Source organism: Eleutherodactylus coqui, chromosome 1, assembly GCF_035609145.1.
Source record: "Eleutherodactylus coqui strain aEleCoq1 chromosome 1, aEleCoq1.hap1, whole genome shotgun sequence".
Lineage (NCBI taxonomy): Eukaryota > Metazoa > Chordata > Amphibia > Anura > Eleutherodactylidae > Eleutherodactylus > Eleutherodactylus coqui.
Genome location: NC_089837.1, coordinates 389,827,856 through 389,899,944, shown reverse-complemented (window position 1 = coordinate 389,899,944; position 72,089 = coordinate 389,827,856). Strand labels below are relative to the sequence as shown.

Sequence of the window (72,089 nt, the reverse complement as noted above, 5' to 3'; positions counted from 1 at the left end):
ATGAAATGGGTAGGTTGTGGCTTAATGCAGGCATGCCATAAAGGTGCACTCTATCATATTAATAATGGTAGACAGATAGATAAAGGGTTTACATAAGAAAAAGGAAAGAAATTGTAATGGCCGGACAGGTAATAAAATAAATAAATAAAACATACTCGCCTCTCTTCAGTCTCCCAGGAGCCAGCTTACCTGGCTTCCACTGCCCTGTCCCTGTCTTCCCCTAATAGAAGTCAGGTGACCACTGTGGCCAATCAGAGGTTGTAGCATCACTGTCCCAAACTCCTCGCATCATGGCACTCAGGATGTGAGCACTGGTGCCAGGTGTTTGAAAGGTGATGCTGCAGCCTCTGATTGGCCACAGTTGTCACTTGGCTTCTAGCAGAGGAGGACAAGGATGGGGAAGCTGGAGCCAGTTTTTTGGCTCACAGAAGGTCAAAGACAGGTGAATAGGCTGTCTTTTTTATTTTATTATCTGCATGGCCATTACAAATGTTTTTCTTTTTCCCACACTATGCCTTTAATCAATGCCTATATACTGTATCACTCTACAATCTTTATGTCTGAACAGTGGGTGGTGACTAACAGAATGGTATTTAACAAGGAGAAATATTCATCTGTGCAAGAAAAATGAAAAAAAAAAACACAATGTTATAGGATCTGGAAATGTTTTGCTTGCAAAAAAGAAGTCTGAGTAGAGTTTTAATAGCGCCCTACAAATATCTGAAGGGCTGTCACAGTGCAGAGGGATCAGTCCTATGCTTATTTTCACAAGGAAAGACTAGAAACAATGGGATGAAACTGAAAAGGTGGAGGAGACACAGATTAGATATTAGAAAAAATCTTTGTGACAGTGAAGGCGATCAGTCAGTGGAACAGATCGCCATGGGAGGTGGTGAGTTCTCCCTCAATGGAAATCTTCAAACAGAGGCTGGACAGACATCTGGGGTGATTTAATGAATCCTGCATTGAGTGGTGTTAGACCAAATGACCCTGGAGATCCCTTACAATGCTACCATTCTATGATTCTATGTTGAATGCAAGATCCCATTCTCAATGTATAGGCATATCAGTACAACTGAAGGTGAGTTGGCTATGGGTTAATTTTACAATGCTTGTAATGTCATGTACTAGAGTAGATGTAAATAGTATGGTTTGTCTGCAGTTTCTTAAATCTGATCATTCCATGTAAGTAAATGTAGTTTGGTAATGTCTTGTGTTAGCAGTGCAATGAAGCCATGTAAGTATGACCCAGAATAAAGCCTGTCCTCATGTTAGTATACCATGTAAACTGTTTTGTTGGAAGTTCAAATTTAATTCACTCCTCACAGAAGAATATACAAACCCAGTCTAAAACGCGTTGTTTGCTGTATCAAAAAATTATTGATTATCTGTATCCTAACTACAGAGAATGCCTTTATGTGACAGAGCCTATGCTGATATTGTTCCGATTCTATACACTAAATATTTACTTTAGTAGAGGCACCTGCCCTTCCATGATTGGAGTTTCCCTGTACGGATGCACAAAATCAAATTAGCTCATTTTCCAGTAATCAGTTTAAATGTGAATACAAATTATAATAGGAAAATCCAGCACTTTAATCTACTTCAAACTAGGCATGGTCATTGGTACTAAGACTAGCAGGAGTAAGTGTTTCAGATATTGCCAGTCTTGTGGGGTTTTCTCATGCAAAAATGTTAACAGTATACCAAGAGTGGTGTGATTGAGGAAAAACATCCAGCAAATCCAGTGGACATAAACAACGCATCAACATAAGGAGTCAGAGGAGAATGTCAAGAATTGTCTTCTTGCTTCAACTAATGTGTCTGAATGCACAAATCATTGCTCCTTAGCATTGGTGGCCTATAACAGCAGACAACCAGTTCAAGTGGTATTGCTATCTTACAGAAACAGAAAGGCAAGACTTGCAAAGGGAAAATAGTGCAAAAATGGGGCAACTGAGCAGTGGACAAACATCGCACGGTCAGATAAATCAAGAATTCAGTTGCACCATGCTGATGGAATGGACAGAGTTTGGTGCACGGAGCGTGAATCAAAAAAACCCTTCCAATCAGCTGTTCAATACAGCAATATCTCCATCTACATTATGGTAACTGCAAGAAGCTATTATGTCCACATCGGTCAATATTCCTGCAGAATGATTTTAACACCTAGTGAAATCTATACCATGACAAATTACTGTGGTTCTCAATGCCACAGGAGTTCCAACAAAAGATATATGGAAGCTAGGACAGTGCTCCACCGTTGTAATGGCTCTTGTATCAATAGAACAGAGGAAAGGGACTTATCCAGTGACTAGTGGGGTTCTCTCCCGGGAAACACAAATAGCACCTTCATATCCCACTAGGCATTGAGATAATCTATGGAGGGAGTTCCATGTCCTCGTCCTTCTTATCCTGTGGTAGCAGGAGAGCTGCTGAGTTGTTGTGCCCTTTCGAACTGAATGGGCCCAAAATAAATGCCCCAAGTAGGTATAACAAAAAAGCCTGGGCATTGTTCTTCTAACAAGTGCTGAGGTTTTTTGTTATATCTACTTACAGGAGTTCCAACGTGCTACTAGATGAATTTCTTTTCATCACGATTAGAGATGAGCGAACACCAAAATGTTCGGGTGTTCGTTATTCGTAACGAACTTCCCGTGATGCTCGAGGGTTCGTTTCGAACAACGAACCCCATTGAAGTCAATGGGCGACCGGAACATTTTTGTATTTCGCCGATGCTCGCTAAGGTTTTCATGTGTGAAAATCTGGGCAATTCAGGAAAGTGATGGGAATGACACAGTGACGGATAGGGCAGGCGAGGGGCTACATGGTGGGCTGCATCTCAAGTTCACAGGTCCCACTATTAAGCCACAATAGCGGCAAGAGTGGCCCCCCCCCCCCCCCCCCACACTGTCAGCATAAAGATCGTCCTCCTCTGGCACAGCTGTAACAGCTGTAGCAGAGAAGAACGATGTTTGCCCATTGAATTCAATGGAACCGGCAATACAGCCGACTCCACTGAATGCAATGGGCTGCCGGCGATCGCAGGATGAATGGTCGGAAAGGGGTTAAATATATAACCCCTTTCCTGCAATTCATCCAGAAATGTGTTACACTAAAAATATATACCGGCGTATAAGGCGACCGGGCGTATAAGACGACCCCCCAACTGTCACCTTATACGCCGGTAATACAGTGGAGCAAAGAATAAAAAGCATTACTTACGTTTTTAGATGATCTGCGGCGCTCCTGCAAGCTGTCACTCCCTCCTGGTCCACGGCAGACAAGCTTTCTTCACGAAAGACTTTAAATCCCTGCCTCCAGAAGCACATGTGCCTTCAGCCAATCACAGCCAATGACAATGATGTCATTGAATGGCTGTGATTGGCTGTGTTTCTGGAGGCGGGGATTTCAAGGCTTGAAGTCCCCGCCTCCAGAAACACAGCCAATCACAGCCATTCAATGACATCATTGTCATTGGCTGTGATTGGCTGAAGGCACATGTGCTTCTGGAGGCAGGGATTTAAAGTCTTTCGTGAAGAAAGCTTGTCTGCCGTGGACCAGGAGGGAGTGACAGCCTGCAGGAGCGCCGCAGATCATCTAAAAACGTAAGTAATGCTTTTTATTCTTTGCTCCACTGTATTACCGGCGTATAAGGTGACAGTTGGGGGGTCGTCTTATACGCCCGGTCGCCTTATACGCCGGTATATATTTTTAGTGTAACACATTTCTGGATGAATTGCAGGAAAGGGGTTATATATTTAACCCCTTTCCGACCATTCATCCTGCGATCGCCGGCAGCCCATTGCATTCAGTGGAGTCGGCTGTATTGCCGGTTCCATTGAATTCAATGGGCAAACATCGTTCTTCTCTGCTACAGCTGTTACAGCTGTGCCAGAGAAGAAGGATTTGTCTTCTATATGTTCTCAATGGGGTCAGCGCTGCTGCCGCTGGCCCCATTGAGCGCATATAGAATGCATCCATAGCGAGCAGCGGGAGGGGCAGACTTTCATATCAGGCGGACACCTTATCTCCCCAGCCACTCACAGCAGGGGGGTGGTATAGGGCTTAAACGTTGCAGGGGGAAGTTGTAATGCCTTCCCTGTCTTTATATTGGCCAAAAAAAAGCGCTAACGTCTCAGGGAAGAAAGTTTAATTTACCAGAACACCGCATGGTGTTCGTTACGAATAACGAACATCCCGAACACGCTAATATTCGCACGAATAGCAAGCTCGGACGAACGCGTTCGCTCATCTCTAATCACGATGGATGCTGTGGCTTTATATTCCAATATTCAGCATGACCTTGAAGTTTCAAGAGTAAATCATTATTTATCTCAGAAACCATCAGTATCCATTGAACAAAAGGAGTTCCTATTGGACAATATTGTATAATAGGTTTTTTTATCTACAATTTTAGGAACAATCATCAAATACTCAGAATAGCTATGGGCACTAAAGTTGTCCCTGCGTATGCTAACTTATTCACAAGGCTATTTGAGGAGATTTTTATTAGACTTACCGCCACCACGGAAAACTTGCATGTTGCAAAAAATACATTGATGATTAATTTATAATATGGAAGGGAGATGAAAACTCTTTAAAAACAATTTTGAAAAGGTATTAATCATAATAATCCAGATATAGATCTTACATTAAATCTGGTGCACTAGTCACTGATTATTTGAAAATTAAAATGTCCCATTGTGCTTATGAAATAATAACATCTAAGTTTCTTAAATTGGTCAATACTAAAAGGTATCTCTCCTTTAGCAGAACTCATTAACATAAATTGCTACAGAATATCTCTAAAGGCCCATTTACACCAGCGATGATCGCAAAAAAAAAATCGCTAATCGGCGATCGTTTATCGATAATCAGTGCATGTAAATGTGCGCCCATCGTGCGCTTTCGGGCACTGCTAGTTGATCCTTAAATTCAGTCCAACCTAAAAATCATCCTTCACTTTTATCAGAAGTTCTCCACGGGGAGTGCTGATAGCATTGTTTCCCCGTGGAGAACAAAGGATCTGAGCGCAGATAATAGCCTTAGGATATTAACTGTGTTCAGTGGAGGCTTCATTTGCACATCTAATTGGTACTTAAGTAGCTGAGTAGCTACTTAATACTTTATTCAAAATGATCGCTCAAAGCTGTCACTCAAACTATCGTTTGAGCGATCTTTAAGCGATCATCGACCCGTGTAAACCAGCCTTTACAGTTAACCCTTTCCAATCCACTGTCTGACGTCTAAAGACTTTATGATTTAAGGCTGTACAGCTCCGATGTTGGAAGATGTCAGTCAGGGTTCTCTTACTCTATATTGCCAGCCTCTCTGCTGTCGGAGCCTATCCAACAAGTTACCTCATGCAGTACTGGCTTTAGGCAGCAGATAGCGCTGTTATATAATGGCAGAAAAAGAGTAAACCCCCTAGGAAAACCAGGATACAAATTGGATTGGAAAGGGTTAATATAAGATGTCTGTAAAAACTTTACTAGTAAAGAAATACTGTATTTATTGACCAAGCCCAAATTCTTAATAAATGATTTTCAGATAAAGGACTCCATAAGAAACTAAACAAGGATGAGGCCTCAAGAGTTGTTGATATGAGTTAAGATGAGTGCCTAGAAGTTGGCCTAAACAGGGTTCTAGCAACCAGTATCTGTTAAATTTTTATAACCACAAGTAATTCAGAGAATACTGAAATTAAAACAGATTTGGAAATCCATTTGTGTATCTTACAAAGGGATGCCCAGTAAAAAGATGTGCTCTCAACCCCCCCCCCAAACATTGACATACAAGAGAGCTCTCTGTTTTTGTCTTAGAAATTAAATGTCCCAAACATATGTTAGTTCTCAGGTACATACAATTATGATTGTAAACTCCTCCAAGTGAAGATTTAAAGGGGTTGTCCCGCGCCGAAACGGGTTTTTTTTTTTTTTCAACAGCCCCCCCGTTCGGCGCGAGACAACCCCGATGCAGGGATTAAACAAGAACACCGCACAGCGCTTACCTGAATCCCCGCGCTCCGGTGACTTCTTAATTACCTGCTGAAGATGGCCGCCGGGATCTTCTCCCTCGGTGGACCGCAGGGCTTCTCTGCGGTCCATTGCCGATTCCAGCCTCCTGATTGGCTGGAATCGGCACGTGACGGGGCGGAGCTACACGGAGCTACATGGAGCACCATTGAGAAAAGAAGAAGACCCGGACTGCGCAAGCGCATCTAATTTGGCCATTAGACGCTGAAAATTAGACGGGCTCCATGGAAACGAGGACGCCAGCAACGGAACAGGTAAGTGAAAAATTTCTTATAACTTCTGTATGGCTCATAATTAATGCACAATGTACATTACAAAGTGCATTAATATGGCCATACAGAAGTGTATAGACCCACTTTGTTTCACGGGACAACCCCTTTAATAAACTGCAGCTAATGATTCATTATGTTCCCTTATTAAAAACTCCCATATTGTAACAAAATTCACTGCTTTAAATTATATTACTAAGCTTGTTTAGTAATGTGGGAAATTTTGGCCAGTATTTGATGTGCACTTGAGGTCACCAAATCCACAATTCTGTTTCTCTACAACTAGTAATAGGTGAATCACCTTGGAAACAAAAATATCGTGAAGAATTAAATCAAGTTTTAAAAAAACAGACCAGGAATGAATTTTGGGCTTGGAAAAGAAAACGGAAAAGGAATTTTTATGCAGTACTTTTTCCTACAGAAGATAAATCAGAAGTTTTTAATTTTACATTCAGTCAAAAACCTATACTGCTCAGCTGTAAAAAATGCCTTGAAGAAATAAGATGTCTTGAACAATAACTCTAAGACATGCAATGGAAATGAATGACACACATAGAAAACTAAACTATGCTAAAAGAATTAATGTATCTGTGAAGTTGAAGGCAGGGTAAGGATGAAACTGGTACACTGATAGCTTCTGAACTCCCTGCTGTGAAGATGGAGTCCTAATCAGTGGTATGTAAAGCTGCAACCTTCATGAGATTGTCTGGTAAATTCACATAGTGCCTAGGCCATTTCTAAGCTCACACACCATGTCATTTAAATATCTAAACAGCATTGCTTTTACAAGATAGTACATTTCTATAGTGTAGATAAGATCTAATTATTAATTAATTAGTTGGTTATTATAATTGCATAAACAAATTTATTATGGGTGCTATAAAAACATGAGGAATGTCCAGTGTCTTTTCTATTAAAGTCCTTAAAACTTAATGTGATCTATAGTACAGACCAAAGAAAACCAGTTCTGTTACTTTTGTTTAGAGAAGCATGTGATGGTATTACTTCGTAAATTGCTTTTATGTGAACATAAAGACACAGGCATCTAAGACTCAGGCACCAAATTTTTTACCTGATGGCCCAGATACCCAGGCAAGCACTACTTTCAATTGTATCTGTGCATATACAGTTGAAAATATGGCAGAGCAAAGAGCCATTGGTTCCCTGCCCCACTTACTCTCGCAGGCTACATACTAGTTTAGCCCAGAGGTCTTTTAGATGCCAGGAGAATGCTGAAGATGTCAGTAGCTTAAAGTGAAAACAAATTCCAGAGGCATTAACCCCTATACCAATTTCCCTAAAATATAACTTTTATTAAATATAGATTTAAATTCCCTTGCTCAGGGTTAACAATCCAGATTGTAGTCTGCCTGAAACACATAAACACTCATTAGGTAAATCACCCATATGAGAGTACAGATTTGTCCTATTTCCCAGGGACATGAGTGGAAGACTCAAACTCCCTCCTCAGTATAGGAAAAGGCTTGAAATATATGATTCCCAATCAGGGGCAAATAATCATATATAAGAAAAAAAGAAGAAAAAGCAATCAGGTGATACACCCAAATACAGGTGAAAAACACTAAGCTCCCTGTGAACCGTGTGGAAGACTCAAACTCCCTCCTAGATAAGTGTGTGAGCGTATCTTCATAAAGAAAAGATTGCATTCTATGTCCTGTCTAAAGACCCATTTACACTGGATGACTGTCAGGCAAATGATGCCCGACACTCGTACTCGCACATACTTGCTCCCGTCCTGGCTCATAGCGGGGAGGCTGGAGGAGATTTTTCTCCTCAAACTCCCCCACTACTCTCCATTGACTTAACATATCAGCCATTCAGTACTGGACGGGTGCTATTTACACTGAGCGATCAGTGATCAGCTCATCATCCATCAATTATGCAGCATAAATGATGGATGATGAGCTGATCACTCATCGCTCAGTGTAAATAGTAGTCATTTAGTACTGAACGGCTGCTATGTTAAGACAATGGAGAGGGGCGGGGGAGCGAGAGGAGAGAAATCTCCTGCAGCCTCTCCGCCCCCATGCTGGCATTTGTAAGTGAGCCAGCACTACTAGCTCCCATGCAACAACAAGTGTTGGGCATCGTTTGCTCAACATTCGTCCCATCTAAATAGACTTTAAGTTCATCAATTCTATGTTACTAGAATTTCCCTGGCATCGCCTTCACTTAGCAGTCGTAAACTGGGATTTGGAACAATTTTCATAATATCAAATGCACTGCCATTGCCCAGTGATCCAGTATGCAGTATTCCTGTACCAAAAAATTAGCTGATCTTTCTTCTCTATATACTGCCTATGCAGAAGTCTTCAGTAAACGGGGGGCCAAAATACTACCGCTTCATAAACCCTACGACTGCGCCATTGATCTGATTCCAAGAGCTATGCTACCCTGTGGAAGTATATACCCTCTATATCATATCCATATATATATATCTAGGCAAACCTCAAAAGTGGTTTCATCAGAAAAACCTCTTCTCCAGGAGGAGTGGATTTCTTCTTCACAAAAAAAGATGGTCTCTGAGATCATGCATTGATTACAGGGGTCTTAATACCATCACCATTTAAAACAAGTACCCATTACCATTAATCTCTCAGCTTGTTGACAGATTACGCTGAGCTAAGATTCTTACTAAACAAGACGTACGTGGTTCCTATAACTCATCCAGATGCGTGAGGGTGATGATTGTAAAACTGCTTTCAATACGAGTGACAGCCATTATAAACATCTGGTTATGCCCTTCCGCTGATGTAATGCACCTGTTTTTGGCAGATTTTGTAAGAGACAGTTTTTGTATTCTTCTGTGGTTGTCTATCTGTATGATATATAAACTATTTCCTCAGACTTGCCTACTCATTGCAATCACAGACGTTCTCCTATGACTACACATTAATGGACTAAATGCGAAACTCGAGAAGTGTGTTTTGAACAGACCTCTCTTCCATTCCTGGGGTACATAATTTCTACTACGGTTTTACATATTGACTCAGAGAAATTGACTGCAGTTCTAAACTAAAACCCCAAAATTTGAAGGCCATACAATGATTTTTGGGCTTCACCAATTATTATTGGCCATTTATACCACACTCCTTTACCAACCTTACTGCCCCCATCTCTGCATTGACTCACCATGATGCGAACCCTAAGGAATGATCATAAGAGGCTGAAAAATATTTCCAACTACTGAAAATTGCCTTTTTTCTGCACCTGTTTTTCATTTGCCTGACACTAAAATCCATTTCATCTTAAAGGGGATGCATCATCCATTGGAGTCGGGGCAGTTCTAGTGCAGAGAGCTTTAAAAGGTAAAAACGTTAAATGTGATTTCTTCTCAGAAGTGTTTTCTCCATCAGAGAAAAATTCCTCTATTCGTGTGTCACAGATGGGAGTGGGGAGAGATGGGGAGACCCTGATCAATCCCAGCGTTATCCCCAATTTGTCCCCGAAAGAATGACGGGCAAGAGCTGACTGTGATTGGATAGATCAGCACCACAGAGCAGGGGACAGCAGAAGAAGACCCGGCTGTGCCCTGGCAGCTGAAGCAAGCTAAGTATCTATTTTTTTGTTTTTTACAGCACTTTTACTAGATTTTCGGAGAAGGGTTTACATTTAAAGCTCCTCCCTGAAATCAATTGACGGGGTGCCAGCAGCAGAATCCTCTACCGCAGCTGTCATGCGTGACAGCTGCGGTAGAGAATTGAAGAATTCTTCTGCTGCATCTGTCACAGATGTGGCAGATGTAGCAGCAGGGAATTCTTTTTACTAGCGGGGATGAAGGAAACATCTGCCACATGCGGCAGAAGTGTTCTTCATTCCCGAAGGGGACACAGCGGCGGCGGACAGGTAAGTTTTTTTTTTACACTAAAATTTTTGTTTTTCAGGGAAGGGCTTATATGTAAAGCCCTTCCCTGAAAAACAATGCAGGGGTGCTGGCAGACCATTGTTTTCAATGGAGCCACCGGCAGCAGCCACGGCTCCATTGAAAACAATGCGTGCATTCACTATGGTGCACGCATGTCCTATCTTTGCAGGCACATGCCTGTAAAGCACGGACATGTGCACACACCATAGTAAATGCATTGGGGCCAATAGACGTGTGTTTTTGTGTGTGCATATGCACGCACAAAATACACGCTCGTCTGAAGCCACCCTGGCGCTGACTGCCTGACTACGCTTCTGTTCACACCCTTAGGTACCTCATCTAGGCCTAAAATAGCTTCAGTCGCTACAGTACTGGTGCCACTTCCTGAGTCCCAGCCTGGGGCTCTCACAGCGAAACCCACATCCTGATTGGTGGGGTTACCTCAGGGTACCTCAGGTTTCGCCTTAGAATTCGGTCTAAAGACAAACCAGTAGATCTATGTCCGCTGTTCCTGACAGACATCAGAGGGAAAGTTAAAGAAATAGAAGCATGGAAGGCAACAGGGAATGAGAGAGCACCAGGGGTCCCAGAAAAACTCAATTTGAAGAGTTATTCTTTACAAAGTTACAAGGCATACTGCTGTATTTTAAAGCTGTGGCAGCATGACAATCGAAAGCAACGGAATTTGCATTATCCATAAGTTTTGAATCTACAATCGCATCCAATTCATAACTACCCTAATTTTCTCCAACCACTGTGCTGTCTAAAATGAAATTACATTAAGTCATGATTGTCAATATTAGACATTAATCAACAATGGAGAATTATTGCAAAAATGACATAAAGTCATAAAAAATTCTTACACTGCATTACACTTTTAGGTTGCATTCACATGAGCGTGTGCGTACATAGGTGCACACTAAACCACGCACCCACGCACATGCACAAACACGTGTGAATGCAGGTGTGTGCCCATTGCCTTCAACCAGGCTGCCGGCAACCCCTGCAGTGACTTTCGGGGAAGGGCTTCAAAAATAAGCCCTACCCTGAAAATCATCCCTAGCATGTGTAGAACAAAAAATTAATATATATATATATATATATATATATATATATGTATATACATATATATATATATATATATATACACATACATATTCACCTCTCTGCCACTGCCGTATAAATATTCCCCACAGGGAGTAAAGAATCCGCTGCCACAGCTGTCACAGATGTGACAGCTGTGGCAGAGGATCACGATGTTCTCCCATTCGCGATGTTCTCCCATTCAATGGGACCAGCGCTTCTGCAGCCCCATTGAAAGCAATGGGCTGCCAGCAAGCCCTGCAGGCATTTTCATTGAAGGGCTTTAAATATAAGCCCTTCCCTGAAAAATCATGCCTAGAATGTGTTAAAAATAAAAAAATATATACTCACCTCTCCGCAGCTGTCGGGGCTCAGGCGTGTCCAGGCGCGTCTTCTCCCTGCACTGCTTTGAATCTGTTTCAGCAGGCAGGGATTTTAAATCCCCGCCTGCTGAAAAGGCTGTATCTGATTGGCTGAGCGCTCAGCCAATCACAGGCAGCGCTCAGCCATTCATCCGCTGGGAGGAAGAAATCCTCTGCCACGGCTGTCACAGCTGTAACAGCTGTGTCAGGGGATTCTATACTCCCTGCGGGGAGTCCCCTTGTCACTGAACACTGTGACTGTGCTGTCACAGTGTTCAGTGACAAGGGGACTCCCCGCAGGGAATTTTGACGTGCACCACGGACCAATGGTGCACGCATGTCCTATGTTTTGCAGCTACGTGCGTTTGCACGCCTGTAAAACATAGACATATGATTACACCATAGTGAACCAATAGTTTTAATAGATGCGTGGTTTTGTGCACACCTATGTACGCACACGCTCATCTGAAAGCACCCTTAATGTGCCTGAAAGCTTTACAGTAAGGTATATGATGCAAAAGTGAAAGCTATATTACAGCTCATAAACACTGTAAAAGCATCAACCTAAATAGGTGGCCCCATCAGAACAATCCCTTTTCTAAACAAGAACTGTCTGGCAAGCAGATGATTACTCCACGTCTGGTAGCAGAAATCCCCAGCAATCAATTGATATAACAGGAGGATTCCACAGACAGCTATACATCTGGTGTGCCTATGGCATGAGAAATGTCACATTACATAGCATCCAATAGAGTGACTGAGGAGCCATGTAATTCATGGTCGAACTGAGTTTTCCAGAGTTGGAGTCACTCTTCGATTTCTGCTCTGGCCAAAAGAAGGATCCCAAGCAGGAGTTCTAATAAAGCAACCCCTAAAGGTTTTCAGATTTTCTAGTCATCTAAATTGAATTATTCTTTATCATATTTTATATGGAAGAAAACCCAGCCGCGTTGTTGGCAACAGCTGCATGCCAGTCCCGAGCCAGGATAAATGGGGAGGGGTGGGGAAAGCAATGGCAAACTACTCCACTACCACTGCCAAAATATTTTATGGATCAAAACCAAATTAGTCCAAATATGGAGCTGGAAGGTGGGGCCCCTGGGCTGGAAGGCACCGATCAAGCCACCAGGGAAGAACAAGGACAAAACTCGAATAACTTGGACGTTAAAGGGGTTGTCTTGTGGCACTTCTGTATGGCCATATTAATGCACTTTGCAATGTACATCGTGCATTAAATATGAGCCATGCAGAAGTTATTCACTTACCTGCTCCGTTGCTAGCGTCCCTGTCTCCATGAATCCGTCTAATTCTGATGTCTTCTTGCTTTTTTAGACGCGTTTGCGCTGTGCGGTCTTCTCCCCTTCTGCTCTGTCCAGCACGAGCGGCGTTCTGGCTCCGCCCTTCTACGCGTCATTGCGTAGCTCCGCCCCGTCACATGTGCCAATTCCAGCCAATCAGGAGGCTGGAATCGGCAATGGACCGCACAGAGCCCACGGTGCACCATGGGAAAGGACCCGCGGTGCATCGTGGGTGAAGATCCCGGCGGCCATCTTGGTGAAGGAAGAAGAAGAAAGAAGGAAGACGACACAGAGCGGGGATTCGGGTAAGTAATATGTTTGGTTTTTTTTAACACATCCCTTGGGGTTGTCCTGCGCCAAACGGGGGGCCTATGGAAAAAAAAACAAACCTGTTTCGGCGCGAGACAACCCCTTTAATGACATGGGCAGGACAAAGCCATTTGGATACTGGTTTGCTGATACAGCTACAAGTGAAAGGTTTTGTTTGTGTTTCTCAAAGATTCACAACATTGGCACGTGGAATGTCCGTGGCATGAATATGGGCAAATTGGAAATCCTAAAAAATGAAATGGAACGGCTCAACATTGACCTGCTGGGTATCAGTGAGCTTCACTGGACAGGTAGCATTTTTTTAATAGCAATGATTACACCATTTTCTACTCAGGCGATGACACCATCAGACACAATGGAGTGGCATTCATTGCAAACAAGGCAGTCGCCAAAGCTGTCCATTGTTTTAATGCCATAAACGATAGGATCATATCCATATGCATCAATGGGAATCCTTGCTCGATCACAATTCTGCAAGTTTATGCACCCACAACCGATGCAACAGATGAGGACATTGAAAAATTCTATGCCGATCTCCAGCAAGCAAGCAATCAGAAAGGGCCCTGCCAAGGATATTACTTTTTTTAACAGGGGATTTCAATGCAAAAATAGGCTCTGCAGAAGACCTACCTGTCGTTGGAAAATTTGGATTGGGTGAGCGGAATAATGCAGGCGACCATATGGTCCAATGTTGCATGGGAAACTGTCTATGGATCATAAACACATGGTTTGAGCAGCTGAAACACTGTGTGTACACATTGATGGCCCCAAATGGGGTGCACCGAAACCAAATCGACTACTTCCTATGTCAAATGCATTTGAAATGCTCAATTCTGGCTGTAAGAACACTTCTGGGTGCAGACTGCGGCTCTGATCATCAGTTCCTAGTCACAAAAATCAAGCTCAGATTTGATGCCGTTTTGATGTAGACAACATCCCCTCACGATACGCAGTCAAAGTGAATAACCGATTTGAAGCGCTCAGCACCATCGGAAAAGACCCTGATGAATTATGGAAGGAAATCAAATCCATCACAAGGAACACAGTTGAACAATTCATCCCATTCGAAAAATCTGCAAAATGACCGCAATGGATATTGGATGAATTCATCCGAATTGCCAACAAGCGCTGAACAGCTAAAGCAGCGGGCACCATCATTGAATTCAGACAGCTAAATGCAGAATTTCAAAGAAAAGTCAGACAAGACAACGGGAGCTACTGGAACGACCAATGCGCAAAACTGGAAGAAGCAAACCAGCAAGGCCACACCCGAGCTCTCTTCGCCCATGTGAAGCAGACATAGGCACCATTCGTACCACGCAAGGCACCAGCTACAAAGTCTGGGATGGCAAATTATTAAAAAAAGAAGATCAAATCAAGCGTAGGTGGTGATAATATACAGCAGAGCTGTATACAGGCAATCAGACAGACAACCCATCAACAAGAACCGGATATTCAAGAGGAAGAAGTCCCATGGGCTCTGAAACAACTACCAAACAGGAAAGCTTCGGGCATTGATCACATACCAGTCGAACTGCTCAAACCAGAGTCAGTAAAGATCTTAACCAACCTGTCAAAAGATCTGGAGCTCAAATTATGGCCCAAAGATTGGACAAGATCTGTCTTCGTCACACTTCCAAAAAAAGGTGATAATCAAGAATGTCCAATTACCGCACCATCACCCTCATACCTCATGCGTGCAAAATTCTTTTTAAGGTCATACAAAAACGCATTGCAACAATTGTTGAACGGGAACTACTGGACGTTCAAGCTGGCTTCTGCAAAGGTTGTTGGGCCAAAGACCAAAAAAAGGCGAGCCTGCGCTGCATCATGGAGTAGACCTGAGAGTATCAAAAGGACGTGTACATGTCTTTCATCAACTACAGCAAGGCATTTGATTGTGTTGAACATGGCAAGCTTTGGAAGTGTCTGGAGCAAATGGGCATTCCAGAACATATTGAACAGCTTATAAGGTCACTTTGCAACAACGAAAAGCAACAGTCAGGACAGCTTATAGAAACACGGATTGGTTTGGAATCGAGAAAGGCGTAAGGCAAACTGCATTCTATCACCAGTCCTTTTCAATCTGTACGCAGAAATGATCATGTGGCGATGCAATTTGGACAAATCAGAATTGGGAGTCAAAATTGGTCCAGATGTAAACAACCTTCGATATGCAGATGACACCACCCTGCTTGCGGAAAGTGAAAGGAACCTGGAATACCTTATTCAACGAGTGCAAAAGGAAAGCGAACGCATGGGACTTTACCTCAGCAGCAAGAAAATGAAAGTCATGACCACGGTAAGCAATGGTACAGTGAACATAAAAATTTACAACAAAGAAGTTGAGTCGGTCCAAGATTTAATCTTCCTTGGATCCAAAATCGATTGCAACGGGTAATCTGGACCTGAGATCAATAGACGGATTACACTTGGTAGGAATGCAATGCAAGGAATGGAAAAGATCTGAAAAAGCAAGGATATTAAAATTGCAACAAAAACCAGACTGGTCGATGCAATCGTCTTTCCCATAACAACATATGGTTGTGAAAGTTGGATGCTCAGGAAAACAGACAGAAGGAAAATTGATGTGTTTGAACTATGGTGCTGGAGGAGAATGCTATGGATAACTTGGACTGCCATGACAACGAACAATGTAGTGTTAGGTCGCGTCAAATCGAAAATATCAAAATCATCAAACAGCAGCCTTTTTTTGGACACGTGATGTGTGCTAACTCACTGGAAACAGTATTGATGCTTGACAAAGTCAGTGGAAAGAGAAGATCAGGACGACAAAGGACAAGATCGCTAGATACAATCAAGGCCACCACAAACATGTCAATCGGCGAACTGAAAGAAGCGGTGAAGGACAGGAATGCATGGAGAACATTGATCTATGAAGTGACCGAAGGTAGGATGCAACTGAACGGATAATCATCATCATCATATAGGAGAGTCATGGTTTATGACATTTATTAAACAATTGATCATTCAATGCTTCTTTTTCTTTTTTTTGACTGCCCCAATACAGTAGATAAAAGTTTTACCTGAAGTATGATGCACATTTTGTATCATTGTGTTTTAGATTCCAATTATACACAGAGCCTGGCACCTACTGTAGTATTAACAAACACATTTATTTCTGTTATGCAAAGTAAGTGGTATCACGTATAATTAGTTTTCTTCTAAAATGTCTAATATCTCAAAAGTTAGCTTAGTTTATGAAAAAAACAATATTGCTCACATTTATGTAGCAAAGCGCTTCATGAATATCAAAAAGGATTTCTTCTTAATTAGATTGGCATGTATCCAGCTGCAAAGGAAAACTCATACCATCCTGACAAAGACATGGGCTTAGAGATTTTCCTATTAAACATAAATTGTACACATTTTTATATTTTACAAGTATTTCTTCATTACATAAAATGAAAGCGTACATGAGAAATGATTGACATTAGTGCAATCCAACACATATCGCTAAAATTGTTCTACATTTAAAAGCTCTCTTTGGCCTTGAAGAGAAATGTTCAGCTATTCTCCAGCCAATTTTCATAGAAGTACATATATTTGAGTAGGTTGTTGAAATGCATAAACCTAGATGTCAGTACAATAAATAATATAATTAAAGTGAATATGACTAATTGCTATTGACAGTACACAATATTTTAGAGACTCTTATGCTGCTTTTAAAACAAATGTTAAGGGTGTTTTGTCATTACAAAGAAAATTTTCCAAGCAGCTGGGCCCGCTGTAAAATAAAAACTAAAGCATACTCACCTCTCCTGATACTCCCTGCTGATTGGCTGCAGTGTCACCTGAGTTCAGCTGGTCTGTCTAACTGGAAGCTGGCATCGGGGCCATGGTAGCCGTTCATCTGTGTACCAGAGGGCCAAGGAGAGGTGATTGACTATGCTTTATTTTTTTTATTTTACACTGCTGTTTGGAAAAGTTTCCTTGTAATGACAAAACCCCTTTAAGATCTTTGTAGGTAGCTCAGTTTTAATAACAAATCTAAAAGTTGTAGAATATTATATGTAGATTTTTTTTCCTATGTGAATGCTTATTCTTATCGAGGGGGTTCATTTAACCCAGTGAGAGACTGATAGTAAGGAAATCTAGAAAATGGTTTTACTTAAAGGGGTTCTATCACTAAAAAAGAAAAATATTACACTTATCTATTCCTCCCCCATCAGTCTACTTACCAAATCTTCACCTCCCTTATCTTCTCCTGTCTCCTGCAGTCCAGGGGGTCACTTCACCTCCAGCTGCCTGATTCTTCTCCTTCCTGTGAGGTTACGTACATTTGATTGGCAGTCTTCCAATGTACGTTACGTCACAGCTCACAGGCCAGCAGGAGGACTGCCTATCTTCTTCAGAGATTGCTCATACGAGCTGTCTCTGAAATAGATTACAATTCCTTCCTAGGCAGTGAAGCTACAGCACAGGGATGTGACCTTCACTGACACAGCCGGAAGGTATTTGAGATATGCAGCCCTCATAACAAGCTGGGCCCAGCCTGCAGTGAGCTGACCTGGGGCACTGGAGAAGCTCAACCAGGAGAAGATGTGATAAGGAGACTGACAGGGAAGAAATAGGTAAGTTTAGATAATTTTTTTTTATGACAAAACCTCTTTAAATTGGAATTATTATCACTTATAATCACTGGATTGTAAGAGAGTCACAGATGGGTGCAGCCAATGACTTACCATTAGGGGTCATTTCTTATAATTTGATACTTGACTTTCTAAATGGTATGTCCTTTGTGTACAATAATAGCAAAGTTTAGAATGCTCTGTATAGATGGAGGGGTTGGTCTGGGGGCTCAAGTAATCCCAGTCCAACACTGAGTGTAATAGTAATATTGGCAGTAATAATAATAGGTTGTTTCCCCACTCAGCACAGTATGTGTTGTTTTAAATTCTTTGTCTATTGAAATTATATCAGCATTAGGACTAAATAGAATATTATCAACAAAAACTGATAGTAAAGAACAACCTGCAATAACATATTGCAGTCTACTGAGCTGGAAGTAATAGCATGTGACAATTCAACTGGAAATTTCTCAAATTCTAGCTCAAATCAGGCCTCAACAGTGGTACATAAGACAGTGCCGAAGTGATCTGAGCATCAAGGGCTGAGTGTTCTGCATGGCCTTATCTATAATATATTTCAAATATGTCATCTAAAACTAAGCTGATACAATTTGTTTGTAAATTAAAATAAGACAATAAAAGAAGAACATGTAATTCATAGCAATTAGAGATGAGGGAGTATACTTGCTAAGGCACATTACTCGAGCGAGTAGTGCCTTAGCCGAGTATCTCCCCACTCGTCTCTAAAGATTCAGGGGGTGGCGGGGAGCGGCGGGGGAGAGCGGGGAGGAACGGAGGGGAGATCTCTCTCTCTCCCTCTCTCCCCCCTGCTCCCCGCCGCAACTCACCTGTCACCCGCGCTGGCCCCCAAATCTTTAGAGACGAGCGGGGAGATACTCGGCTAAGGCACTACTCGCTCGAGTAATGTGCCTTAGCGAGTATACTCGCTCATCTCTAATAGCAATGCTTTCATAAAAATGGGTGATGGTTTAGATCATGGTTATGCCGCAATGCTGTAGGTGTTCTTTTTCAATAATAGAAAAAAAAATCATCACTTAAAATGAATAATTCTGATAACCAAGAAATCATTGTTGTAAAACTTACAGAAATTACATTTCTTCTAATTACCACTTTATAGCATTCAGGTTATTAGTGTTCCATGCATGGAAATGTAAAAGACTTCTGGTAGATATACTTGTGTAAGAGCAGACAAAGCAACTACAAAATATTCATTGGGCCTGGTGTGAAGTCCCCGGCTCCATAGCACTGAATTATGGCTATGTATTCTTTATTGTGTATTATTTGTTTATTAGACATAGTTTTTGTCTTTCATGTTGGTTTCACTTCAGTGTCCTACTTTATAAAGTTAAAGAGGTTGTCCTTCTTGGAACTATTAAGGACTAGAGATGAGCGAGCACCAAAATGCTCGGGTGCTCGTTACTCGGGACGAAATTTTCGCAATGCTCGAGGGTTCGTTTCGAGTAACGAACCCCATTGAAGTCAATGGGCGACCCGAGCATTTTTGTATATCGCCGATGCTCGCTAAGGTTTTCGTTTGTGAAAATCTGGGCAATTCAAGAAAGTGATGGGAACGACACAGCAATGGATAGGGCAGGCGAGGGGCTACATGTTGGGCTGCATCTCAAGTTCCCAGGTCCCACTATTAAGCCACAATAGCGGCAAGAGTGCCCCCCCCCCCCCCGCACTGTCAGCGTAAAGATCGTTCTCCTCTGCCATAGCTGTAACAGCTGTGGCAGAGAAGAACAATGTTTGCCCATTGAATTCAATGGAGCCAGCAATACAGCCGCCTCCATTGAAAGCAATGGGCTGCTGGCGTGCGCGGGGATGAATTGTCGGGAAGGGCTTAAATATATAAGCCCTTCCCTGCAATTCATCCAGAAATGTGTTACAATAAAAATATATACCAGCGTATAAGGCGACGGGGCGTATAAGATGACCCCCCAACTGTCACCTTATACGCCGGCAATACAGTGGAGCAAAGAATAAAAATCATTACTCACTTCTTCTGACGTTCTGAGGTGCTCCTGCAGGCTGTCGCTCCCTCCTGGTTCCCGGCAGAGCATTGCTTTCTGGACGCAGGGCTTGAAATCCCCGCCTCCAGAAACACAGCCAATCACAGCCATTCAATGACATCATTGTCATTGGCTGTGATTGGCTGAAGGCACGTGTGTTTCTGGAGGCGGGGATTTAAAGCCCTTCGTAGAGAAAGCAATGATCTGCCGGGAACCAGGAGGGAGCGACAGCCTGCAGCAGCGGCGCAGAACACCAGAAGAAGTGAGTAATGATTTTTATTCTTTGCTCCACTGTATTGCCGGCGTATAAGGTGACAGTTGGGGGGTCGTCTTATACGCCCCGTCGCCTTATACGCCGGTATATATTTTTATTGTAACACATTTCTGGATGAATTGCAGGGAAGGGCTTATATATTTAAGGCCTTCCCCACAATTCGTCCTGCAATCGCCGGCAGCCCATTGCTTTCAATGGAGGCGGCTGTATTGCTGGCTCCATTGAATTCAATAGGCAAACATCGTTCTTCTCTGCCACAGCTGTTACAGCTGTGGCAGAGAAGAATGATTTGTCTTCTATATGTTCTCAATGGGGTCGGCGCTGCTGCCGCCGGCCCCATTGAGCGCATATAGAGAAGAGAACAGAAATCGCAGATCGCACATAGGTGCAATCTGCGATTTCTATGGCCTAAGGCCTTAGGGTGCCTACCCACTAGCGTTTTTTTTCCCTGCAAAATTCGCACCATATCCACCCACTTGGAATGCTATTCAACTTTTTTTCTTCTTCCCCCCCCCCTTCAGGTTGAAAGTAGGCCTGAGATATGGGACCCAGCCGAGACGGGCTACAGCGACCGAGATTTAAAGGCAGACGCCTGGCTATCGGTATGCACTGGCATGTATCCCGATTGGGACTCCGGAACTGCTGCCCTCCACAGTGAAATACGTAAGTTTACACTCCTGAAACTGCTTTGTTGTTTCTTCCTTGGATGTACTCAGAACTGTACTGCATCTAACAACACTCTTTATTGCAGGTGTCGGTGGTACTGCTTGTACCCTGTTTAATTGTCCTTTTTCATTATTTGCAGTTAAAGATGTCAAGAATCGTTGGCGGTCGGTTCGGGACCGCTACAAGAAGCATGAAAAAGATTGTGAAAAAAGTGGCATGTCGCCTTCACAAAAGAAATGTCCATACCAGGAGCAACTGCGCTTCCTCCGAACTAGTCGAGTGTTGCGCGCGTAAGTGCAAATAACTCTCCTAGCTCGGGTTCGATGTGGTGTCATTTTGAGGTTCTAGGTCTCTAATGTTACTCTTGTTTCGCCAACAGATCCAGCGGGAACATTGGGGCCGCGCCTCCCACGGACACCACCGCTTCACCTGACAAAGATGGGCCGGGACAGGAGCCGTGTGACGATGAGTCCAGAGAAGGTACCCCAGCCTTGGAGGACAGCCAGCGTAGCACGCCCGATTTGAACCCCACTTCTGTTTCTCCAGAAGTGGGGGAACAAATTGTGTCGTGTGGCAATACTACTGCCCCTGCCAGCAGAGCATGTGTTAGCAGGGTGGTGACTTCCGCGCGGGCCAGCCGCAGCGTTGCTGCTGGCCCGCGTCGGAAGAATAGCAAGGCAGATGCCACCCAAGAGGCGCTGTCTTTATTACGCCGTTCTGAGACGGCCGACCAGTGGGACACAATGGGTACAGCCATTGCGTCCCGCCTTCGTGAACTCAGCTCAGAGCGGCAGTGGACAATTCCGCCAGTTCTGTACACAGTGCTAGAGATTTTCGGATCGCCAAGAGCCATTGCCGATAGCACTGCCATTATTGTGGCAATGAAAAATGCAGCCTTTCCTGTTCAACACTCAAACCGCATGCTGCCTGCACCCCAATCTTTCCCTGATCAACCGCCCAGGGTTTCTAGGACACCGGTATACCCCATGCACCATGGCTCTCCTGACACTGGCTACGGCGACACTGCCTCAGGCGGTTCCCCATCACAAGCGTCATTTCTATCACTCATGAATAGCCCTCTGCAACAGACATCGCAACAGTCCACCTCACGACTGTGCACGCCACCAAATGCATCTCAATGCATTATAGGAGAAAACTCTTTTACTTATACGACATTGGAGTAATCGCAAACGTTGAGTTTGGGATAACTGCAATGTCCTACAGCAAACCATCGGAAAGTATAGGTTCCGTGGTGCTGTTGCCGTGTCTGCCAATGCACGGATTATGCTGGTGTCCCAGAAATCCAACGGATGGTCATGGGAACGATTGGGGTTGCAAACATCGCTCACTCCCAGCTAAGATGTGCTCTGCGGCAAAAGAGGCAAGGCGCACTAATTCCATTACGGCAGTGGAACGCACGTAAATTTCTTTGCGGCCTGTGCTACTGTACGAGAAGGACTGCCTTTTTTTTTTTTTTTGTTTTCAATTTAACGCTGCCTTATTGTCCTCCAAGGTTGGGGTACATCACTTCTCTTGACTCATAGTCCTTTCTTTCCCTATATTTATTTTCATGTCTGTCTGTTTCCATGCTCGCTCTATGTTTGTAACAGGAGTTCGAGCATGGAAAAAAAAAATGGTGATGACAACAGGGCCATTCTGCGTGCCTGTTGCCATCATCATTTTCGCTTGCGGCATGACCGGCAAGTGTGACCAGAGCTATACTGCTTGTGGATTGGCCAGTGAAGGAGAAAGTTAGTTGTATTCAAGTAGTGGTAATTGGTATGTGCGCTGAAAAAAAGTAGACGGCTCAACTAATGCTATGTTTATTTTGCACAAAATAAAAAACCATCATTGTCTAACCAATTCCGTTTCTTTACAATGCAGATTATATGTTTTGTGCGCCGGAAAAATTTGGAGAACAATCTTTTTTGTGAAATATTAAAACATTTTATTATGAAAACTGTTTAACACAATTTTATTGAAGTTTTTAAATTAAAGGTGGAGGAGTGTCCTTTTGTGCCTTCAATAAAATACGTATTTCTCTACGCAGTTTGGTTTCCGCTTCCTTCTGGGGCTGGGCGCCGGGGGAGGGTCACACTGCAGTTAGGGCTGCACACCACCGACACAGGAGAACTGCCATGGCACGGTGCCTTCGTGACTAAGGAAATAGTCAGTGAAGAGTTCGCGTACCTGCACTGCAGTAGCAGGCGTCCTACCTCCCCCCCAGTTGATGACCGTGTCAAAGGCAGGATCAAGTTCTTCGACATCTACCTCTGGGCGATAGTCCCGGAGGTAGTTGTGAAGAACACAACATGCCTTGACAAGGTCATCAACTGTGTTAGGGTCTACTAACAGTGTAGTCCCTAGAACTCTCCACTGACTCACCATAATCCCGAAGGCACACTCAACCACACGACGTGCCCGGCTCAGCCTATAATTAAAAATCCTTTTCCGGGCATTCAGTCCTCTCCGCGGGTATGGGCGCAACAGGTTTGGCATCAACGGGAAAGCCTCATCCGATACCATCACAAAGGGGACTGGATGTGTGGTTCCCGGGAAAGGTTGTGGGGCTGGGAGCGTGACGCCATCTCGGAGAATTTGCATCCCAATCTGTGATGTTCGCAGCACCCGAGAATCCCCAGTGCTGCCATAGGCGCCGACGTCGATGCAAACAAATTTGCTATGTGCATCAGCCACGGCCATCAGGACAATTGAAAAAAATTTTTTGTAATTGAAGAATTTGGAGCCTGAGTGGGCTGGCTGAAGCACACGCACATGTTTGCCGTCGACGGCGCCTATGCAGTTAGGAAATTTGGCAACATCTTGAAAGCCTGCTGCAACACAGTGCCAAGTGTCCTCGGTAGGTGAAGGCATCACGATGGGCTGCAACTTCTGCCAGATGGCGCTGCATGTGCACCTCACAATTTCGGTGATGGTTGATTTACCAACACGAAATTGGAGATGCAGGGATGCATAGCTCTCTCCTGTGGCCAAGAAGCTGAAAAGAAGCAGAGAAGAGAAAAAAAAATTAGTACACAATGAAGACTTGCATTACATCAACACTTCTATGTATGCAGTATTCAGATATTGTTCTCAACACGAAATAGATCGGAGAATGCAGAAGAATTCGTGTGAAGGAAATAAGATTTGCAATTGAAAGGTATACATGGGATGTGGGGGGGGGGGGGGCGTGAAATTCTCACTATCCATTCCACACATGGTTCAGATTTCCATTCTCCCCATCCCAAACAAAAGGGGAGGGAGAATGAGAAAATGAAAACATGTTCCTGCTACACTCAGAAAGGTAACTTGGTCCCGTTCACTGCCGGTGCACAAAAAAGGTTGCCCAAGTTTGCTGGTCTGGTAAGTTCAACAATGTAGCTTCTGACAATGTCAATGAAGTCAACCAGCCACAAGATGATGCTGTTCTAATGCCACGCACGGGCAAATAAAGACCCACCCGTCCCGGTGAGATCGGGGTAGCCGTGCAGGTGTCATGATGGGCGTGGTGCTAATAACAGGGGTGCTTGATAGCCCAGCTGTGAAAAAGCAGTGTGACATAATGCTATAGCATTACGTCCTACTACCGGAGCAATCAGTGCATAAAAAAAGGTACCGCGCAAAAATCACAGAACCAAAAAAAAAAAAAGGAAAAACAAAAAAAAAAAAAATAACTACAGTGACACAATAAGAAATGTAACTTACCGAAGGGTGATGAGCAGCCTTTCTTCTGCAGTGATCGCCTTCCTCATCTGCGTGTCCTGGTAGGTCAGATCCCGGCGCACCAGCTCCAGAAGGCGGTCAAAGGCCTCCAGAGGCAGGCGACAAAATGAGACGAACTTCTCAGGATGGCTGCAGAGAGAAAGAGAAAGGGAGAGCGGGCTAAAATTAATAACAATTCAGAGTGCAACATCAAACCTATTCCCATGCAACACTTCACTTACTTTTTAAGATCGTGGTAGAGGCTCGCAAAATGGCCCTTCGTCCCCCTCTCGGTTAGTAGGGGATGAACCCAGAAACGTCTCTGACGCCGGGAAGCACGATCAGTCTGAAGAAGAATAAGCACATGAATTTTTAAAGCACATTAACATGAATTAAAGCACATGAATTTAAAGCACATGACTGCAATTACACTCTAGTCCGCAGTGCATAAACAAACAACAAGGAAACTAAGCACACAATGACCACAAATCGCTCACCTTTTCAGATTGTTCTCTATCCATCATAAGCACAAATGTAATCAGTCTGCGTCGGTATGCGCGGCTCAGACGGACTGTTGCTCGGTCCATGTCTGCAGAGAAAATGGCCACAAATACAAAGCTCTTCCTACCCTATGCAGAAATGGGTGGGATCGATGACCTCACAGGAAACAGTTTTTTTAAGAATCTGCACCTAGTAAAATACGCAGGCAAATCTGCAAGAAAAACCGCGCCTCTCCAAAAATAACCGCTGCGGTTTTTTCCGCAACAAAGGGCCTGCGGATTTACCGGCGGCAGAACCGCAGATAAATACGCGGTCAAAAACGCGTCTTAATTGGGCCATTGCATGCGGATTTGCCGCAGAAACGGAAAGGTTGCGGCAAATCCGCAGCGGCAAAACCGCGAACTTTCAGCAACAAATCCGCCCTGTGTGAATCCAGCCTAATACTCGAACGAGTATCAAGCTCGGACGAGTATGCTCGCTCATCTCTATTAAGGACTAGAGATGAGCGAACACCAAAATGTTCGGGTGTTCGTTATTCGTAACGAACTTCCCGTGATGCTCGAGGGTTCGTTTCGAACAACGAACCCCATTGAAGTCAATGGGCGACCGGAACATTTTTGTATTTCGCCGATGCTCGCTAAGGTTTTCATGTGTGAAAATCTGGGCAATTCAGGAAAGTGATGGGAATGACACAGTGACGGATAGGGCAGGCGAGGGGCTACATGGTGGGCTGCATCTCAAGTTCACAGGTCCCACTATTAAGCCACAATAGCGGCAAGAGTGCCCCCCCCCCCCCCCCACTGTCAGCATAAAGATCGTCCTCCTCTGGCACAGCTGTAACAGCTGTAGCAGAGAAGAACGATGTTTGCCCATTGAATTCAATGGAACCGGCAATACAGCCGACTCCACTGAATGCAATGGGCTGCCGGCGATCGCAGGATGAATGGTCGGAAAGGGGTTAAATATATAACCCCTTTCCTGCAATTCATCCAGAAATGTGTTACACTAAAAATATATACCGGCGTATAAGGCGACAGGGCGTATAAGACGACCCCCCAACTGTCACCTTATACGCCGGTAATACAGTGGAGCAAAGAATAAAAAGCATTACTTACGTTTTTAGATGATCTGCGCCGCTCCTGCAGGCTGTCACTCCCTCCTGGTCCACGGCAGACAAGCTTTCTCCACGAAAGACTTTAAATCCCTGCCTCCAGAAGCACATGTGCCTTCAGCCAATCACAGCCAATGACAATGATGTCATTGAATGGCTGTGATTGGCTGTGTTTCTGGAGGCGGGGATTTCAAGCCTTGAAATCCCCGCCTCCAGAAACACAGCCAATCACAGCCATTCAATGACATCATTGTCATTGGCTGTGATTGGCTGAAGGCACATGTGCTTCTGGAGGCAGGGATTTAAAGTCTTTCGTGGAGAAAGCTTGTCTGCCGTGGACCAGGAGGGAGTGACAGCCTGCAGGAGCGCCGCAGATCATCTAAAAACGTAAGTAATGCTTTTTATTCTTTGCTCCACTGTATTACCGGCGTATAAGGTGACAGTTGGGGGGTCGTCTTATACGCCCCGTCGCCTTATACGCCGGTATATATTTTTAGTGTAACACATTTCTGGATGAATTGCAGGAAAGGGGTTATATATTTAACCCCTTTCCGACCATTCATCCTGCGATCGCCGGCAGCCCATTGCATTCAGTGGAGTCGGCTGTATTGCCGGTTCCATTGAATTCAATGGGCAAACATCGTTCTTCTCTGCTACAGCTGTTACAGCTGTGCCAGAGAAGAAGGATTTGTCTTCTATATGTTCTCAATGGGGTCAGCGCTGCTGCCGCTGGCCCCATTGAGCGCATATAGAATGCATCCATAGCGAGCAGCGGGAGGGGCAGATTTCAATACTCGGGTGACACCTTATCTCCCCAGCCACTCACAGCAGGGGGGTGGTATAGGGCTTAAACGTTGCAGGGGGAAGTTGTAATGCCTTCCCTGTCTTTATATTGGCCAAAAAAAAGCGCTAACGTCTCAGGGAAGAAAGTTTAATTTACCAGAACACCGCATGGTGTTCGTTACGAATAACGAACATCCCGAACACCCTAATATTCGCACGAATAGCAAGCTCGGACGAACGCGTTCGCTCATCTCTATTAAGGACCTATCCTCAGTGAAGGTCATCAATACTTGATCAGTATGGGTCTACCTCCCAGGACCCCTGATATTCAGCTGATGTGAAAGAGCTTGCTTGATGCTGTTCATGTGTATACACAATTGTATTTGTGGTGGACCCTCATGTTCAGGTGTAAATAAGTGATGAAGCATGGATCCACAAAATGAGAAAAATAACTTTTTACTCAGCAGCTCTTTTAGTTACTGCGCAGAAAGCAGCGCTACAATCACAGCACAATTTTAATATAAATATTAAAATATTTTTAACATTTTTTTAAAATATAAAATAAATAACTTAGAGCTGAGGAGAGGATATGACAGCAGCACTGAGTCAACAAACTGGATTCACGAGCCTTGTGATTTGAACTACAGAAACTGAGGCCAAGAAATGACCCCAGCTTTATGTAAATACGGTAGCACATCCAGGATGCTACATTTAGTACCAGGTAATAAGAGCAGGCTATTCATCATATATGACCAAATGCATTTATAATCTTATTCATAAAAATAATGGGGCAAATTTATCACTAAAACTAGAGCAGACAGGGAGACTGTTGTGGCTTGTCGGTCACAACAATGTCATGGTATGTTAACCACGTTGCAGAAGGAGACTGGTCACTCTGCTCCTATACAGGTTGCTGGTATTTCCCTCAGAGACCCCGACCTCTGGGAGAGGTTTTATTAGTTGTGGTTTCTTCTCTGGTCTACCTATCAGCAGGTAGGGAGGGCTTTATATTCCTAACCCTCCCTTAGCACATTGCTGTTTATTTTCAGTTCAGTTGTTTGAGGTGCTTGGAGCGGTGCCCAAGTCCTCCTGGAGTTAGCAGTACATCTATCAGTTAAGTTGCGGTTCAAGTTACTATAGTTCGGTGTTCTCCCTTACCCTCTGTTAGGGTCAGGTAGCAGGCCGAAAGGCGTTCAGCAAGTTTGCACTTTTCAGAGCGGTCTATCTGCTTTCAGGTAGGGACCTTTTCCCGATTGCTAGCGGGCTCAGTTTTCCCATTTGTCCTGTTCCTACACACCATGCCTGTCTGTTCCAGGCATGGTGTGCATTGCACACAGGGCGGACATGACAGTGATACTGAGCCAAATTTATCCCAATGGCACATACTGTATGACAAATTTGTATTATGCTATACATGTCAGACACTTTTCTCTTTCTTATTTCACCTTTTAGCTTACTTTACACCATTACTTCCCCCACAAAAATGGTGCATGATGATAACCAATTTGGCTCATGTTAAGACTCCTCTTAGCCACACCAATTTTTTTAGACACTTTTTGAAAGCTAGTAAGACGAAAAATGTTGTGCATGACACGTATGGCACTTTTTGGCGCAATTTGTGACACATTTTGTTTTGCAAATCTCCCCGATGTGTGTAGTTGCATGTACAGTATATCCTTCCTATACCTATGTACCTATCTTCACAGAATCATTCCTCTATTTAGCAAGGAGCCTGGTGACAACATTAACAGCTAAAAAGGGTTAATAATTAGAATAACAATAACAAGCATTTTTGTTAATAATGGTGTTATTAATGAGATTTTTATGAAAGGCAGAATTCTCAAGTATAATTATGAAAATTGATCTTTTGCATTTACCTTATTCTTTGAAATCAGATAAATGATTTAACTACATGTATTATTTCTGATAAATATTCAAGAGTGCATTTAAACAAGGCTTCACATTCTCTTCTTTCTCATAGACCTCCCATTTAAATAAATGTGTAATTACTCCACTTTTCTGCCAGCCACTAGTTTAGATTAGCTGTCTAACCTGTACAGTGTAGATGTTTGCTATATGCATTTTTAATGGCTTATTATCATCCAGTGAAGTCGATATTTCTGACTTTCTTGAAGACTGATACACGATTTAAGCCTTGCAATTTGTCAAACATATGCTGAAGTCCAAGATGTGAGTAAACCTGATATAAACAGGATTTTTAAGCTTGAGAGAAGTGTACACCGTTTCCATAATACCAGTGATAATGCCGCGTTATATTGATGGTAACAGTGAACCATTGACTGGGAAGAAGCTATAGGAGTGTAGAGGTAACAGTTGCTTCCATGCCTCGTTACCTGGAGGGTCCCACAACCCCTCTTTCATATAAGCAGACATCCAGTATGTAGGGCGCCTAGGTGTTTCAAGTTTCACATAATGTATTTAACCCCTTCCCGCCACAGGACGTGGATACACTTACGTCCTGTGGATAGCGCAAGATCAGGAGAGATTTGGCAGCGGGAGCCGGCCTCCTGCTGCAACAGTGGGGGTGCATTGGGACAGTGACCCCACTGTTAACTCCTTCCATGCCGCAACCTATGTAGGTCGCGACATGTACAGGGTTCACAGAGGAAGAGCGCTCCCTCTGTGATGTCATCGGACTCTCGCGATGAAATCGCAGAGAGCCCTATGGGTTGCCATGGCAACAGGATGCCAGATACAGGTGTCCTGCATTGCCATTGCCTATGATCGCTGTAACAAGCGATAAGGCATTGCAGGACAGAAGTCCTGCAATGCTTTATCATAGCAATCATTGATGTGATTGTACAAGTCCCCTACATGGGCAACCCATTCCCCATTTTTTATTTTAATGCACAGGGAAATGGTTGTACAGAGTTCTTACAATTCAGACAGCTCTTTTAAGGTCCCTTGACACAGGATGGCTGTCGGACACATTAGCATCCGACAGCCATCCCAGCAACTATTGTCCCTGTGCTTTTACACAGGCGTTATAGTCCTTTTGTGAATGGAGACAGAGTGGGCTGGGTATTATTTCTGGCCAACCCACCTCCATTGACAACAAATAGGCAGTTGCTCAATGATTGAGTGATTCCCGTACACACGGCCCGACAGTCGCTTGGTTTTTAGGTGAGCTTAAAACTAAGCGACTGTGACAAATGAGTGTTTTGTCACCCAGTGCCCTGTCTACGACACTTTGTACACAGGATGACTGTCACCTAAATGTACTGTTTTCAAGCGATAATTTACCCAGTGTAAGGGAGCCTTTACACTGGTGAAAAAATTGGGGGGTTTTCTAGTGCTGTGAGTAAAAACACATAGTTATGAAACCAATGAATTTCAATGGTTTCATTCTCATTTGCAATGTTTTCACTCCTGCGATGCTGCGTTAAAAAAAAATTTTAAATCGCAGCATGCTTATTGTTTTTGCGATATTGCGGCAGCAGTGCCGTCCCCATTGAAAACATAAGGAGAACATTGTGATCTTCTGCCACTGTTGTGACAGCAGCATCTCTGCGGGGAGTTCCCTCATCACTGAACACTGTGACAGCAGTGACTGGGTGTTCAGTGATGAGGGGACTCCCCAGGGATATGAAGGAATCCCCTGCTAGTGCTGTCACAGTAGTTGCAGGAGATTGCGATATTCTCCCATTGCTTTCAATGGGGCTGGCGCTGCTGCCACCCAATGAAAGCAATGGGAAAGGGATTCCCCACAGTGATGAAAGGCTGTTTTCACATGAAAACGCCTTGCATCTTGGGGTTTTTAGAAGGTTTGCAAGAGCGTTATCGGGCTGTGAATCACGGCCCAATATAACTCTTGCCAGTGTGCAGGAGCCCTAAAGGTACCTTTAGACTGCTTTTTCATACGCCAGCTTAACTAACTGCTCTGCATGGCTTTGAGCAGCTTTGTCTCCTCTGGCAGTACTTCTGTGCAGGAGATGAAAACCTATAGCAGCTTTGAGCTAGGGTAGGTTTTTGCTATAATCTATACCAATTTCTACAGTACATTATAGTAAATGCCCTCTTTTTGCAAAGGAGGAGGGGCGCAGGTCAAATGCAAAAATAGTTACAGTTTCTGCCCATGTTTTGGAGTTTTGGATGTCAAAATTCAGGCCTCCAGAGCTTAAAAAATAGGTTCAATCGTCACTAATACACAACTACCAGCTACTACAATCACTGTTCAGCATTATTCTCACAAAAGATATCATACACCTCATGCAGCTGCTAGATGCTACCATACTGTGTAGAGTGCAGGCAGGTGGGCTATCCATCAGAGCTCTGTCGAGCAATGCTCCAACCCTTAGCAATGTATAGTATATTCGTTAAAAGCTACATAATTACTTTACCTATATATTAAAATATTTATAATGTTAAAAGTACACTTTGAGATTTGTCGTTGGGGAAGCTGAATGAGAATAAATTCATAGTGCTTTCTTAGAATAAAGACTTTAGCAAGTTACTTCATGACCATAAGAGTGCATTTACACAAGGGAGATTTCCATTTTCTAGGGATTTTGATGTGGATCTGCAGCATCAGCACACCCTAAAAGTAATATCAAGCTAGAAAGGAAAATTCAATGAAATAAAAAAAATCATAATTATTGATGAAAGTAATGTTCTGAAACCCTTATACAGTATAGTTATTGTAAAAAAAAGAAAGCAATTAGAGATGAGCGAGCGTACTCGCTAAGGCAAACTACTCGAGTGAGTAGTGCCTTATGCAAGTACCTGCCCGCTCGTCTCTTAAGATTCGGGTGCCGACGGGGAGCGGCGGGGGAGAGTGGGGAGGAACGGGGGGGGGGGGGGGGGAGATCTCTCTCTCACTCTCTCCCCCCGCTCCCCCTGCTCACTCCCCCCGACACCCGAATCTTTAGAGACGAGCGGACAGGTACTCGAATAAGGCACTACTCGCTTGAGTAGTTTGCCTTAGTGAGTACGCTCGCTCATCTCTAAAAGCAATCCCCTAGAAGGAGTTGCAAGAATCAAATGAAACTTTCTATTTGTGATTGTAACATTGATATAAGTAAGTGGTTATAATATCACAGCAGAAGATAATTTATTGCAGAAAACTGAATACTTAAAGGGAGGCTCCAGTACCCTGTTATACCGCCTCTAGCTTGTATACAAGATGTGATACGGGCGGGAATGGATGCTCTGATACCCTGTTGGGCTGCCTCTGGCTTGGATACAAGATGTGATACAGAAGGGCATGGAGGCATACAGGATCTGTATGGTATCCTGTGGCATATCAGTCCACATTTGCTGTCACCAAGCCTCTAGATCATGCAAACTTGTAGGCTGTCAAAGTTGGCATCCCAGATGGTTGCATACATGTTCTATTGGTGATAAATCCGGTGACTGGGCAGCCATGGTAGTGTGACAATGTTATGGAGACATTCCTGTGACACCCTTGCTGTGTGCGTCTGAGCATTATCCTGCTGGAAAATGCCTCTTGGAAGCCACCATGAGAGGAACACATGTGCCTGCCAGGTGTCCTGAACATATCATTGGGCTGTCATTGTCCTTCATACCACTACTAGAGGTGACCAACTGTCATATGCGATGGCTCCACAGCACGGGCAGTGTGCCGAAGGCAAGATTGAGGAGATCGCCCCAAGGTCTCCAGACACAAACATGGCCATCGTCAGTGCCAAAACTAACCTGGATTCATTGCTGAAGACAACCCGCTTCTACTCTATAGTAATCCAGTTTCATTGTTCATTACACCACTGCAAACAGAGGCAATGATGGGTGTGTATCAGAGGCAGTATATGTAATGGGCAATGTGAGACCAAATGTTCTTCCGCCAAGCGCTGAAAATGGTTCCGACAGACACTGAGGCCTGTAACGATGGCGCCACCTGTCTCTGGATGGCGGACAACAAAACAGTTGGAGTTGCTTGTGCTTGTCAGAAAACAAAGGTTGTGTGAGACAGCCCTTAATGTACATATACACTTTAAGCCAATATACTTCACATGTATCAGTTGCAAAATTGTTTACCAGTTGTTCTCTCACTGTTAACAACACCCTTGTTACATTCTAATAGTTATACCTTAGTAATTATGCAACAAATCAGGTTTTGGGTACATTTAAATAAAGATGCAAAGGTTTGTAAAAATTATTCATCGCATGCAACAAATTTAAAATTTTTGCAATTTCTTGGGGCTTCTTCAGATGACCACGATTCAGTGTCATAATCACGGCCCCCAAATCTGATGAAACGAGACCATTGATTTCAATTGTTACATTTTAGCTAGCGTGATTCTTGCTCAATATTACTACGTGCGAGAAAAGATGGGACTTGCCCTATCTTAATCACATGTAGTTTTTCTATTTCTGTGGATTTGACTTCTTTCTGGTTTATGAGTGGTCTGACCTGACTGAAGGTTTTCTGCAAAGCTAGATTTTGCACACATCTTAATAATTCGGGGCACATTTGCAGCACAAGGAAAATAGACAAAAAATATAGTCATATTCATATCTGCTCTAAACAACTGTATGTAAGAGTTTCTATAAATGTATCCTATTGTGTTTTGCACAATATCAATAATATTTCTATTCCATAAAGCCCCTATTATATTTTACACTTTACATTGTATGCACTGGTATATTACTGTTACTGCTATTGTGAAGAGGGTAAGTTACACCAGAGATAAATATTTATCCACTTTTGATTATGGGCTTTGGCTTTATCCACTATTGACTGTATCCACTTTGAAGAATTTTATTAACTTCATTGTCAATGATCTGTGCAGGAAAATAGAGCTATTCATCAGGCCAGTAAAGTGTGTACCAAGGACATCACTTTGTGGCATCCATTACCTAGTTACTACTGTGCATAAGGCCCGTTATTTCAGCAAACTTAAAATAAATCCAACATAAAGAAAAGTGTATTTAGCATAATAAATGATTTTCATAAAGCAAATATTACATATTTTTCGCAATCATATTGAGCAGCTTTAACAAAGGATTTGTACCTGATCAACTCTACAGCCCATTCATTTCAATACAGCAAATAAACATTGTTTACAACTGCAATGAGCCTTGATTTCCTTCATTTTTTTTGTACATCAGGGTATTTACCCTTAGGGCTCCTGCAGACGAGTGTAGGCGCAGATACGCTCGTGATAGTGTGATGTAATAGCACTGTGAAGGGAGCGCTGTCGCGAGTGTATCCATGCATTTTAATGGTTTTTTTGGTGCTACAGGGTCCGTTTACACCAAACGATACGTCATTTAGAAACTGAACAGCGAACAAGAAAAGAACGAGTTCAGAGCTGGATCGTGGGAATCCGAAACATAATCATTCCGTGTAACAGCGCCTTTAGTAGCGATCTCAGTAATTATTTATTTACTTAAATAAATCCAGACTCATCACACAAATTACCTTCTTCTTGACTTCCAAAAAATCAATGATTTGGGCAGTGTACTGAAATTAATGGGTTGTAGTCTATTTTGTACATTTCTATTCCTATTAGGGTAGGGTCTCAAATAACAGATGCCTCGTGGATGAGATGCAACTGGAATATGACCAAGAGTTAAGGCCCATTTACACGCAGGAATTATCGCCCAAAATGCATTCAAACGAGCGAAAGTGAGTGATAAGTGTTACATGAAAACACAAAGCCACTATTTGTTCACATGTTGTGTATCACTTAGTTTCAGCCTGCATAAAAATAGTCATTTGTTCGTTTGCTTGTCATTAGTTTTAAATACCAAATATACTCGAGTATAAGCCTAGTTTTTTAGCACATTTTTTTATGCTGAAAAAGCCCCCCTCGGCTTATATGCGAGTGAGGTAAAAAAAAAACAAAAACAACACAATATTCACTTCCCAGCCGGTGTGCCCAGCGCGATGGTCTCCCCAGCGGTGCGGCAAGCAGCTTGAGAATTCTCTCCGCTGTCATCTCCCTGCTCGGCTTTGAATTCCCCCGCTGTCAGCGCTGTGTAAGTAAGCACTGTGATTAGATCAAGTTCCAGCCAATCACAACCGGCGCTCGATTATTCACAGCCATACAGTGAATGAAAACACTGAATGGCTGTGATTAGTTCATCGAGCGCCGGTTGTGATTGGCTGGTGCTCAATCCAATCACAGTGCTTACTTACACAGCACTGACGGTGGGGAATTCAAAGCCGAGCAGGGAAATGATAGCAGGGAAAATTCTCAAGCAGCTTGCCACACTGCCGGGAGACCATCGCGCCGGGGACACAGACGCTGGCTGGGAGGTGAGTATTGCATTTTTTTTAAACCTAGTATATACTCAAGTATAGCTAGGCTTATACCCGAGTCAATAAGTTTTCCCAGTTTTTGTGGTAAAACTTATTGACTCGGCTTATACTCAGGTCGGCTAATACTCGAGTATAATGGTAGTTTAAAATAATTCAGTTGTTCAAACGACTTGAGGGGAGGGAGCAGAAAAACGGAACTCCCACAACAGATGTGAGACCAGCCTTAAATCAGCAACATATGTCACTGTCTGCCTAAACTGTGTCATTGTAACTCTGTTGGTTCTCAGATCTGGAATCCAGGGAGAGAGGCAGCCATAGTCGGATATAAGCAGAGTACAGTACACAAGATTGGAGATCAGGTGTAGTTAGATATAAGCAGGGATTGGACATCAGTCATAGTCAGATATGAGCAAAGTTCGGTTCACAGTGTTGGATTTCAGAATTGAAAACCAGAACTGAACAAGCCAGAATAGTCTGGCACACGAAATCCATGACTGAGAATTTACAATTGTGATTGGCAACAGAGCAGGTGAGTTCATAATTAATCTCAGAATGCACAAAGCACATAGCTATATAAGGGTCAGACCAACAAGGCTTTAGATATCATAATGGTCAAGGCTGTAAGCAGCAATGGGGAAGAGATCAGTTCCTGACAGTTATATGTTATAGCCTTCTATTGGAAGTATTCATCATGGAATGTTCTTGGATGTACATATACCATAACTGTATGTTTTTTTCAGATCCTTGTAATGCTACTGTTTGAGCATAATGGAATATTGCTATAGTCAAGGCCTAATGTGTTATATTTGTCCCTGTCCTTCTAAGTTACATTTTGCAACTTTCTAATTTATGGCAGTCTAATAAAACATTTTGAAGATCCTTCTTATGTTTTTCATATATGTGACAAATTAGCTGTATTAATCATGAGCATAGTAGCAAATCTAGCCTTCAAAGGCACAACTGGGGAATTTGCATCCATGCAGCTGCACCTTTCATCCAAATTCAAGTCGAAAGTCACAGAAATGTAACACTTTTCTTTTTTATCTTTTCTTTTTTTCTTACTTAGCTCACAAAATTATTCAATACCAACCATTAACCCAGATGATTCATCACATTTGAACTTAGTGGCAATGCGCATAATTATGCTTAATATCACACACATTTTGTCACCTACTTCTTCCTCAGTGAACGTGGTGCTGCCTAGAAAATCCAAAAATAATCTTGAGTTTATTGTGCAAGATAGTATTGTGTATGAAGTTATGAATATGGTTATTTGCTTAGAGAGGTTTGTGGAATTCTTAAAAAATGTCTTTACAGTAATGCTCTGACTCCAAAATTGCTCACTTTTCTTTTAGTGTGTTAATACACTCTTTGTCAAAAAGATCAAGCACCTAGAAGAAGTTGTAATTTTGCTGCAAAATTCAGCATGCAGTTACATCTCAGGCACAGATGTAAATTATTAGAGCTGTGGTGTGATTAGATGAGCTGTCTTGCCACCTTTGGTCCTAAAACTGGTTCTACCCTTGGCCTATAAAAAGGCCCTCAGTGACTCCTTTTTCAACTTGTGTAGAGCTTGTTGACCACTAGACGCCTCTACAATACAATTTAAGAGATTTTGCCCAGTTAACAGAGTTTGAGAGAAGGTGGATTATTGGAATGCGAGAAGCTGGATGGTTGTATCAGTGAACTGCCCTTGACCTGGGCCATTTTGACCAGACTGTTGGGAGAATGGATGCATGAGGGCACACACACAAGGCAACTGGGCCCAGGACGTCCTCAACAGACCACCACTATAGAGGATTGTCTGATCATCCAACAAGCATGAGCAACTCCAACTGTTTTGTTGTCTGCCATACAGAGACATGTGGCACCATCGTTACAAGCCTCTGTATCTGTCTGAACCATTTCCAAGTGTTTGACTGAAGGACATTTGGTCTCATAGCACCCATTACATTTACTGCCTTTGACACCCACCATCGGTTTAATTCCAGTTGTGCTGGGAATGATAAAACTGGACTATGGAGTGGAACTAGGTTGTCTTCAGTGATGAATCCAGGTTTAGTTTGGGTATGGATGATAGCCATGTTCTTGTCTGGGGGTGAGCTCCTCGATCCTGCCTTGGCTGTGGAGCGGCACACTTCCCCCACTGCTAGTGTGATGGTCTGGGGGGCCATCACATACAACAGTCAGTTAGTAGTGGTATGAGGGACAAGGACAGCTCAGCTTTACCTTCAGGACATCCTGCCATATGTGTTGCTTCTTATGGTAGGGCTTCCAAGAGCCAATGTCAGGCAGGATATTGCTTGGTTGCACACAGCAAGGGGGTCACAGGAATGCCTCCTCAATACTGGTATACTTCTGTGGCCTGTCTGGTCACCAGATTTATCACCAATAGAACATGTATGGGACCATCTGGGATGCCAACTTCGACAGCCTACGAGTTTGCACATTCTAGAGGTTCACTTACAGCAAATGTGGACCGATACGCTGCATGATACCATCCGGAACCTGTATGCTTTCATGCCCACTTGTATCCGAGCTAGAGGTGGCCCAACAGGGTACTAGAGCCTCCATGCACACCCATATCACATCTTGTATCCAATCCAGAGGTGGTTAAACAGGGTACTAAAGCCTCGGTGTCCACCCATATCGCATCTTTCCTCCAAGCTAGAGGCGGTACAACAGAGTAGTGAAGCCTCCATGCCCGCCCGTATCACATCTTGTATCCAGGCTAGAGGCAGTATAATAGGGTACTAAAGTCTCAATGCCTGCCGGTTTCACATCTTGTATCCAAGCTAGAGGCGGTACAACAGGGTACTGGAACCTCCATGCCCTCCTGTATCACATATTGCATCCAAGCTAGACGCAGTCCATCAGGGTACTAGAGCCTCCTTTCAAGTGTTCAATTTTCCACAATAAATTATGCTTTTGCTCTGATATTGTAGTCAATTACTTATATGAATATGAAAATAACACAGAAAGTTAATTTCATTTCGACAACTTCTTCTAGGTGCTTAATATTTTTTGACAATGAGTGTATATTTAAGATTAAGATCCTAAATCTGGTATTAACCCCTTAGTGACCAAGCCTGTTTGCGCCTTAATGACCAGGCCAAATTTTGGAAATCTGACATGTGTCACTTTAACAAAGAATAACTCTGTAAAGGTTTTGTATATCCAAGTGATTCTGACATTGTTTTTTCGCCACATATCGTACTTCATTTAGGTGGTACAAATAGACCGATAGAAGTTGAGTATATTTAGTAAAAGTACCAAAATGGCAAAAATTTTGAAAAAATGTTATTTTTTCACATTTTCAACTGCAATAACTCAAATATGTGCAACCATATCTGTTTACTTTATTCTGGATGCACATTTGAAAAACTTTAGTTTTTTTTAACCATTTAGGAGACATACAAATTTAACATTGATTATCAGTAGAGATGAGCGAACACGTTCGGCCCCGCCCCTTTTTCGCCCGAACACCGAACTTTGCGAACACCTCGGTGTTCGGGCGAAAAAGTTCGGGGGCCGCCGTGGCAGCGCGGGGGGGTGCGGCGGGGAGTGGGGGGGAGAGGGAGAGAGAGAGGGCTCCCCCCTGTTCCCCGCTACTGCCGCCCGCGCCGCCGCGCATCTCCCCGCCCCCCGGCGGCACCCGGACACTTACGCGCGAACACTGCAGTGTTCGCTAAAGCCGGTGTCCGGGTGCGGATGTGTCCGTAACGGACACGTTCGCTCATCTCTAATTATCAGCATTTTGAGGAATACTTTTTTTCCTACACCAAGCCAAGATTCCAAAGGCTCATAGGTGTCAGAATGATAGATGCCCCACAAATGACCCCATTTTAAAAAATACACCCCTTAATTTATTCACTGAGGAGGAGAAAAAAAACATTTTATATTTTTGCAAATATGTCATTTTAAAGACAGTTTTTTTATAGTGCACATGAAAATGAGGATTTGCACCCCAAAATGCATACCCCTGTTTGTCCTGTATTCAGAAAGATGTTCATTGTGACCCTAATCTTATGTCCATATACACAACAGGGCCCAAACCGAAAGGAGCAGCCGATGTTTTTCAGTACAGACATTTGAGCAGCCAAAACGATGGAGAAACACCCACAAATGACCCCATTTTGAAAACTAGACCCCTTAAGAAATTCATCAAGGGGTGTACTGAGTATTTTGACTCCACAGTTTTTGAATCAATTTAAGCAAAGAGGAAGGAAAAAAATTACGATTTTTGTTTTTTTAGCAATTGGGTCATTTAAAAAACTATTTTTTCTGTACAGCACACATATGAATGAAGACTTTTACTCCAAAATGGATACCCCTGTTTGTCCTGTGTTTAGAGACATACCCATTGTGGCCCTAATATTATGTCCATTATGTGGCCCAAACTGAACAGAGCATCAAGCTTCAACTGTCTTTTAACTTTTAAATGATCGCCATTATCCATTGGATAAAGGTGATCATGTAATCGGAGACTACTCACCGCGACCCTCAGTCACTGCTCCGGGCTCTATCCAGGAGCAAGGATATTTTAAATTTCCTGGGCCCTCCCCAGCTTCTGCGCTTGCATCTGCCATTTTGGCGCCGGAGGCCTTAGGTAAATAATTTCACCTCCCCTGATGGATCAGATTCATGATGGGAGGTGAAACTTCAACATCTTTTTACTTTTACATGATCGTCGTTATGCTTCGATAACAGCGATCATGTGACCAAGGTCCGTGTACCGCAGCCCCCTGTGAAATCTCCAGACTCTCGGCTACGTTTGGTAGCCAGGAGAGGGCAGATTTCAAATTACCCCAGCAATCCATGGCTTTTGTGCATGCGTCCACCATCTTGGATACACCCAGGGGCCTTGGGTACGTGATTTCATCTCCCCTCATAGATATGATCCGCGAGGGGAGATGAAACAAACTTTTTTTTCTTCACTCTTTTTTTTGTTACTTTTACATGATTGCTGTAATCCATTCGATAACAGTGATAATGTGGGGGGAAACCACATACAGCAGTTCCCGGTGACAACTCCCTGCTTTCGGCTACTCATACTAGACTGGAGCAGGGAGTTTTTTACATTCTCCGCCCCCCCTCCCCGGGCTTCTGCACATGCATGTGATGTAATAGCATCTGGTGCGCATGTGCAAAAGACCTGCGTCAGGTTTTGGAGAACCAGAACACTGTGGGACATTAGAGAGGATGGGGGTGAGTATCCACTGCTCCCCTTACGGATCTGATCTGTAAGCGGAGCTGAAACTAACTGTATTTTACTCTGCATTGACTTTAATGCGATAGCTGGTATCACGTCACCAGGGGGGGCCTTCTCGCAGCCCCCCATGACAGGACCAGGTTGTCAGCTACCTCCAGTAACCGACAGAATGGAGCTGTCACGTCCACAGCCTGCAGGGCTTTAATCCCCACAGCAAGGGTGTTTTTATGGCTCTGGGGATTAAAGCCCAGCAAAGCAGGACGTAGAAAGTATTTAGGGTGGTCACTTAGGGGTTAAAGGTAACCTGTTTTGACCTTTGAGCCCTATAAACTACGTTATGGGACTCAAGGGCGGGAGAACAGGCAGTCCAGGGAGTGGCGTTTGATACTCGCTGGGCGACCTGTCCCAGCTCTGTTTCCCTGTGAAGTTGCTGCGCACAAACCCAGTGTGACTCTTTTCAACCCACTCTGTGTACACGTTCTCCCATTCACTCCTATGACAGAGTGTGCTGAAAACAGTCACGCCGTAGCAACTTCAAAGGGACACAGCGCTGGATTGAGGCGACTGGTGGGTATCAAGCACCGTTTCCTGGACTCCCCATTTCCCCAAATTTGAGGTCTACAATTGAGGTCCCCCACATTTGAGGTCATGATAGGTTACTTTTAAATGACTAGAAATGTGTAGTCATCAAGTTTAATAATGAAATAGAATCCATTTTTGGAGACACTACCCCTAAGGGCTCTTTTCCATGAGCGGATATACAGCAACAGCGTTTTTACGTTTTTATGCCTGCTCTATATAAGCGCCTGACAGGTCACTTTTCCGCGATCACTGCCAGCGTTCTCTCATCCATTCACATGACCACGAGCATCGTTTATAGCGAAAAAATATGCCGCATCCCGGAAAATCTTCGCTCTGCCAGAAACCTTGGGATACCTTTCAATGCCTATATAGAGGCCCCTGTAAGCTTTTCTCATCGTTGGATGCTGCAAAAATGCCTCCCCCTCCCTTCTCTTTCCCTGCTCCCATTGAAGTCTATGGGACCCGCTGGCATATATTGGCCAAAAGATAGCTTCAGAACTATCTTTTGGCTGAGTGTATATGCGCTGGCCACATATATGTTCTATTTTTCATTCTGCCGGCGTATTTATGTGGTGTATATGTGAACGGCTGCATTGAAGGCTAATGCTTCACATGGGTAGCGTATCTACGCCCGGAGGCGGGAAAACACGGAATATATACGCTTGTGGTAATAAAGCCTTATAGAGTATAAGATTACAATTGAAAATGTTCTGTGGTTGTCCCATACTCTATCTACTGTTTAATATCTACTAAACGACTTTAATACTCAGTTTACTAGTAACATAGTAGTAAAATAGTATATTAGGCTGAATGAAGACAATGTCCATGTAGTTCATCCTCTTTCATCCTTGTTGGTCCAAAGGAAGGTGAAAAAAAAAACAAGCAGCCACTTAGCTCATTTGGAGGAAAAAAATTCCTTCCTGACTCCATAATGGCAGCCAGAATAATCCCTGGATCAACATTTAGGATCATCAACCCCGCTGGTCACCTAATGTCTCTATCTTGTAATATCGTAGCACTCTAGAAAGACATCTACTACCCTCTGAAACTCCTGTATTGATTTTGCCATCACCACGTCCTCAGGCAGAGAGTTCCACAGTCTCACTGCTCTTACAGTAAAGAACCCCTTTCTATGTTGGTGATGAAACCTGCTTTCTTCTAAACGTAGCAGATGCTCTCTTGTTACCGAAACAGTCCTGGGTCTAAACAGATCATGGGAGAGATCCTTGTATTGTCCCCTAATGTATTTATACATAGCTATTTGATCGCCTCTTAACGGTTTTTTTTCCCAGGGTGAATAATCCTAATTTTGATAGCCTTTCTGGGTATTCCAGTCCTCTCATTCCGTTTATTAATTTTGTTGCCCTTCTTTGAACCCCATCAAGCACTGCAACATCTTTCCTGAGCACCGGTGTCCAGAACTGTACACAGTATTCCATGTGAGGCCTGACAAGTGCCTTATTTAGAGTGGAAGAATTATGTTCTCGTCTCTCGCCCCTATACCTCTTTTAATGCACCCCAAGACTATAGTATTTCCATTACCTTGCATTACATTACCACTCCATATACCCACTGTTGCCCTTAGCAACTTAATAGTCCTAAGCAGTAGTGGTGCAAAAAAGCTATTGGATATGTAATTAAACAGGAAATTGAAATAAAAATAATCATCACTTTTATTTATTTAGCGCATGGGTATTACAGAGCACTTTACATCACATGATACTAGGTTCTGTACCCATTGGGACTTATCTATAGCCACCTATCTATATGTTTTTGAAATGTATACAGACAGACTAACAGCCTCAGATAGATGGCGGAAGTGGTATAAGTACAGTACAGATTACCAATTAGGTGCCCTAGATCAATCAGTAACCAGTCAGTACACAATAATTCAGCAGGTGCACACTATACGCCCTATATATAATGAAGGGAAGTCGCTATAAACAGATAATAGAAATGCTAGTGCACCGAGTATTTGTCTGAATTATGCACCATTTACACGTAATGATTATCGCTCAAAATTCATTCAAACGAACAAATTTGAGTGATAATCGTTCAGTGTAAATGCACAAAAAAACAAATCACTCACTTTTCGTTCACAGTTTGTTAAGTTGACTTTCCAGTGAGCTTAAAAACCATTAATGTATCTCTAGCTTCTCATCCTGTGCAAATGCTCCCCGCTTAGCACTTCCCATAGGAAGTGAAGCACTGAGCGAGAAGCCTGCAATCCAGCGGTGAAGTCTTTCTGTGTAAAAGCTCTGTACGAGTGCTGACGACCTTAGCAGTGATGTCAGCGATCATGCAATTTTTTCCCCAATTGTTGGCTAGTGTAAAAGGGCCATTAGGCAGCAGCTACGCGGGTCTGTAGAGCTGCTTGGTAATAAAATGCACTCTTTGTGGGCCTATGTGTTTTTCCATCATCCGGATATTATATATATATATATATTTATTTGTTTTCATTTAAATACCGCCCTGTTTTCCGTATATATGTTTAAGGACTTATGTCTCTATGGTTGCCTATGATTGTCTATGTATATTGCATGAATATGATGTTTTTATTCACTTTTGTATATTCTGCGCACATATATCTCCCAAATGGCCCATTTGCATGTGGTTTGGTATAATGCCTCTTGCCCACGCAGTGCAGCGCATGACCCACCGGCAGTGCGGGGTGATGGGCCAGTGGAAGTATAGAGCAACGACCGACTTCCATTGACTACAATGGAAGCCGGACGTGCGTATTCCCGCGCCAATTAGAGCATGCCGCGGTTTCATCCACGCTGCGCAATTCCACAGTATGAACATTAAGCTATTAGGTTCTATAGAACCAAATAGCTGCTGGAGAATGCAGCGGATTTCCGCCGTGTAAAACGCGGCAGAAGTCTGGTCATGGGTATTAGCCCTAAAAGGTAGACATTTGCTTTATGAGTATGCTTGACAAAAACCTGTTATGGTTAAAACGTTGCACATGTTCTAGAGAATAAACACACCTCATATTTGGAGCAACATTTGCAGTGCTGCGGTCTTCCTCATTTTTGCATGTTTTTTTCAACATTCCACTTTATCATAAGTTTATATTTGGCTTCCAGGCACACACATCTTCAAAAATTCAATATGTCATGCCATATATTAAAATAAAGATTATGCTATATTGTGGCTGGAAGAAGCGGTCATAGTGTTCTGGGCCAAATGGAGAAGATAGGAGAGAGAACGACTCCAATCACAGAAGACATCACCTGTTAGTCAATGAATGTAACTGTGTATTCTGCCTGTGCCTATGTCTGATCTGTGCTGTTCTTTCCTAAATCTTCCATGACCCTGAATTAAATTTTAAAAATAATATCCATCCAGGGTCTTTTAAGACAACCCTCAACAACTTACAACTCCCTCATGCACCCCTCACAACTTGGGACCAAGTAGATCTCAAGACCCTCCAAAGTTACAAAAGTACCCTCTGTCTCAGGTTGCTCACTCCTAATATAAAGTGTAGTAACTAAGGAAGCCTTTCTGGCTGCTCTATCATGTTCTGTTTCTGAAGTCAAATCATTTAAAGACCAATTGCACCTGGAAATAAATAAACTGTGGGAAAGTCAGCAGTGGATGATGAACATAAGTAGATTAGTAGCCAATTCATGTTTTTAAATATGTAGCGTGTTGTGTTATTATGTGTAATAACTCCCATCAGCTGAGTGAGTAAATATTACTACAGAAAACAAAACATCTAACGTGTTTTGTACGCCCCACAGTTTGCATTTGTTTTTGTGAAAATACCATTCTCAGCTCCAGCTCATGTAAATGATTTGTGTGCATCTTTTAATTAAGGGTGTGAAGGATGTGATTGCAATCAAAGCCTCTTCCCTGCACCTACATGAAGGTCAACGTGTCTGGGGAGACTTAGCTTCCTTTTAGATCTTCAGCAAGCTCATTCACAATCAACAATCAACTTGCTCATGAAGTGCTGAAGAAATGCCTTGGGCAAAAAATCCGTACCATGTACACAGAACATAAAATGATAAACATTAACAAGTATATTCTGGGCAAAACAATGGCGTACTGGTCAGAAGCCAATGTATAACAAAACTGTAGGTTTCAAAAGAGTCTCTTTGAGTCTGTTTCTTGGTATAATTATTCAGGGTTGAGAGGAACAAGATCTGGAGGGCTGTAAAAAGCAACACAATGAACTTGACAGACAGCCAGATTCCTGTTCTCAGTCAGTTTAGGGTTACTATAATCTCATTATTATGCTTGAAAGACGGCAAGTAATAGAATCTCAGGTACCTGTTCTGCCTTTACTCAGCCGCATCTTCGCTTTTATGCCGATTTCCCTTGATTACATGAACTAGTGAGCTCAGTTTTCAACCACTTATCCTACAGAAATAATCATCTGATCAGCCCTACATGGTTCTCACTGCAGTCAATGGTTTTATTGGGTCAAGCGGTAAATTAACCCTTTACACTGTACCCTTGTGGATATCTTGCTTCTTGTAAAACAATTTCTCTGATCCACATTGTTAACTTCCACTGAAGAAAGATGTTTAACTCACCGGAGAAAGAGGTCCTATACATACAGTACCTACTTCATTAGCACAATGCTGCAATGTTACATTTTTTCCTTTGATGAAGAAGATAGAAATTCTATTGGCTTTCTCATATTCTAATACAGGAGTGTCAAACGTTTTCTTCAGGGTACGCCCAAATTCACAATAATTTTATTTTTGGAACATTTTCTCAAATTGTAGCAATAAGCGTTGGATCTACACATTGAGGTAAATTACTGCAAATCGTTAATTGCAAAAATTCCACCGCAATATTATAGCAATTTAATATGAAGTCTAAATATAAAAACAAAATGATAACCTGAAGTGCCTGCTACAGGAACCTCATAAGAGTGACAGCTAGAGGATCGCCAAATGCAGTGGCTGCTACAGGACCCAAAAATAGGGATCATGAAAAAGTACTTTCAGCTACACTATCTCTGATTGGGAGAATGGAACCACTGTCAGTGTAAAGTACAGTCAGTGCAGATGAGCTGTGGATGTCACTCAACGGCCAAAAAAGGTGGAAAATAACACTTCACTTATAGGCAAACATATATGAAGCCAATTCATTTCATTCAAATACTTTTCAGCTGAAATACACATACAGAATGCTTTATGTCAACTCTACGAAAAGTAAATCATGTTTGTTAGAGTGGTTTTCTGGCTATTTTTATTGATGACCTATCCTCAAGATAGGTCAATCATTAGTTGGTAGGCTGGGTTCTTCCACTCAGGACCCCGACTGATCAGCTATTCCGGCGCCTACTGTCACCAGTAAAACACACATGGTACAGAGCGAAGCAGATTGCTCCGACCCCTGTATAGTGGTTGGCGCTGGAAATTACAGATGCAGCTCTCATTGATTTTAATGAGAGCTGTGTAAGTGTGTTGCCAGTGACAGAGAGCACTGGAAAGAGCTGATTGGTCGCAGTCCTAAGCGGCAGACCCCAGTTAATCAACTATTGATGATCAATAAGAATTGGACAACCCCTTTAAGTACTAAGTGCAATTAAAAGGAATGGACCGCAGCTGGTTGAGGTCATGTATGGATTATAGTTGATGCTGTGTGTGTTGGTGCAGAGGTTCCTGCTTAATACTTATATGAGTCATAGCTCTATGAAGTCAAGAAGAAAGGACATGCAAAATCAAGGTAGGGCACACAAACGTTGTGTGAAGAAGACACAGCCAAAGAAAATGGCTATATACTTACCAACGTACTAATACAAGAGGGCAGCTAAATGCACCACATCCCTCACTATGCAGGCAGCCATAGTGCTATAGGGAGGATCAATTGCACAGATGCAGAGTACTGATGAACACCCACTCATACACCTTCCTTAGGACTCCTTCACACAAGCGTATGCGTTTTTACGTTCGCTCATGCATGCCGTTAATTCGCATGCATGGACGATTTTCCGTGATCAAGTTCCAAACTTAATTAGTGTTTTCTCGTCCATTCACATAGCTGGGTGCGATGTATCAGGCGAAAAAATACGCTGCAGCCTGGAAATCTCTCGCTCTGCATAAATCCTCAGAATGACTTCTAATGCTTGACTTCTAAAGCTTTTCTATGCATTGGATTGTGATAAACTGCCTCCCCTCCCTTTTTTCCCAGCTCCCTTCGGTGTCTATGGTAGCCGCCAGAGTATATCGGTCAAAGATAGAACCAGAACTATCTTTTCTGGACGCGCATAAAAGCACCTGCCGAAATCTGTAGCGTATGTTGTTTTTTTCCATGCCGAGCAATTGTTCGCAGAGCAAAATTACCCATGTGAATGAATGCATTGGAAACCAATGCCTCAGACGGTCGTGCTTGTCGGCCGGGAAATGCGGCTACATAGTCACGAAAAAACGCTTGTGTGAATAAAGCCTTATACTGAGGGAGGTGGCTGCTTAGTCTTATACTTGCACATAGGTAAAGCATATACAGGGTGTCAGACCATATGGTACGTGTAGGTTTACAACCTATTATTGATGCCATATTTCAATCCAGCGGGCTGCCCTGCACCTCATAGGTGAACCCCACTGGCACTGGCACCCCGGGCTCCCCCAGCATTCAAAGCCGCACTGCATGGTACTGATAAATACCAATTAATATGATATATTGGTTAATATTTTGACCAAAATACACAAACCCACATCAATGATCCTTGTTTTCTTGTGAGTCTCTACACTAACATCAATCAAAAATACAAAAAGGGAACATAAGCAGACAAAAAAGAAAATCACTGTATGTACTAATACAATACAAGAGGGCAGGTAAATGCACCACATCCCCCAACATGCCTTGCCACCTGTGCAATTGCTCCTCCATATAGCAACTTGGCTGTCTGCATGTTGAGGGATGTGGTGCATTTACCTGCCCTCTTGTATTAGTACATTGGTAAGTGTATGGCCGCTTTCATTTTTTTGTCTGCTTATGTTCCCTTTTTTGTGTTTTTGATTGGAGTACTTTAACCTGACTTCTAATTTTTTACAACCAGTGGTTATAATGCATTTCAAAGCAATACGCCCCTTCATCAGATAATGAGCCTGAATAAAAAGCAAAAGGCGAGAGTTAACGGAATGTAAGAAAAAAGTTATAAATAACATAAATTAGCACTTCATCAAATACTCATAAAAATGCTATATACTTACCAATATACTAATACAAGAGGGCAGGTAAATGTATCACATCCCTCAACTGTAATACGGAGGAGCAATCACACAGGTGGCAAGGCATGTTGAGGGATGATGATGATATATAAATATACACTATCCGATTATCGATTTCAAATATAATAGCTATCAAAGGTAGCTTGGACGGTTGTGTAAAAAACAGACTGACAGCAGGAAGCTTGCCAATTTTGGCTGAATTCAGTCTGAATTGTGCTGAGGAGAGGGAACAGAAGAAGGCCTGATCGTTCGGCGTGTGCGGGTGGCCCAATATGGTTTACAGCTTATATCATTGGTTTTATGTTTTCGTACTCCCCCATTTTAACATGTGCAATCAGGCAGCGTGACCTTTTCATTCCGCACAGTGTGTGAGGCCGAGACGTACAGTCCTACTGCCCACACTATGTCTGAGTGAACTAATAGAACTATGAGCACCTTTCTGACAGCTGTAGTGCTCCAGCCTGATCGGACGCTTGTTTGGCCCCTTTCCCGACCCTAGCCTATAAACAACCACCTGCACATGTTTATGGATTTCTGTATTGAATACTAAACATTAATAACACACAAACCATTGTACCAATCATATTTTTCATTGACCAGATTAAAAATAAAATAAATAAATTGTGCTAATTTCCACAGTGCATGGTAAAAACTAAGGGAGCCCTTAAATTTAACAACCTGTAGACCCCCCTTAGCAGCAGATATCCTACCAAATGTTTTCTCTAGCTGTAAATAGGATTTGTACAGTATTGAGGAGGATTTTTGGACGTTTCCTCCCTGCAAATGTATTTTCAGGTAATCAATATTTCTGAGATGCCTTGCATGCACAGCTCTCTTCTCTAGTGCAACAACATCTTGATAAGGTTAAGGTCAGGACTCCAACTTGACTATTCCTACACACAAAACTTATTTTTCAACTACTCTTTAGTTAATTTTTTTGTGAGGTCTTGTATCACTGAACATCTCCTCAGCTTGAGATCATATACTGCTGCCCTTACATTCTCCTGTAAAATGTTTTGATACACCTTAGGCTTCTTTCACACGAGCGCATATCGGCCGTCCGTTTTCACAGCCGGACGACATACGCTACATTGTTAGTGAAAAATCTGGTGAACAGGCACACAAATCAAACATTTGTGTGCCCGTTCATATGGCCTGGTGAGGCTGCCGCAAATGCGCCGGGGTCACCAGGCCATTGCCCATTTCCTCTCACTCCCCATCGCAGGCTCACCTCTTGTTCCTCCCCGCTTGTTCTGTGCAATGAGAGTGGGCAAGACGGGGGCGGAGCTAAGTGTGGGTCTGCCCCGCCTCCTCCCATTGATGGCTATGGACAAGGGGCGTGTGCTTAGCTCCACCCACATCCTGCCCCTTGCCCATAGCCATCAATTGGAGGGGGTGGGGCAGAACGGTGCTTAGCTCTGCCCCTGTCCCGCCCCCACCCATTGCACAGAACGAGCAGGGAGGAACGAGAGGTGAGCCTGCACGGGCGGAGGAGAGCAGAGGGAGGAAGTTTAGCAGCCACATTGCTAAACTCCCTCCCACCTACAGCATTACTATGGGCTCCTATAGGAGCCCATGCAGCGGCCGACATATTCTCGGCCCAGGACTATCTTTTGGGCTCGACGTAAAAATGCGTGGCACTATATTGGCTTGGCCAGGCATTTTTACGTCTCAGAAATACAGCCATGGGATCTGATGCATTGGAATCCAATGCATTAGATCACAGCGCATATTGGCCGGCCATGAAAACGGGTGGCCGATATGTGCTTATGTGAAAGAAGCCTTAGAATTCATTTTTCCCTCAATAATCGCAAGGCATCTAGATTCTGAAGCAGTAAAGCAGCCTCAAACTATGATGTTCCCTCAACTGTGCTTCATGGTTGGGATGAGGTTTTGGTGCTAGTGTGCAGTGGTCTGTTCCTTCACACATATGCACAGTGGGTTTTGGTGCTGGTGTGCAGTGGTCTGTTCCTTCACACAAATGCACATAGCATTGTGCATTTGTAACCAAAAATATCCACTTTTGTCTCATCTCTCCATAGAACATTTTCTTAGAAGTATTGTGGAACATTGAGGTGATCTTGGCCAAATTTAAGATAGGCAACAATGTTTTTTGGGAGACAGCAGTAGTTTCCTTCATAATGTCCTTTCATAGACACTGTTCTTGTTTTTTTTAATAGTAGATGCATGAACAGAGGTTTTTTGCAATTTGCAAAGACATCTACAAGTCTTTTGCTGTTACTATTAGAATCTTTCTCACCTCTTTCAGGACTGCCCACTGTGTTCTTGAAGTGATCCAAAAACATACAGATAGGTGAATTTGGATTGTGAGCTCCAATGGTGGCAGACCCCAATATTAAGTGATATAAACTACTGCATAATATGTATGCACTATATAAAAGGGATTATTATTAATATCTAGAGATGAGTGAGCACCAAAATGCTTCAGTGCTCGTTACTCAAGTCGAACTTCCCGCGATGCTCGAGGGTTCGTTTCGAGTAACGAACCCCATTAAAGTCAATGAGCGACTCGAGCATTTTTGTATATCGCCGATGCTCCCTAAGGTTTTCATTTGTGAAAATCTGGGAAATTAACGAAAGTGATGGGAACGACACAGAAAAGGATAGGGCGGGCGAGGGGCTACATGTTGGGCTGCATCTCAAGTTCCCAGGTCCCACTATTAAGCCACAATAGCGGCAAGAGTGGGCCCCCCTCCCCCCACACTGTCAGCATACAGATCGTTCTCCGCTGCCACAGCTGTAACAGCTGTGGCAGAGAAGAACGATGTTAGCCCATTGAATTCAATGGAGCCGGCAATACAGCCGGCTCCATTGAAAGCAATGGGCTGCCGGCGAGCGCGGGATGAATTTTCGAGAAGGGCTTAAAAATATAAGCCCTTACCTGAAAATCATCCTAAAATGTGTAAAAATAAAAAAAAAATTTATGTTAGCATAAAGATCGTTCTCCTCTGCCATAGCTGTAACAGCTGTGGCAGAGAAGAACGATGTTAGCCCACTGAATTCAATGGAGCCGGCAATACAGCTGGCTCCATTGAAAGCAATGGGCTGCCGGCGAGCACGGGAGTGAGACACCCCCCCCCCCCCCGCGCGCGCACTGTCAGCATAAAGATCGTTCTCCTCTGCCATAGCTGTAACAGCTGTGGCAGAGAAGAACGATGTTAGCCCATTGAATTCAATGGAGCCGACAATACAGCCGGCTCCATTGAAAGCAATGGGCTGCCGGCGAGCTCGGAATGAATTTTCGGGAAGGGCTTAAAAATATAAGCCCTTACCTGAAAATCATCCTAAAATGTGTAAAAATAAAAAAAAATGTATACTCACCTTTCCGCTGAAGCCGGAGTTCATCCGCATCTGGCTGGCAGTTCTCCTGAACTGCTCTGAGTAGTATTCAGCAGCTGGGGATTTAAAAACCTCGCCTGCTGAATGAGCTGCCTCTGATTGGTCACAGTCTCACCAATCAGAGGCAGCTCTCACTCACACCCATTCATGAATTCATGAATGGGTGAGTGAGTGCTGCCTCTGATTGACAGCTGATTGCTGCCCCTGATTGGTCCCTGCGCTGAGCCAATCAGAGGCAGCACTCACTCCCCCATTCATGAATTCATGAATGGGTGTGAGTGAGAGCTGCCTCTGATTGGTGAGGCTGTGACCAATCAGAGGCAGCTCATTCAGCAGGCGGGGATTTTAAATCCCCGACTGCTGAATACTACTCAGAGCAGTTCAGGAGAACTGCCGGCCAGACGCGGCTGAACTCCGGCTGCAGCGGAAAGGTGAATATACATTTTTTTAGTACAATAATTAGTACAATTGTGATCTGATGTACACCCAGGTGTCTAGCAATGCTTATGTAGCCCTTTCCAACCCCATGTTTTCTGAGGTCTTTTGAAAGTTTTTTGCATCAAGGTACGGTTCACACTAGCCAATTATTTTTGAAAATAACATAATTGTCAGCAACTTGGCTTTGTTTACCTTTATTTAATTAGCAAAGCACCTGTAAAACCCTCACTTCCAACCACATCTCTTTAATTGAAACACCTTTTGAAAACAGCTGTTGGAAAAGTTATTATCACAGAGGTTCACTTACTTGCTGTGCTTGTACAACTGTTTGTGTGTTATTAATTTAGATTGTTATCTGCTGTAAATCACAATTATAGATAAGCATAGTCAGACAACATTTTATTAGCAATCAATGCAGAAATCCAAGTAATTCCAAAGGGTTCACTTACTTATTCTTGAAAAAGGAGCCTCATAGTTAAGAATCATCATATGAAAAGTATAAGGCAGTTTATGTAGATTTTAACTAAATAAAGCTTAATCATTGCATAATGAAGTATATTTGTATTTAAGTTGATCAAGGTTTTCAATATCTCTGATTACTGTCAGTGAGTGGAAATATTTATGTCTGCATAGAGATGACAGGATCTTGTTTAAATAATATCCAACTGGCAAACGTGCATGGATAGCTCTTTAAAAGATACTTAAAAAGCTCTGAACCTGTAATGATTAGACTAGGTTCACACCACATTACGTTAAGTAGGAGAGTTTGAGAACATTAATTCAAAACATTCTACCAAATGTGTGCTCTTGTATACCAATGTGGTTGCATAATTTGGACAATCAATCCCATAAAAAAAGATATAAACACAATAGGGCCCATGTACTAATAGTGTCTAAGGGTGCATTCAGACGAGTGTGTGCTGGTGCGTACATAGGTGCGGAGAGGTAAGTATGTATTTTTTTTTTTTTTTTTTACTACAACTAGGATTGATTTTCAGGGAAGGGCATATATTTAAAGCCCTTCCCCAAAAATCACTGCGGCGCGGTGTCAGCATCCTATCGCTCTCAATGGGGCCTCCGGCAGCTGCAGCCCCATTTAAATCAATCGGAGAGCTACGCGATCCTCTGCCACAGCTGTGACAGCTCTAGCAGAGGATTCTTTACTCCTCACAGGAAGTCCCCTTGTCACTGAACACTGTGACAATGCTGTCACAGTGTTCAGTGACAAGGGGACTCCCCGCAGGGAATATTGATGCGTTTGCATGCCTGTAAAGCATGGACATGTGAACACACCACAGGGAACCAATGGTTCTAATAGACGCATGGTTATGTGCTCACATATGTACGCACATAAACACGCTCATCTAAATGCACCCTTATAGTCAGAGCAAATCTGCCAGATTTATCATATTCACTAACAGAAAAATATCTGCAACCTGCAAATAACAGAAATGTGCCTCACAGACTCAAGTGTGTGCAGGTGGCTCTTTTACTATACACTGTACCAGCAATGAAACGCATATTAAAACGTCACATCTCTTTATCAGTTAAAGGAAATCTGTCCGCTCGAACAAAGGCTGCCTGTCCACGGGTGTTATGATATCCTGCAGCAGATCTCCGCCACGGAAGCCACTGGGGAGCAGGAGCCAGCTGACGGATCTCAGTGGTGAGCCTATTTGACAGATAGGCTCATCGTGGAGAATTGCGGCAATTCGCAGCATGCTATCATTCTCTATCGCAGAATTGCTATAATTCTCTGCTCATGGAAAGCGTTTACTGCGTTCCCCGCAGCCGGATTATCGCCACGAGTAACGCAATTCAAAAATGACGGTGGATAGGCAGCCTTACTGTCCAAACTGCAGACATGATGTTATAGAGCAGGAGGAGCTGAGGGAATTGATATATATTGTTTTAAAGGGAAAGATTCAGTATAACTTGTACTTTAAATACTTAAATCTCTCCACATTCTGAGCTGAACAGTCCAATGGGCGGTCCTATCAGTGACTGTCAGCCATCTGTGTATGACTGTACATACAGGGGTAGCAGCCAATCACTGATAGGATCACCCACTGTGGTGTTATATATCCATGAGAAAATAAAGTAAAGGCCCTTTTACATGCAACGATTATCAATCAGAATTCGTCCAAACGGACGAAAATGAGTGATAATCGTTACATGTAAACATGGCCATCACACAGTTTTTGTTTGAACTATGGATTTTAGTTCACTTCAAATCCATTGTTCACACCTCTGAAAGATTGAGCAAATACTTTCTATTTGGATGTATTTCACTCATCTATCAATAGATTGCAGGATGTTCTCCTCCTGGCATGTTTACACTAGCAGTGAGGAGAACAAAGGAATGTATTGGTTGCTGTTTACACTGCTGGGCGTGTGTTTAAACACACACTGGGCTCTGCAAACAACTCCTGGAGGTCCTTTTTCATGCAAATGAAGATGATAAAGTGTTAATGGCCATTAACACTTTATGCAAATAATTCGCTAAATCTTTCAATCTTTCAGTCATTCAGTCATTTGAAAGATTATCTTTGCGTGTAAAAGGACCTTAACAGTCAAACCTAATCACAGTGGAATCGATGTAAATAAATACATATGAACATAAGATAAGAGTAGAGACCATGCTGAAAAGTTATGTACTAAAATTGTGGAGGGTATGTGTTCCATGTAGTTGTTTGGACGGGGAAGCAAGTATGGTAGTACTTTAGTCTACCTGTCTGGAGTAATGGATGCCAATAGGCTGTCTGTTTGTATGGTATTGCTTCCTAGCAAGAGGTAATCTGAATAAATAACATAGAGATTGCTTGCTGTGGGTGTCTATGGTAGATAGTAGTAAGATTATACCACATAAAAGAAAAAAAATATAATGATGTGTAAATATAATGCATAAATAATACACATGCACATATATATAACAATGTCAGGGATTAACCATCAGGCAAACAGTAATAGTCCAATTCACACGGACAATATAAAGGAACAAACTGTTTCTTCAGCAAACAAAAGAAAGACAATTTCCTTCCCACTGGTATCAGTAATTGTAGCAGTAGCTATAATAATAGCTGCAGTAATAGCTGGAGTACTATCTCTTACCCAGCTTTCCCAAGGATAGGTCCCACACAACTTTCCTCACAAAGTCTTGAGCTCACACACATACCTTCGCTCTCTGCAGCCTGTCTTCTTTTTAAAATCCAAAAGAAAGGTGCCTGAGCCTCACCTGTCCTCCTGACTCAGGTGTAATCTCCGGATTGGAGTGGGAGTGACCCGGTCCAACATTACAGAGGCCAGCAACCTCTGTGACACACATCTCCCATCCCTGACTTCTCCCCTCACCCTGCTACAATATGTATATATATAAATATATACATAAACATACATGTACATTACCTATTTATATACAAACAAATGTGGCATAATATATTAAAAAAACAACAATGAAATGCAAATATTAATAAAAATATACCGTATATACTCGAGTATTAGCCGATCTGAGTATAAGCCAAGTCAACAAATTTTACCACAAAAAACTGGGAAAATGTATTGACTCGAGTATAAGCCGAGCTATACTCGAGTATATACTAGGTTAAAAAAAGACCTCCATACTCACCTCCCAGCTGGCGTCTGTGTCTGTGCAGCAAGCTGCTTGAATTCTCCATGCTGTCCTCTCTGCTCGGCTCTGTCCGCGCTGTGTAACTAAGCACTGTGATTGGATTGAGCACCAGCCAATCACAGCCGGCACTCAATCCAATCACAGCCCTTACTTACACAGCACTGACTGCAGGGGATTTGAAAGCCGAGCAGAGAGATGACAGTGGGGAGAATTCTAAAGCAGCTTGCGTGTGGCAGCCAATCAGCCAAAAATCGCTCGTCTGACTGAGCCCTAAGGCTTAGGTCAAGATCAGAGCCAGAGTCAACAATGCAGGAATAAACAGCCAGCAAGGATAAAGCCTTAATCTAGAGTCTCCATTAAAATGTATTAGTGGCAGTGGGGAGGGCACAGTATATGTAAGAAAATAACCATAACACTCACCTCCCGCTGCCGTGATGCTCACCTGCCATCGTTCGCCACGTCTGGTCTTCTGCTTACAAACGCTGCAGCTGTTACATGAGTTGTTTGCCCATGTAATAGCTGCATACAATAAAAGGCTTGACAGGGACACCACGTAACGGCTTTATGGGACATCTTCTCGCCTGCTGAAGTCACCTGTCAGATGCCTTGGTGCTGCGGTGAGTATATTTACTTTATAAATATAAATAAAAGAGTCCAAAACTATGTAAAATAAATAAGTTAGAAACCCCCTTTTCGTGGGCCAGTAGGGCTTGATGGTCTTCAAACAGTTTGACAATTTGACAACACCACAATTGAAAGGAAAAGGATTACTGTTGCCCAATCCAGCAAGCTCGGTAGAAGACATGCAAGTTCCAGGGATCTCTTTTTTTTTTATTTTCCCATGATATATCCGAGAAATGCTGCGATGGACCGCAGAAACATATGCAAACAAGTGAAGAAATATACAGTACCGAAACTATAAATAATTGTAACTTTAGTAAAACGTAATTGAATTCTGCATTTTTTTTCTTCAAGCACATTTGATCAAATAGTTCATATTTATGTTTATTTGTAGAAACAGAAACTACTGCATTTTGATATTGCAAATTATTGATGATGGAAACAATAGTGGTTTTGTAGAGCGAATAGGGTTCACCGAGCAGAACTCCTTCAGACAACAGACAATTGCAAGTGCTTCCAATAGGACACAAACTCCAGGGGGGAACTAAATAACAATCATATGTTCCTTCTTATTTTTATGACAAAGAAAGGTTACAGAAAGCTTACACAACCTAAGATAAGTGTCAATCACAATAAATGCCACAAAAATGGGCTCATCCTGAATTCAGAAAACAGGAACTAACTTTAGCATTATTGGCCATGTCATAACCAGACAATTTTCCTGTCATGCTTCACTCTTTGTTGATGCCAGTAGTTAAAAAAAAACATCAAGAACTTGTAAACCCTCATTTCTAGCCTGGAATTATGTAGAGGAATGGGGACACATTATGACTGCCTAGAATAAAAAAACACATAAATGTTAATAATGGGGAGTGGAAATTGTATCAGTTATGCTTTATAGATTCTAGTTATTTTCTCCACATTCATGTAGGCTGAGGTCCTTTTGGATTTTAATTTCTATCCTATGACATCCAAAAAGAGTCAGTTTAGGGGCACATTTCTAGCTGTCATCTTGACTTCTTGCTAACAAGGAGATGCTGTTTACACTGCTGCTATTCTCTGTTCTGTCAGATTTCTCTTGCATAGCAAGATGGCAGGAACTAAGAAATCTACATCCTTACAAAGAGACAGAAACCCAATGCAAACCCAACAGACTCATTGCTGGCCAGTGGACTCTATTGGAATTTGTTAGTGTCCATCAAAGCTATTGACTATTACTAACCTAGAGAGCTAAGGTGAGCAGAGTATAAGTTGACAATCAATAGTCTACAAATGGAACACAAGGTATTGGCAATTTATAGACTTGTCACTGGCAGGAAAACAACAAGAATCCATTTGCTCTACTATCTGAGGGTATAATATTACAAAGGGAAGAGCACTGAGATTAGGGATAGATAGTATAGCTATCTATTATATGATTCAGTATTAAATGTAAAAAGTTGGGAAAATGCTACAGTAAATCTTGTCTATACGTGCAGCATTTTCAAAGCCTTTTACATAAAACATAATGAATGGTATCATCTATCTATCTATCTATCTATCTATCTATCTATCTATCTAGCTATCTATCTATCTATGATATAAGCATAGACTAGAAAGATGCTGAGCTAGGATGTTATATTTGTAATGGAACAAATGGAACACAAGGTATGTGCAATTTACAATGAAATATATATATATATATATATATATATCCCTAGTATATGCTTATATCATATTCATATATATATATATATTACAATTTATTATATATTGCAAATACATACCTTGTGTTCCATTACATATATAATATCCTAGCTCAGCATCTTTCTAGTATATACTTACATAGGATAACATAGGAGACTTAACAGATCATACAACAATAAAATAATGTATTTCCAATAGACCAGAGAAAAACAATTTTAACCATTTGTCATAGAATTGGAAATGAATTTGCTAGTTCTTTTGTATAATAATAAGTAAATTGTTTCTTTTATCCTTTTTACAAGTTCTTGTAAGCACTACTCTCTATTGACTTTTATTAAAGGTAATTTGTCACCTCCCTACAGCACCATAAACTAAATCTTGGAGGACTTCAGTGGGTGACAGCGCAGCAATCAGGGAGAGGGGGAGTATTGCCAATACACCACTTGGCTGCCTGTCACGTCCCTAACAGCACCGTAGGTTAGTTTATGGTGCAGTAGGTAAGTGCCAGGTTCCCATTAAAGTTTCAGCCTAAATGCACTATATTCACTAAGGGCACTTTTACATGGAGTGAGAAATTGTTTGCTCAAGCCAACAATGTCACAGTTTGCTCATTCACCCGGGCAGTCAGTTTAAACAGAAAAATACTGTCCCAAAATAACCTAGACCAGGGAAGGGATACGCAGATAACCTGACCTGAGAAGGGCAAACCTGACAATGTACCTAGGCCACTAGATGACCCTACATGGGATAGGAGAAAACCACAGCAAACTAGACGAAAAGATAATAACTGCCATACTTAACTTTGAGAAGACTTCCAGCTCCGAGCTCTGACTTCACCCAAAGCCAGGGGAAGACTGAAATTAAACAGCACTGAAACCAAGCACCAGGCCAGGTTAAATAGACAAAAAAAAACACAGGTGAGGCCGCCAAGCAAGTCGCACCTAATACCACTCACACCAGAGCCAGAACATAGAGAAACACATACAAAAACAGTACCAGATTACCTAGAAAGGAAACAATCCAAGGACCGTTGCAACAATATATTTATAGAACATCAGTGGTTTCCAATCTCCTGCAATTGAGGTGTGGTGATATCACAAGTGCTACTATATTCTGCTTTTCAAGCATTTTCTGCCAAACTTGGGCCTCATGCCCACCGCCGTGTTGGACTCTGCCAGCGGAGTATCGCAGTAGAGTCCGACACAGCGCCCCCAAAATACCCCATACTCACCTCTCCGGATCCGCCGCGCGAGTCCCGTCTGGCGAGCAGGTGTGCATGCACAGTCCAGTGCATGACGCGCCAGTAGTGGGCGGTGACGCTTAATCACGTGATACTTCCGCTATGCTCACAGCAGAAGTATCGCGTGACGGGGGACTTCAATTGACTACAATGGAACCCGGACGTGCGTTTTTCCGTGGCAATCAGAACATGCTGCAATTTCCTTCATGCTGTGGAATTGCACAGCCTGAACATTGAAAGGCAGAAAGCTATGAGGTTCAATAGAACCTAATAGCTGCGGGATAACACAGCGGATTTCCACCGCGTGAAACGTGGCAGAAATCCGTCCGTGAGTATTAGCCCTTAATGAGTCACTCCCACATAGCGGCCATTCTTTGTCTTCTATATGTGTCTCAAGATTTAGTTGATTGCCTCCAAAACTTCTCCCTTTACATTGTTTTCCCTCAACCACTTTCTGCTGGTTTGCAATATCATCTATAGTGATAAAATCAAACTCTAGCTCTCAACTGTAAATCTTGACAGTATACTATATCTCATGCTTCTGTAGACAACAATTCACTATGCATTTCTCTTCAGACCCACTGCATGGTAATTACTCGTATGAATACTCTTACCGCAACCTTGTATCTTGCTTAGTGTTTTATAGTCACAGTTCTGCCTTCAAGCCATTGGCCAAGAAGTCTAAATCTTTGCCCATTTCTTGTCCTACACATAGTTCCACTCCCATTTATGGAGGAAGGAAAGAGTGATAAAATAAATGACTCTAAGAGAACATAAAATGAGAAGATAGTAGCCATTTTTTATCCTATGAGTTGCATTTTGAAATACAATAGAATCAAGGTCGAACATGATTTAACAAGCATGACCACTGTACCCATAAGACTATATGAACCTAAATAAATATTGTATGTATTTACATCAAACTGCATTGAGGAGTTGAATGATCCTTCAAATGTTCAAAAACACCTATATTATATTAGATATTATATTATTATTACATTATATATTATATTACAGAATAATACAGAATTATGTAAATAGAAATTGGCTGATATATACGAGTTCTCAAAATTCTGTAAGAGCTGCAACATAGGCAGAATATAGGTTTGTGAACACTGAGAACTTCCAAAGCAACTGGGGGGAATTTGAATGGAGCAATACTAACAATAAGGACAGATTAGAGAATTCTTGTTTATGTAGCTCCCTAACATGTTAGTTGAAGTTCACAAAAGGGGATCCCACAGTTGAAAGATGTATGATATGCACATGAGAAAAATTTAATTAGTGATTAAAATAATAAATAAATTGTAGGGATTGAAGGTTGCACACAATAAACCTCTATTTGGGACACCCTCTGGTTGATGGAACTAAACAAGCTGAAAGATTTTGAATATTGGTAGAAGAGAGGTGTTACGCGATACTGTCAGTGGAAGTGATAAAGACATTCGATCAACTACAAAGTAATTATGATTTAACGCACACACGGTTTTACAGCTACTTGCAGTTGAGAGACGCATACCAGGCGGAGGGGATCTCTAATGAAATGAAGACTGCAAATGTTATATTGACTGACGTTATAGGCACCCACTACAGCAGGGAAGATATCACAGCTATATACAAAGATATTTAAACCTACAGAATCAGTCCTTCACAGATATAGATTAAAATATAATGACATTTATTGAAAATTTCTAAAATTGTGGGCTCACATATAACACTTATAGACAATACGTAAAAAGGACAGGTAACATATAAGCAAAGAATAGGCCCTTATGGATATATGTAAGACAACGTATCTCTCGGATAGATTTTTAGAGATAGCTGCCGCTCATACAAATGAGAGAGGATAGAACTCCAGAAGGTAAAAGAGTGATATCCACGTCTAAGGATTATTTGCACTTAGATGTTGATATGGTACAGGAATTGGTGCCTGTACTAGGGCACAGTATTCTTATGTGTACTCTTGTTGCTAGAACACTTTTTTAATGACTTCCCATTGGTAGCACAGTTATTGTGTATACAGGTGCTAAACACATGGGCTCATTGTGTGTCAGTGATGCTGACCAGAACGTTTCGGAAAGCTTGCTCGACGCGTTTCCCTACCCATGTAGGGGGCAGTTCCTCAGGAGCACGGGTAATTATTGCTTGAAAAGTACGTAAAGACAATAGAGCAACAGGATTAGTGCGTCAGGACATAGTCCTGCTGCAGTTTGATACTGCTATGGTGATGCTACCTGTTCGATAGTCACCTCTTCTTGCTTGTCACTTCCCGTGCGGTATCTGTGTTGGTACCGCTATCGGGCTCTCTATTTGAATATTCAGAGAGGGAGAGGGTCATTCATCCCATCTGGCATATAAGATGGTATGTGCCAGTATTTGAATGCCTCAGATAGCACTTCCGTGTAGCAGATGGCGCCCTTTAATCAGGCTTAGTCACCGGCTACTACGGCAAGGCCAGGTGATACCCTCCTAGAGAATTCCTGCAAAGTGTTCTAGCAACAAGAGTACACATAAGAATACTGTGCCCTAGTACAGGCACCAATTCCTGTACCATATCAACATCTAAGTGCAAATAATCCTTAGACGTGGATATCACTCTTTCACCTTCTGGAGTTCTATCCTCTCTCATTTGTATGAGCGGCAGCTATCTCTAAAAATCTATCCGAGAGATACGTTGTCTTACATATATCCATAAGGGCCTATTCTTTGCTTATATGTTACCTGTCCTTTTAACGTATTGTCTATAAGTGTTATATGTGAGCCCACAATTTTAGAAATTTTAAATAAATGTCATTATATTTTAATCTATATCTGTGAAGGGTTTCAGTTAAATTTATATAGATCTCTATACCACTGTGATTTGGTACAGAATCAGTCCTCGATTAAGAATAAATGGGAGGTAGATATTGGTCCCATAGAAGACTCACATTGGGATGAAATCTTGCAGATGACCTCTAAGTTGTCCCTAAGCGAATCACATAGACTGTCACAAATATATTTGATACATAGAATTTATCGTACTCTAGCCTTTCTGCATAATATAGGGGTAAGGAATAGCCCTTTATGTGTTCTCTGTAAAACTCAAGTAGCGGGACTGATACATATAATGTGGCGTTGTCCAAAACTGAACCGATACTGGAGTGAGGTACAATCTCTGAGTAACCCCTTAAGGACATGGCCTATTTTGGGCTTAAGGACGCAACGATTTTTGGCGGATTTTTAATTTCCATTTTTCAAAAGCCCAAACTTTTTGATTTTTCCGTCGACGCGGCCGTATAAGGGCTTGTTTTTTGTTTGGCGAACTGTAGTTTTCATCAGTGCCATTTTTAGGTACATAAGACTATATTGTAAAACTTTAATTATTTTTTTTTATGATCGCAGGGAGAGAAAACGCATCCATTCTGCCATAGATTTTTTTTGGTTTTTTTTAAGCGTTAATCCCTCTATGTAGATCAGGGAAGGGGTTAACAGCGGGGGGCGCATCTCCGTTGCACCCTGGCTGTTGCAGCGGGAGGCCAGCTATCAGTGACAGCCGGCTCCCACTGCTGGATAGCAAGAGATCGCTTCTGATCTCGCGCTATCCACATGACGTAAGAGTATGTCCAGTTGCGGGAAGTACCACGCAGCCATGACGTACCCTTACGTCATATGGAGGGAAGAAGTTAATGCTGTATATATAATAAATCTGGAGTTTACTCCATTAGTATGTATCCTAGGATATATAAGTGATATACCAGTGGAAAAGCATGAGCAACTAGCGGTAGCGAGACTCTTGTATATCGCAAGAATATTGATAGTGCAGCATTGGCTGGATGAGTCCCCCCCCCCCCCCCCCACATTGAGGAAATTTAAAGATAAAGTCAACTGACTTTTACGATGGGAAAAAGGCATACACTTTAAATGTAAAGCAGGACACAAATACAGCAAGATAGGGTCCAAATGGTTGGATGCATTTGGCTTGGCACAACTGAACTAACACATTAGGTAAGATAAACTGAGTGTACAAGAGAAATGGTATGTAGGCTATATCCTAGTCACAAGAGAGCAAAGTAGTTACCCGTGAAATAATCATAAGGCATGTATCTAAATGTATCTGGTTGATGGTTTATAACGTTTGCTATTGTATTTGTACATTGTATTGTGATACACCTGTTGTACATGTATGGGGGATGGGTAAAGTACAGTATTCACTAAAGTGTGGACTGAGCTCATTGAAAGTACAACTGACTGTTCTCAAAGAGACAAAGCTAAAGAGATAATCTGAAAGGATGGAAAATTCAATGGACTGCTGTTTACTCAGTTTGCTGGACGATCTGTATATTGGATACACAAAAGAGACTCAAGAGAGGGGGGAGGGTTTGCAATGGTTTTGTACTGTTTTTTATCTATGTTTTTGTTAAATAAGAAAAGTGCTGAAAATCCAAATATAAAATATTTATTATAAAAATTAATAATTAAAAGGGGTTTTTAGGATTGAAATTTTTTAAAATTTGTACTGAAAGGTACAATGATATGAAAACTATGTATCAACATAGAAACTATTACCCACCATTGGGAGACTGCTTGTGACCCTATCCTGTACACTTTCTCTTGCCATCCTCATAAAGTTAAAAGTGTTCCAGCAGGGAAGTTCTTGCATATAAAACTCAATTGTTCCTGCCATGGTAGCTTTAGGTCTCTCTCAGAAGGACGTAAATTGCTATGCGCTATGAGCATATTTCTGATGTGTAGCACGCAGTGAGCAGTGACATGCGTACTTGCTGCGTGCCGATATTCCCCATACACTATCTTGACTTTAACTGTGCCTCTCATACACAGAGCAAGAAATACGCATGCAAAAAAATGGCGACATGCACTAGCTTGGCTTGTATTATGCATATGCATGTGAGCCAAGATAGTGCATGCTGTGATGTTTTTAGCGTGCATTTCTCACACTGTGTGTGACAGGCACAGTAAAAGTCTATGGCAGATTGGTACTGCGTATTACGCATGTGAAAACTGCGTGCGTAATATGCATTAACTATATGCTTTTGTGAGACAGGCCTTAGAATGGCAGCGATTAAGTCTCTGCCAGGTTACTCTGTCACAATTACGCTTCTTGGATATTGAACAGGGCCAAGGGGCATCAGAGAAACAGACCAAGGTTATTTCATACTGTCTCTTCTTCAGATAAAGTAGAAGATCCATCTGTAGTCTTCTCCACATCTTATAGTCAAATAATTAAGAAGTATATTCCTATCATTAACCAGGATACGGTTTTTGCATACATCCTGGATCAGGGCTACAGATTTGTGATAAAAACTCGGACGGTTTTTGTCACCCAGCCCTTTTATAGATCAACCCATTGCTCCTATACCTTTGTCATCACATTCAGGCTGATATCAATGTGGTAATTCAAGATGTAGATGTTGCAATGTGTTGAATATCTCTAAACTAATCACAGAAAATGGCCGTTGCTTACTGAGTGAGGAGTGCATATAGATGCATCCTCTCACCATGCAGGTAGCTGACTCCAAAATGGAGGAGCCAATAACACCTGTGCAGGACACCGATAAGACAGCCACTCACACTGCCTCCTGATAATGAGGGGGGTGGATGCTTGGTGTATACTCCCACACATAGTGGATACAGGGTGCCAGACCATTCTGATATATGTAGTTCACCATGCAGACCAGCAACCTATTAATGACGCCATGATAATTCGGCGGGTTGCCCTGCATTTCCAACAGTGAACCACATTGGTACTGCCACCCTGGGCTCCCCCTGGAGTCTTAAAGCCACACTGCATGTGAATGATAGATAATAAATGCAAGGCATTGGTTGGATGTTGGCCAAGATACATGAGCCCACTAACCACTTCACGGTTCCTTGCGTTGTATTAATGACGCTATGATAATTCATGCCCAGGGTGGCAGTACCAATGTGGTTTACTGTTGGAAATGCAGGGCAACCCACCGAATTATCATGGCGTCATTAATAGGTTGCTGGTCTGCATGGTGAACTACATATATCAGAATGGTCTGGCACCCTGTATCCACTATGTGTGGGAGTATACACCAAGCAGCCACCCCCCTCATTATCAAGAGGCAGTGTGAGTGGCTGTCTTATCGGTGTCCTGCACAGGTGTTATTCGCTCCTCCATTTTGGAGTCAGCTACCTGCATGGTGAGAGGAGGATGCATCTATATGCACTCCTCACTCAGTAAGTAACGGACATTTTCTGTGATTGTTTTTCATTTTTTATTTCCCCTTCTGTGATGCGGATATCTCTAAACTATTTTCTTCTTGTATTACTTGCAAGGTTTACAACATCAGACAGTACATCAACTGCAACACTGCTTTTGTGGTCTACCTAATTACCTGTACCTTATGTACGTTGGCTGCATTACTTTTAGTGTTTAGGAGACAAATCTCAAATATTGGCAGAAACAATTTAAATAATGTATCAATTACATTTTCCAAAATTCATACTAAAGACTTTTCCAGCTTTAGCGTGGTTGGGATTTAGAGGGCTACTAGCCCTTTAAGAGGTAGTGATGATCACCACAAGCTACTGAATTGTGAAGCATAGTGGTTGTTTCTTCTAAAAATCTGTGTTCCATATGGACTAATTCGAAAACTAAATCCAACTCTGCATTATTAGATCTTTGATCTTTTACATATCTTATACATGTTGTCTTTTGCTTTGTTCACTCTGTGTGCTATATGCTTGACTGGTTATTTGTAACCATGTGGTTACCATTAAGTTTGCTAACTCTCATATACCTTTTTAATCACTTGTTGTCTGTAATTAGTTACGTGTAGCCTAAAACATGTAAGACTGTGACTGTCTTCCATTTGGATTTGTATCTTATCTGGTATCTCTGTTGGTAAAATCTTGGTTCGGGTTCCTTACTATTCATGGTGACTTTATATTTTCTATAACTGCAGCAAAAAATATACATACTTGTGCATAGTTCCTCATGTGGCTAGATTGCCTCATCCCTTTTAAGCCAATGGTATGGCATTCTTTGACCATGATGATGCAATTTATGTGTAAAAATGACATTTTGGTTATTATGTAAAAGCAAAACTGCAGTTCTCAAACCATTCTTCAAAATGTAGCTAGAGATGAGTGAGCACTAAAATGCTCGGGTGCTCGTTATTCGAGCTGAGCTTTCTGTAATGCTCGAGAGCTCTGTTTAAGTAACGAACCCCATTAAAGTCAATGAGAGACTCGAGCAGTTTTCAATGGACCCACCGGGTGTCGACCATTTTTCAATTCTTTCTCTCTCTCTCTCTCTCTCTCTCCTTTGATCGAGCATCAGAGCACTGCTTGGTGCTTGCTCGAGTAATGAGTAGTTTCAAGTGTGCTAATGCTCGACCGAGCATGCTCGCTCATCTCTAAATATAGCCCAATTCCAAAATTATTAAAAATACACGGAAATGTATGCCTCATGACAAAATCCTACTTGTAAGGGGATTGAAAGCAATTGTCAGCATACATATTCATCCCTGACCACCAAGCTCACAACCTAATTTCCCTATTTCAGACACACGCATTAGGTTCAGTTGTAATTTGTGATCAGATGCAAACCTAGGACCTCAAGACTGCAAGGCAACGTAGTTAATCATTGAATCACTGTGCTGTATATTTATCTCCCATACATCCCACCCCTAAACCCCCACCCCCGTCAAAAGCCTTGTTTGACCTTTTTTAATTATTTGTTTCTGAAGGTTTTAGTTACTATAGTTTTGTCTGGAGCAGGGATCATTGCCCAAATATGATTGCCTAAATATGTAATAAAAGATCATATAAGAGTTGTTGCCTAAATGTTCAGAAAAAAAACATAGGTATTTGGGGGTAGATAGTAGACACACTGGGGCCTTTTGCATGAGGGGACCCAAGCATCCCTTTTCCATAAGAAAAGAGCAGTATCATAAACAATGTGGTACAGATTTTGCATTGGCGCTATATTAGGCTAGGTTCTGTAACTGTAAGGAGCTCCCCTGAAGGGTTAAACTGTTATCAAATTATCTCATGCATCAAAATTTAATCCAAGTTCTGGTGTGACAGTACTAAGCATGGCTAAGGGATGCTCACTGATTGGTTTAGGCTCTCATTGGCTGCCCATCCACTGCAGAACTAAATTTAAACTCCTCTACCTCACTCACAAAGCTCTGCATGGCGCTGCGCCACCATACATCGCCTCCCTCCTGTCAGTACACCACCCAGCGCGCTCACTCCAATCGGCTAACACCCTCAGACTAAACACCCCTGTAATATGAACCTCTCATGCTTGCCTACAGGACTTCACTAGAGCAGCACCCATCCTCTGGAACGCTCTACCCCAAGGCATCTGGACAAGTCCGGATGCACGAAATTTCAGATGTGCCTTAAAAACACACCTCTTCAGGGAAGCATACCAAATCTCCTGACCTAGTCGCTCGCCCCTCCCTATGGTGCCCCACCCCGTTTGCTTTCTAATAATTGATCTGCACATGAAATTTCCTATTGCCTGTGTTCCCCACCCCTTGCACCTCCTGTACCACCCCCAACCCATTTATGTCTAACCCAATGTACCTCACATTGTAATTGTTGTTTTGTTTTGCATTTGTCCATGCCTGAAAGCGCTGCGGAATAAGTTGGCACTATACAAATAAAGATTATTATTATTATCAAATAAAAGAACAATTTTTGCTATGCCACATGGAGAGCACAAGTTGAGGTGCTGCTTCGAGAGCTGCCAAGAGAGATGTGCGATAGTCTGTAGAAGGAGCTACAGGAGAGAGGTCAATGGCTGCTGTTTAAAGGCACCAGGGACTGCCCACTGCTAGGATCCATAAAAAAGAGAGAGTAGTCATATTAAAGCTTCAACCTGGTGGTGCCCGTTGGACCAAGACAAGGATCATGGTAGAATTATACTCCTTACATCAAACCAGCCTGAGTCCATGGTAGCTGAAATTCCCATGCCACAAATTGTAAGTGAGGCTGGCCTCCATGCTAGGTGTGTACACCACTAGGGACAAGGCTAGTTAAGCAACAGACCTCTTGTATAGAGCGTTACAACTTAAGAAGACTCAGACTACATAGCAAATTGACATTGCTCTCCATTGTGTACTGAGCCAATATTACAAGGGTGCGAGATTACCTAGTAATCTGGAGTTCTGATGCTGTATTGCTGAGAGACTATACTATTAGCAATAGAGGTTTAACCTATTAAGAACATCATGTGTCTTCCATATATTACATTATTCAGATTTCTCTTCACGGGCACTAGTCTTCATACTGCAGTACTGTTAGTTTTCTTCCAATATAACTGCATGATAATTGTGCATAAAGTATTATTAATCCTAGGATTTCGTTAGCTGTAATAAGTGTTAATTAAATCTATGGTAAAAGTTAAATTGCTTACTTGTTATTATAACATTACTCAGTTTCATTCTTTTGATCATAAATAAATATTGCATATTTTTGTAAATCCTTCTGCTGTATCGTACACTGAATCTACATCGAGATATCACTACTCTATATGACATAACTATTGGGAGGTGGCTGCTATTGACACCAACAATGTTGTATCTAAAGGCTCCAGTAAAGTAAAAGCCTAATTCACAAACTGGATTTTAAAGATGTTAGGTATAGGAATAGTAAATCACTTGCAGAAATATTGTAAATGATAAAATACTGGAAGATAGTAATAATAATCATAATAATAATAATCTTCATTTGTATAGCGCCAACTTATTCCGCAGCACTTTCAAGCATGGGATAAATGCAAAACAATACAACAATTACAATGTGAGGTACGATCAGTTTGAAACAAATGGGGTGGGAGTGGTACAAGGGGTTACAAGGGGGGGTTGGGAGGAGCGAGGCATGGGGGACACAGACAGTAGGGAATTTCATGCGGAAATCAGTTATTAGAAAGAAAACGGGGTGGGGTGGTGAGGAGGTGCAAGGGTAGAGGTCGTGTGTGATTGGCAGGGTGGAAGGTGTGGGTAGCCATAGAGAGGGGCAGGGGACTAGATCAGGGGATTTTAATGCAGTGACTGGCATAGTGCAGCGGCATCTGAGTAACGGCTGCATAGAAAAATGAGCCTAGTTGCCGCATTTAGTATGGATTGGAGTGGAGAGAGTCTGGTGCGGGGGAGGCCAATGAATATCGAGTTGCAGTAGTCAAGTCAGGAGGGGATGAGGGCGACCACGAGTGTCTTTAGCGTATCTGTGGCAAGGAACGGATGTATTTTAGCAATATTTCTTAGGTGCATGTGGCATGTTTTGGCAAGAGATTGGATATGGGGGGTAAAGAAGAGGTCAGAGTCGAGTGTGACCCCAAGGCAGCGGGCATACTGTTTGGGGGTTATTATGATGCCAGACACTGGAATGGAGATATTGAGGGGAAATCGGTTAAAAGGCGGAAAGACGAGGAGGTCAGTTTTAGAGAGGTTAAGTTTGAGAAAAAGGGAGGACATGGTATTAGGGACAGCAGACAAACAGTCGGTGATATTTTGGAGGAATGGTTCAGAGATCTCACGAGAGGAGATGTATGGTTGGGTGTCGTCAGATAGCAACGTGAAGCTCTTATTCCCAAAAATCTGTAACAAGACCTTCCACCTACCTTGTGTCATTTAGAATATTAATGTCTTATGTGATAGAAGGGCCCTTGAGGTGCTCCAGAGGGCCCCTTCCGACTGCTACCTCTGCATTCCCTATAGCTATGTCCCTGAATAGCTAAATAATGTACAAGTGGGTGTCTCATTACAACTCACTAAGTTGGGACGCTCTTCTGAATTATAATATCCAGTCATAGTGTGTATTCATTATAATATACAAGCTTTCCTAATAAAGTGATATTACTACGTGACCTATTTATAAGGATATCACTCGGAGTGCTTTTTACAAGCATTAATGTGACACGTGTTATAATAAAACAATTGCATTAGGGACAGCACCAGTTGTAATTAACATAGCAATTTCTATATCCATTGTATTAATGCACCTAGGGAAACAAAGCATTTTGACATTTACTTGAGACAGTGTGATATTTCCACTGACTACAAGTTTGTTTGCGAAAATAAGTATCCATTCCTGAAAAGTACTTAATTACCATGACAGAGGATCCAAATGGAATGAAAGATTTATGGATCCCTGATTATCAGTCTGGAACAGAAAGTGATCTGTTCCTACAAGTATTATTAGAAGGCACTATATTGCAACACCCCAACCCCCCTTGGCTGCTGACTGTAAAATAAGAAAACTATTACCCAGCTGGGGTAACAATAGGCTCACACTGTGCTTTTCTGCTAAGCCTGCAGCTGCCAGAGGAAGTGGAAACCACACCAGCAGGATTACATTCTTTTCTTACAGCCTGTTTCTATGGCCAAGTAGCCCTCCTACTGACTCAATGCATTTTCTATGCAAAACTGCAGAAGAAGTGACATTTTAAAAGTTTTGACCTTTGTTTTGTGTGTGTGTGTGTTTTACACAAACTGAGACATACAATTTTTAAACCTTCTCACAGAATTATAAGCCTGCAAATACATTATTATAATAATAAAATGGATTTTAAATTTGAAAATTCGGAACTATATGAATTCATGTTTAACATTTAAGTAGGAAATGAAAGTGATGTGGCATTTAAATCAACATTTTTTAGTCTATGGAAATGAATTTGGTCTATTATCACCCCTTATTTATGGATTTTTTTATGTTTTAGTGCCCAGCTTGATCACTCTTACTTTCATATGCATTTACTTCTGAAATACAACAACTTTTTATTTGATGCTTCAACATAAATTGCATTACACCACAAATCCAGGAAAAAATGACATATTGTTTACACTTGTAAACCTAGATATTCAACTTCAGGTAGAGAAAGCTTAAAAATATTGCTTAGATGGGTTGCACATTTTTTTATTTTATTATTTTTATTCTTTTAGAGTGAAGCCATCTAGTTTAAAGGGGATGTCCACCTTGTACAACTCCTTTCTTAGAAGAAGAAACCCTTGATGATAAGCTAATCATAGGGTTTCCTGCTGTTGAACCCCTCAGCAATCATCTCTTATTTGTGGGGAAATCCAGGAGTAATCCACCACCAGGAAATTAAACAATGCACATTGGTATTAATGGACTGCCGTGCAATGCTTGCATATGTTAGGTTCTCCAAAGTGACACTCTTTGTAGTCAATTTCCACCCAGTAATAGTAAGTGCATCTTTGTTAGCTGCAACACGAGTCTGATAGTATTGAGGATAGCAACTCCATGTTTTCTATGACAAACCCATAGTTTTATCCCATCCCGTCTGAGTCCCATATTATGGACCATTTCCAGGAGTTATCAGAGAGAGATTTAATGCACTTGTTTAATCTGGTTAATAATAACTCTTGTGACCATTCCCTTAAGTCTAACTTATCCAGGGATGTGAAACATTATATGGGATTTAAAACAAAATACAGACCTTTTTGGTACGACCTGCTGATAAGGGAGGTTTGATCATTTCATTAAAGGCATCTCTTTATAGAAAATTAAATTTCTATATACTGTCTGACTACTTATTCTTGGTTAACCTCTGATCCCACTTACATTTTTCAATAGAGATTACAGGATCTTTTATGTTTGGGGTTATGGGTGGGGGTTCTCAATCAGAGAATCAAATATTACATATTTGTAGATCATTCTGTCACCCTTATCTTCCACTCATTCCCGAAGACCCCCTAAGAATATTTTTTTTCTTCCTCCCCTGAGACCCATTGTCTCGGGGATTGAGTCTTTGGGAGAAAGTTTGGAAGAGTAAGTTGATCATCATTTACAACCTTTAGTACAGCAGATGCCCAGCTTCCTGCATGATGCAAAACATATGCTCGGCATTCTAGTTAGTTTTCAGTGTCATTTGTCCTACAGTTGGCTCTCTTGTGATGTCAATTATTCTTTTGCCGCAAATGAATTCCTCCTTTTTGCAACCCAATTTTTATTGG

At 42.3% G+C, this 72,089-nt stretch overlaps 2 protein-coding genes across 2 annotated transcripts; one reads left to right on the top strand and one right to left on the bottom strand.

The window, feature by feature from the left end:
- Window positions 1–20,691: 20,691 nt before the first annotated feature.
- On the top strand, window positions 20,692–22,527 carry LOC136579687 (uncharacterized). Its single transcript, XM_066579746.1, has 3 exons — window positions 20,692–20,828; window positions 20,971–21,121; window positions 21,211–22,527. The coding sequence occupies exons 1-3, from the start codon at window positions 20,780–20,782 to the stop codon at window positions 22,013–22,015; spliced, it is 1,005 nt and encodes a 334-aa protein (XP_066435843.1). The 5' UTR covers window positions 20,692–20,779; the 3' UTR covers window positions 22,016–22,527.
- Window positions 22,528–22,711: 184 nt separating this feature from the next.
- LOC136579677 (uncharacterized) lies at window positions 22,712–25,436 on the bottom strand. Its single transcript, XM_066579735.1, has 4 exons — window positions 25,031–25,436; window positions 24,776–24,879; window positions 24,537–24,683; window positions 22,712–23,829 (listed from the first exon to the last, which is right to left on the bottom strand). The coding sequence occupies exons 1-4, from the start codon at window positions 25,118–25,120 to the stop codon at window positions 22,935–22,937; spliced, it is 1,236 nt and encodes a 411-aa protein (XP_066435832.1). The 5' UTR covers window positions 25,121–25,436; the 3' UTR covers window positions 22,712–22,934.
- Between the last annotated feature and the right edge of the window lie 46,653 nt (window positions 25,437–72,089).

Coding starts and splice junctions, on each gene's coding strand:
- LOC136579687 (XM_066579746.1), top strand. CDS start 20,780: ATGTATCCCGATTGGGACTCCGGAACTGCTGCCCTCCACAGTGAAATA. Junction 20,829..20,970: donor TGCCCTCCACAGTGAAATAC/GTAAGTTTACAC, acceptor CATTATTTGCAG/TTAAAGATGTCAAGAATCGT. Junction 21,122..21,210: donor ACTAGTCGAGTGTTGCGCGC/GTAAGTGCAAAT, acceptor TTTCGCCAACAG/ATCCAGCGGGAACATTGGGG.
- LOC136579677 (XM_066579735.1), bottom strand. CDS start 25,120: ATGGACCGAGCAACAGTCCGTCTGAGCCGCGCATACCGACGCAGACTG. Junction 24,880..25,030: donor ATAGAGAACAATCTGAAAAG/GTGAGCGATTTG, acceptor ATTCTTCTTCAG/ACTGATCGTGCTTCCCGGCG. Junction 23,830..24,536: donor AGGCTGCTCATCACCCTTCG/GTAAGTTACATT, acceptor GCTTCTTTTCAG/CTTCTTGGCCACAGGAGAGA.